The sequence below is a fragment of the Pseudophryne corroboree genome, chromosome 4 (assembly GCF_028390025.1).
Source record: "Pseudophryne corroboree isolate aPseCor3 chromosome 4, aPseCor3.hap2, whole genome shotgun sequence".
In the NCBI taxonomy this organism is placed as follows: Eukaryota; Metazoa; Chordata; class Amphibia; order Anura; family Myobatrachidae; genus Pseudophryne; species Pseudophryne corroboree.
Genome location: NC_086447.1, coordinates 48919555 through 48991643, shown reverse-complemented (window position 1 = coordinate 48991643; position 72089 = coordinate 48919555). Strand labels below are relative to the sequence as shown.

General features: G+C 44.1%; 4 pseudogenes; 1 reads left to right on the top strand and 3 right to left on the bottom strand.

Annotated features, from left to right (window-relative positions):
- Positions 1 to 29087: 29087 nt before the first annotated feature.
- Positions 29088 to 29206, bottom strand: LOC134912277 (5S ribosomal RNA; annotated as a pseudogene).
- A 7190-nt stretch (positions 29207 to 36396) lies between these two features.
- On the bottom strand, positions 36397 to 36515 carry LOC134912276 (5S ribosomal RNA; annotated as a pseudogene).
- A 7190-nt stretch (positions 36516 to 43705) lies between these two features.
- LOC134912275 (5S ribosomal RNA) lies at positions 43706 to 43824 on the bottom strand (annotated as a pseudogene).
- A 5636-nt stretch (positions 43825 to 49460) lies between these two features.
- LOC134912274 (5S ribosomal RNA) lies at positions 49461 to 49579 on the top strand (annotated as a pseudogene).
- Positions 49580 to 72089: the final 22510 nt, after the last annotated feature.

Sequence of the window (72089 nt, the reverse complement as noted above, 5' to 3'; positions counted from 1 at the left end):
ATAGATCATTAATGGTTTGTGTGAGGAATATTAGTTTGAAATGATTTATTTTGGTAAGCATGTGTATGTGTGTTATACTATTAGAGTTTATTGTAACCGATTGAGCCAATTTCTCGCAGGCAAGCGACACATCAGAGGCTAGTTACAGCGGGTGCAGGGCGTACCCCTACCTCCAGTGTGCAATGCATATATAGTGCAGCCACGTTAGTGGGTGGAAACAGGGCTTAAGGTTTGTGGGGTCCCCGGGGCAACTAAGTTGTGGAGGCCCCCACTAGGGAGACGCTCTGAGCTGTATGCAGTCAGTACGTACAGAACATAGAGCAGCCCCCCACTGCGGAACAGCTGCCGCTGTCACCTGTTCTCGCCAACTGCAGGGTCAGACTGACCCTGTGCGGCACTCCCTGATCAGCTGGCAGGTCTCCTAGTAACATTCAGGAAAAGGAATCTATGGCCCTCATTCCGAGTTGTTCGCTCGCTAGCTGCATTTAGGAGCATTGCACACGCTAAGCCGCCGCCCCCTGGGAGTGTATCTTATCTTAGCAGAATTGCGAACGAAAGATTCGCAAAATTGCGAATAGAAATTTCTTAGCAGTTTCTGAGTAGCTCGACACTTACTCCTACACTGCGATCAGTTCAGTCAGTTTCGTTCCTGGTTTGACGTCACAAACACACCCAGCGTTTGGCCAGACACTCCCCCGTTTCTCCAGACACTCCCGCGTTTTTCCCAGAAACGCCAGCGTTTTTTCACACACACCCATAAAACGGCCAGTTTCCGCCCAGAAACACCCACTTCCTGTCAATCACACTCCGATCACCAGAACAAAGAAAAATTCTCGTAATGCCGTGAGTAAAATACCTAACTTTTGAGTAAAATAACTAAGCACATGCGCTCTGCGAACATTGCGCATGCGCAGTAAGCAACTAATCGCAATATAGAGAAAATCGGCAACGAGCGAAAAACTCGGAATGAGGGCCTATGTGTGTACACATAGAATCCCTACATCCGCTTGGGTTCAGGTAACCGTGTTGTTGTTTTTTAACCCCTGAGATGCCTAATGGAACGAAGAGAACCGATCTACACTGGAATAGGTGAGTATTGATTTATTTATTTTTTTTACAGGTGATGTGGATTTCTACTGGAGAAGAGGACGTGAAGGGCAACGGGGGGTGTAGGTAAGTACTGTATGTGAGTGTGCATGTATGCTTTATTAAAGTTGTACTTACTGCAGTTTGTGTGTACTGTGTTTATTGTAATATTTTGTTTACAGGTGGGGCTACAGGTACAGGTTGAGTATCCCTTATCCAAAATGCTTGGGACCAGAGGTATTTTGGATATCGGATTTTTCCGTATTTTGGAATAATTGCATACCATAATGAGATATCATGGCAATGGGACCTAAATTTAAGCACAGAATGCATTTATGTTTCATATACACATTATACACACAGCCTGAAGGTAATTTTAGCCAATATTTTTTATAACTTTGTGCATTAAACAAAGTGTGTCTTTATTCACACAATTCATTTATGTTTCATATACACCTTATATACACAGTCTGAAGGTCATTTAATACAATATTTTTAATAACTGTGTGTATTAAACAAAGTTTGTGTACATTGAGCCATCAGAAAACAAAAGTTTCACTATCTCAGTCTCGCTCAAAAAAGTCCGTATTTCGGAATATTCCGTATTTCGGATATTTGGATATGGGATACTCAACCTGTACTTTAATGCCACTTATGCTGCTACTTGTGGTTCTATAAGTACCAGCATGCGTGGGAAGCTTGCTGGGACCTGTAGTCCCACCTGTAAAAGACAATATTAAATCTTATTTTTGCACGTGAAAGCTATGAACTCGCCACCCACTGCTCAGGGGTAACAAGCATAGCCCTGGCCTTGGGTGCCCCATTATTGGGGGGGTCCCCACTACCCCAGAGTATCCCAGCCAGGGCTGACTAGTTGGGGGGGGGAGGGGTAATGCTACAGCCTCCAGGACTAAAGCCCAGTACTCACGAACCCGATGTGGGAGAGATGTGTGCTGAGCATGCGGGGGGAGACCGGGGGGGGGGGGGGGAAGCGGGTGAAATGAGCGACCTGTTAGATTGGCCTGCATGGCGGGCAGGCCAATCTAGCACCAGCGATAGCGATGCGCTATCGCTGTGGGGGGTACACACGGAGCGATCATGCTTAAAATCTAAGCAATCTAGTCAGATTGCTTAGATTTTAAGCAGCGATCGCTCCGTAACTACCCCCTTAATATAAACATGTCCCCTGGCTGTGGCATTACCTACTTGGCTAATGGAGCCTGATGCTGGTTTAAAAAATACAGGGGACCCCTTCGTGTTTCCCCCCCATATATTTGGAACCAGGACCGGTCCAAGAGCCCATTGTGGGGGGGGGGGGGGGGGTGTTACCATTTTGACACAGAAGCACTGAGCAGGGGTCACCACACACATTGCACCCATTATAACGCCAGTGAAGAGAACGCATTATACGTTATATCAGTCCATAATCTTCTGTATATGCTCACTGGATATACTGTATACACTCAGAGCACTGCGCACACTAGCAACTACAGTCGTGTAAACTGCGCCAAGTCTTATAAGTAATTATTATATTACTATATCCTGTCATTGGGCACTTTATGGAGTGTTCATTAAACATATTCCAGATATGTGCGCATATTTTGTACGACATCCGCGGTGCGGAAACACGCCTGCTTACCGCTGAAGTATTTTTAATCTTTTAAGAACTGAATTATGACTCCTAAGAGCCTCCTACATTATGTGGGGGCTCTACAGACCTTTTAGCACTAAGTAAAACGTGCTATTATTGAGCAATATCTGAGAGTACAGTGTGATTAGTTTAATGAGGTGTTGTGGTGGAACACATATTGCCCTGACCGCAGTGTGTAATTAGGATTTAGCCTATTGTGGTTGTTGCTAAAAGTAAATATTGTTTTGCCGATGGAGAGGAAGTGAAGTTATTGAAACGTTCATTTATTCCTCTTGTGTGTTATTTTCTAAGTGGCCATTAAATTTAAAATGTGAGTTAAATCAACATAAAAAAGTAATTTTCTAAAATTTACGCTTTCAGTGCATATATAATGGTTTTCCTATTATAATAGCTGGAGGAGCGTTTATATTGGGTGTTAGGGGAGAATCGTGGAGGAAATAGGTCAGGCAGGTAACAGGGGATAGGGGGAGGGGGTGGTTGAGGCAGGGGGTTGGGGTGGGGAGGGAACATTATAAGCAAAATTAACTGTATGAAATTATGACATATACCAAGCATCAAAAAAAGCGTTATTCGGAGCTTGGCCGCAATAATGAACGCCGTCTTTAGCATATAGGAAACATTTACACACATTTTTGGGAGAGGGATCTGGAAGATATTGCTGGATGACTATCAGGGCCGCCAGAGCGGTGGCACAGGGGTCCCCGTATGTTAGGTACTCCCACAGCGTGGGTGTTACTATGGCATAATGTGAACTGGGGGCACAATTTGTGGTGCAGGGGTATTTACACATTATACTATGTAATAGCATTGGCAGTATATTTTTTTTTTTTCAATGTCATTGGTTGGGGCCCCCTCAAGTTAGTTGCTCCGGGGCCACGTGAACTGGCTAAAGGATCACTCTCCCTCAACTGCTGCTTGCACGTGTACAGAAATAAGTGTAACCCGGGAACTAAAAGTGGTCCCGTTCGCGATCGCTTTATGTTTAATACTTGGCTGGAACGGGATCATGTAAGATCCCGTGTCCCTGTATTTAGCTTTACCTTCAGTGTCCTGATAATGAATTTCTTATTGCCGCTATACTGTATGTATCAATGTGACATACTTATTGGGATTAAAATTTAAATACATATAAAAATGAGACCCCCCCCCAGCAGCACTGCAGTGGTGCAACTGGCTACAGGGTGCTGTTTCAAATGGATGGCTATGGGGCAGCGTTGGTGACTGTCAGTATAGTGGCAAAGATATCTGTGATGCTATTTAGGAATGAGATTGAAGAATACAATCTAGAAAATATAGTAATAGTAGCAACAGTCATCATAGATATATAATAATATAATAATAATAATAATAATAATAATAATAATAAAAATAATATGCAACCATGTGTACAATAACCATGTGAAGTTGCAGGAGGGTGGAATTGAGGAGTAGTAGCCGGGGGTGCAGTGCTAGTGAGAACGTGAGATTATAGAGTGGGTGTCATGACTGAGGGCTGGGTTTGGCTTGGACAGGTGTTTGTGGGTGAAGCTGACACAGAGGAAGTGTGAATGAAGTGAGGAGGCTTTAACCAGGTATTGTGCATGGAACTTGGAACATTTACTTAGAGGAATCGTTGGAGTTCTAGCCGTGATAAGCCCGGAGGCAGATATGACATGAGCAATACTTTATTAAATGAGTAAAGTCTGTGGATCACTGCAGATTGGAACCGGTGTAGCTGGATTGGAACCGGTGTAGCGACCGGAATGGAACCAGAATGGACTAACGTACTGACCCGGCTGGATCTGGAATGATGACACTGGAAGTCTTGAAGAGAAACAATAATTCTTATAGCAATGGAGACCGGAGTGGTGCCGGAACGGACTGGTGTGCTGACCGGGCTGGATCCGGAATCTTGACACTGGATAGTCCTTGAGATATAATGCAGAGTACATAGTATTCACCAGACAGGAATTGAATCAGAGCAAAGTCACTGGAACATAGGAGCTCAGCACAGAGCTGTTACTTCCTGAGAATAGACTGTTGTACTGGCCAATTGTTGTTCACAGGAAGTCACCTTTGTAGCACAGAGTGTAGACAGATTGGATGCTGAGATCAGCTGACGAAAGGAAGCTCCTGGATTGGTTACTGGAAAGTCAGCTGACAGAAACCAAGATGGCAGCGCCCATGTCCGGTTTTGAAGGGAACTCTGAACAAGGCCCAAACACCAGGAAGTAAACACAATGGAGAATCAATACTCAAACAGCGGACAGCAGCGCTGTGAAGCGCTATACACAGAGACAGCGGTAGCTGCAGGTCACTATTTGTGGAAATATGAAATTATATTGTATATCGCTTGGATGTATGAAGAAAAACCCACAGGGGCAGGCCAATGCAATCCCTCTGGTTCTCCTTTGAGAGCTGTGCGCACTTCTGTGCATGTGGGATCTGCTGACCACACATGTGCGAGTGGAGAGTGCCGGGAGGGAGCCTACGGATCGCTTTCCCTGTACTTTTTGTGAAATGCAGCCCATTGGCTACAGCGGCTAATGCCATCTGCAAATGGCGTTAGCAACCAGGGCAGAATATATTGCATTCTGGAGCTTGGTAAATGCAGAAAAAAAGAAGCCCCCAAACCTACTGTATGGGGGCAGCAAAAACGGGGGACAGCTGCAAATATATCTCTGATTTTTTTCTGCAGTTCCTCGTACATAAATACTTAATAAGTGCGGTTATCCTACAAAATGTGTGTTTTCAGGGGATTTCCCGCATATATTAATAGATGAATACGCTGCCAAAGCGGGTTCAAGCACCAGTTATAATAACTATGGGGTATATTCAATTACTGTCGAAACTGCCGTCTTGTCGGAAAGACGGCAGTTTTCGACTTTTTCAGGTCAGAAGGGGTTCCGACCTATTCAATCCCCGGCTTTTTTTTTCAACAAGTCAGAGAATTCGACTTGTCGGAAAGCACGTGGATCGGCGGAATAGCCGCCGATCCATGTGCTTTGGCCGTTCCTGACCATCTCAATCCGACTTTAAAAAAAGTCGGATTGAGATGGTCAGGAACGGCCAAATCCTGTCGGATTTGGGCGTTCATTGAATAGGTCCTGTTGGATACATTCCATCAAATTCATGTCGGAATGGATCCGACTTTACTTGAATATACCCCTATGTGTCTTAAAATGACATCCTTAAAATGCAGCTTTTACAGTGCCAGGACGGATCTTGCCAGATAAGCCTAAATATATGTGATGATGAAGAGAGTGAGGATCGGACGGAGGACGACGGTGCATGAAGTATAGTTACTCTTTTCTGAAGTGTTGGTTATGAGAAGCTGTAGATGGAAGACAACTCAGGGACTGTTCTCTCCTTGCCTCCTGCTAGAGGAGAAGCCAGAAAGCATCATTACGTTTTCCTGCAGATTCTGAAAAGCTGACGGTTATCTAATGGAAACTGTAACTCATTATTTGTATTCAGATTATTTTCTCATATTTTGATACGTTGTTTGATAAGAAAAGAAATGATTGTGTAACAGTGAGATTTGCAGATGTGTACTCAGGGGGCTATCCAAAAATCGCAAACGGTCGATTTTTTGGGACATCTGCACCAGCGCAATGGCCGCAGTGCGCATGTGCAGGAGCTATCATGATGCGATTGCATCCCGAAAGGATGTGATCATTGACAGGTGGCGGGGGGTCTGGGAATGGCGACCGATTGCAGACCCCAAACCATCGGATCTGAATATACAGTAAACCATCGGGTTTGCGTACGATTCAGTCACGCTGTCTGCGCGCAGTGCAACTTAGACCGAAGGGAAGAAGAAGAAAAGAATGGCTCCACAGAGCATCCAGCATCATGAGTGGACTCAAGAGAGAAAATGCTGATATTCTCTTTGTATAAGGCAGAGGTGGGGCCCAGTTAGAATATGCAGGTCAGTTTTGGACAACAATTCACAAAAATGATCTCCTTAAGCCAGAGCTCAGAGAAGGGCAACTAAATTAATAAGGGGCTCAAGGAGACCTCAACTTAGAGGAAAGAGCTAGATTTATTTACATTAGAGTAGACAAGGGGGGATATTGCAGACATGCATTCATTGAACATACCAGAAATTCTGTGACACCCTGCTCAGTGTAAGGAACCCTCACAAGGCACAAGGTCAGTCCTTGCAGCTGGACTAAAGGAGATTAGTATCCAGCTGTGGAGAGGATTATTTACTGTAAGAGCAGTGAAACTGTGGAACGCTGTCCCACAAGTACTGGCCGTCACTGTACTGTAGATACATTGAAGAAGACATTTGGACATCTTCCAACCTAAATAGACTATACAGCGCTACCGGCATTAGCAACACAATACCGCAAGTTCATCCCGGCAATTGTCTGATTCCATTATAGGGACAGGGAGGATTTCCCTGCATTCAGACAGATCGGACAAGGGTTTGTGTGACCCTGTTCTGGGTCACCCGGAGCTTTTGATGGACATGTAAACTGCTCAATTTAAACATCTGTATAACTTTCCTTTATAGCTTACTAAACGCATCACTGTATCATTGTACTGTGCTTCTATTCCTTCATCCGTCATGTTTCATTCTGCTGTCCTGTGGTAAGACTCAGCCCAGGTCTGGTGTGGGGTTGCGGCTGACATTGTGGATCCCGACAGTAATTAGAGTTAGGCTGTAATTAGGGTTAGGGGTATGCTGCAATTAGGGTTATAGGCCCTACACACTTGGCGATGTTACTGAAAGATATGAACCATCTCGTTCATTAATGAACGAGATACCGTTCATATCTTTCAGTGTGGAGGCACCAGCGATGAACGATGCGCGGCCCCGTGCTCGTTCATCGCTGGTGCCCCGTCGGCTGTGCATGCAGGCCAATATGGACGATCTCGTCCATATTTGCCTGCACTTGTATGGAGCCGTGTGACGGGGGGAGTGAAGAAACTTCTCTCCCCCGTCACTGCCCCCCCCCCCCCACCGCCGGGTCGCCCGTCTGCCGTATCGGCGGTCGGGCAGCTCGGCAACGTATCGCCGTGTCTGTAGGGCCCTTTAGGCTGCAATTAGAATTAGACTGCAATTAGGGTTACGGTTAGGCTGCAATTAGGGTTAGGTTGCAATTAGGGTTAAGCTGCAATTAGAATTAGGCTGCAATTAGGATTAGGGTTAAGATGCAATTATGGTTAGGTTGCAATTAGGGTTAAAGTGCAATTAGAGTTAAGGGGGGTACTGACCGGGGAGATGTGTGCTGAGCGATCTTAACACAGACAGCTCAGCACACATCTCTCCCCCGGCTCAGCACAGCGCAATGTGCTGAGCGAGGGGGGCGCTCACTTCACACAGCAGTGAAGTAAGCGGCCCGCTAGATTGAGCCTCAATCTAGAACCGGCGATAGTGATGCACGGGGCCGCGCATCACTATCGCTGGGGGCATACACACGGCAGATCCGTACTTGAAATCTAAGCAATCTAGTGTGATTGCTTAGATTTTAAACACGGATCTCTCCGTGTGTACCCCCCTTTAGGGTTAGTTTTAAGCAAGTACTGTCAAAATTCTGGGGTGTGGTATGTAAGGTCGATGGTAATTAGGTCGACAGTGTCTAGGTCGACAACTATTGGTCGACAGTAACTAGACCGACAGGGTCTCTAGGTCGAAATGTTCTAGGTCGACAGGTTAAAAGGTCGACATGAGTTTTTTAATGTTTTTTTTGGTGTTGTTTTCTCCGTACAGTGACCGGGAACCCCAATTAGTGCACGGTGTCCCCTCGCATGGCTCGCTTCGCTCGGCACAGGTTACTATTCCGAATCATAGTCCGCGTGGATCGTTAAGTATGAAAAAGTAAAAAAAAGAAGAAGAAAAAATAGTGAAAAACTCATGTCGACCTTTTCACCTGTCGACCTAGAAACCCTGTCGACCTAGTTACTGACGACCTAGAGACCGGATCCCAAATTCTGACTGTCGGCATGAACGTTGTTGGACTGTGAAAATGCTGACATGTCATCTGTCAGCTTTCTGAATGTGTTGACATATTATACCTATTCCCTGGTTTGTGCTTAGAAATAATTGTGGTAGGTTTTTATGTCTTCTGCAGCTTGTATAGATTACTGAGACATGGTAACTCTTGGTAGTAGTAATAATATTGGTCAGAGGGAATGCCGGTTACACAGCAGCTTGAGACTCCGTCATCCTTCACTGTATTTTCATGGTATTACCCTCTCATCTATTAATAAATAGAACACAAGACGGTGCTGTACCATACGCCAATGAGACAAGAGAAGTTTGGATTAATATTTGCCTTTCCAATTTTCCTCACAAATATACATTTGCGCACAAATCACAACCCCCCGCACATCGTAAAATCGTTTGCAGCAGATATGTTAGAAATAGGTTTTTCAGCAGCATGGCCAGAGGTCTTTATGGCTACAGGCCTCAATCACACATGGATCCAACTTCGGGCAAGAAATAGCCGCTTTATTTTACTGTGCACACTAGGCCCCTTCTATCATAATGTGATGCCATGCCCAGACTGGACAGCAGAGGGCAGAGTTTACTATGGCAATTGGGCCTGTGAAAGAATGTGGTCCAGCAGGTAAGTTAGGTGGTCTGACTGGCACTGGGGCTCTTTCTAGCATAGCTAAGTTGACAGGTAATAAGCAAGTGGCTAAAAAGTTTAAGCACATCTGTATACGTACAAGCAAGCAGAGCCATACCTGGAAGCAATGCTAATATGCAGAATTATATGTTACTAGTGGGCAGAGCCCTATCTGGTGCCCCAAGGCTGATATGCAGAGCCATACAGTATCTGGTGCATGAACTATTAGTGATTGCTGTGGAATGGAATATTGGGCCTAATTCAGACCTGATCGCAGCAGCACATTTTTTCCTCTAATGGACAAAACCATGTGCACTGCAGGTGGGGCATATGCAACATGTGCAGAGAGAGTTAGATTTGGGTGGGATGTGTTCACACAGAAATCTAAATTGCAGTGTAAAAATAAAGCAGCCGGTATTTACCCTGCACAGAAATAATATAACCCGCCCAAATCTAACTCTCTCTGCACATGGGCCCTCATTCCGAGTTGTTCGCTCGGTATTTTTCATCGCATCGCAGTGAAAATCCGCTTAGTACGCATGCGCAATGTTCGCACTGCGACTGCGCCAAGTAACTTTACTATGAAGAAAGTTTTTTTACTCACGGCTTTTTCTTCGCTCCGGCGATCGTAATGTGATTGACAGGAAATGGGTGTTACTGGGCGGAAACACGGCGTTTCAGGGGCGTGTTGCTGAAAACGCTACCGTTTCCGGAAAAAACGCAGGAGTGGCCGGGGAAACGGTGGGAGTGCCTGGGCGAACGCTGGGTGTGTTTGTGACGTCAACCAGGAACGACAAGCACTGAAATGATCGCACAGGCAGAGTAAGTCTGGAGCTACTCTGAAACTGCTAAGTAGTTAGTAATCGCAATATTGCGAATACATCGGTCGCAATTTTAAGAAGCTAAGATTCACTCCCAGTAGGCGGCGGCTTAGCGTGTGTAACTCTGCTAAAATCGCCTTGCGACCGATCAACTCGGAATGAGGGCCATGGTACATCTGCCCCACCTGCAGTGCCCATGGTTTTGCCTAAAGATTTTGCTGCTGCGATCAGGTCTGAATTTGGCCCCTTGTACTATATCTCTCAACTGTCCCAACATAGGGGTAAATTTACTAAGATGGGAGTTCTGTTTAAGATGGGGTGTTGCCCATAGCAACCAATCAGATTCCAAGTATTTTCATCTAGAAGGCGCTAGATAAATGAGAAGTAGAATCTGATTGGTTGCTATGGGCAACATCCCATCTTAAATAGTACTCACATCTTAGTAAATTTACCCCATAGGTGGGACCGTTCTGATTTGAGGACTCTGGGCTGGACTGGATATAGGAAAATTGTGACTTTAATGATTATTTATTATTTATTAACAGATTCTTATATGGCGCAGCAAATTCCGTTGCCCTTTATAATTGGAAGCTTACACTCTATAGGGAAGTAGGCATTGATACACAAAGACAGGTGCTATCTTTTGCATAATGGTCCATCAGATTGCAAAGGTTCCTTCCTGGTGGGCTGTATGATATGGTCACACACAGTGGCGGATCTTGCCACGGGCAAGCAGGACTTTTGCCCGGGGCGCCGCCTTCCGGAGGGCGCCGGCGCCATCCGGAGGGCGCCGCACCATGGCAAGATCCTCCACTGTCAGTGTGCGCCCCCGCTGTGCCCCCCCTCCCGCTGTGAGAAGGGAACCAGACGCTATGCGTCTGGTTTCCCTTCGTGGCGCTGGTCCTCCCCCGCTCTGAAGGGAACCAGACGCTAAGCGTCTAGTTTCCCTTCATGGAGAGGACCTTTGGTGTGCGGTGCGCGATGACGTCATCGCGCACCGCACAGCATTGTGGCATAGACGCTAGGGGTCATAATTGACCTCTAGCGCTTATGCTGTGCTATGGGAGAGACGTCATGACTGACGTCTCTCCCATAGATCCGAGGAGAAGAGCGGCGCCGGTCTGCAGGGTCTGGAAACAGGAGCGGGGTACAGTAAGTATACTTTTTTTCTTTTTTCTTTTTTTCCCCAGCGGCGCTACAAATGGTGGGCGTGACTGACCACGCCCCCATGTTAAGCCACGCCCCTAAATTTTGCCCGGGGCGCCGAAAGAGCAAGAACCGGCCCTGGTCACACAGCAATGTTGGCCTGGGGACAGGAGGATGGGTAAGTGGAGAAAGAGAAAAGAGGTTTTGTGTAGACTGTACAGAGGGGATGTAATTGGACAGGATGTGACGTGATCCATAATGAACAATGTTTGTATAGTGGGGCTGATCACCACACATGGCCCGATCGCCTACAACGCTACTAATAAAACGACTTTGATGTCAAATTCCTGTTAGCAGAACGTATTAAGTGTCTGCTTCATGGATGCATTTTGCTCTGTGTCTTTGATTGTTAGCGTCAATTACTAATTTAATCCTGATTATTACCATATTCCAACATGACGTCTTGCTTGTAAGAATTATTTACTAATTGCAGATAATTAGGAAAATCATTTTTTCATTTAAATTTGATAGAAAACATAAGCTGCTTTATTGTCACGTTGCCTGTAGCCATACTCCGTCTCCCTCTTGACCTGCTTACTATAAGTGTCCTGCGAGCGCTGATCTCGCACTGACAGATGTCATCCGTGTACTGAGCGCACACTGGGTCTAATACATGTGTGTACGGTAAGTAAAGCAAAACAGAAAGCAACTGGGCAAAACCATATTGCAGGGGGAGGGGGGGTAGATGTAACATGTGCAGAGAGAGTTTGATTTGGGTGGGGTGTATACAAACTGGAATCTAAATTGCAGTGTAAAAATAAAGCTGTCTAACATTTGTGGAATACATGCAAAAGCTGCCAGTAGGAGAGAGAATTGACTACATAGGAGAGGAATGAGTTAAACATCCTGTGAGGGGTGGACCTAGCTGTGAGGTAGTACAGCCTTAGGAAAAGGGGAGGGTTAGGGTATATATAGGCAGGAGTGGCCATTTTGGGTCTCTTTGCTTGTGAATTTCCTTCCCGCCCTCCCGCCCTATGGGTAGAGGTTGTGTTTGTTTTGACGCGGAGTGCATTGGCGTTTAATTGCTTGGCTGGTTTTATTCGTTGGCTATTTATAGGCGGAAAAGAACGGCAGTTTGTAGTTGTATGGTTTTTTATAGGTAGTAAGTTTCAGTGTTATATGGTTTAGGTGCACTCACCTCCATCGACTTAATGGCCGCTCGACCACCCATCCGGGAGGCAGCGGCAGGGCACCCAGGAGCGGTGGGAAGTCACTGTGGGGGTTGTGTTGACACCTATTACCGGTTTTGATAGGGTGCTGGACGGTTTCGGTCAGTTTACCATTTTAAGTTTACCAATAGTTTAATAGAGCCGTTCTTTTTTCTGCCACCATTATGCCGGCTGATTCGGCATCTTAACAAACTTTTTCCCAATTACAGGTTTTGCTATGTTTAGGGTCAAATAAATAGCTAGCAATTTTTCTGCCAAAATCAAGTCTCCGTGTCTTTATTTACTGGTATAAGAGGTAACTAAGGTTTACTTGAATAAAGGGGGTCCACCAAATATCACTAGGATGTTTATTTACCTTGCATAGAATACATATAAATGCATTGCAACAATTTGTGCAACACACAAAGTTACTTGCTTTTTTTGCTTTACTTACAAACATGAATCAGGCCTGTTGTCACATACTGTACACACTGTAGATACAGGAAGGTCCATCACAGAGTAATATATTGCAGTATATACCGGCGTGTAGAAATGTCGCGTTCGTAGCCACTGGCAGCCACTCAGACACCACTACACAGTAATGACAAGATGGCCCCTGCACATGCTCAGTAGTGACCTTGCCGGCCATCTTGGGACAGAGCATTAAGCCTCCTTGGAGAACATGAAGACTGGGTCTGCACAGGGGCCCTCATTCCGAGTTGTTTGCTCGCAAGCTGCTTTTAGCAGATTTACTCACGCTAAGCCGCCGCCTACTGGGAGTGAATCTTAGCTCCTTAAAATTGCGAACGAAAGATTTGCAATATAGCGAAAAGACATCTCTGTGCAGTTTCTGAGTAGCTCGAGACTTACTCTGCCAGTGCGATCAGTTCAGTGCTTGTCGTTCCTGGTTTGACGTCACAAACACACCCAGCGTTCACCCAGACACTCCCCCGTTTCTCCAGCCACTCCCGCGTTTTTCCCAGAAACGGCAGCGTTTTTTCCCACACGCCCATAAAACGGGCAGTTTCCGCCCAGAAACACCCACTTCCTGTCAATCACATTACGATCACCAGAACGAGGAAAAAACCGTGAGTAAAATACCTAACTGCATAGCAAATTTACTTGGCGCAGTCGCAGTGCGGACATTGCGCATGCGCATTAAGCGGAAAATCACTGCGATGCGAAGAAATTTACCGAGCGAACAACTCGGAATGAGGGCCAGTATTTCCCCTCTCCTCATCCTGACCACTTCTCAGTCTCCTCTTTCCCCCCTCACCCTAATCATTTCTCCTTCTCTTTCTTCCTCTTGTCCCCTTCTCTGTCCCTGCTTACCATATGCAATGCTCCCTCTCTGGTCCCTTCTCTGTATCCTCTGCCTCCCTCCTCCCCAATTGATTCCTCCTTCTTGGTCCCTTTTTTGTGTAATCTGTCCCTGCTCTCTCTAATAATTCCTTCTTCACTACCTACCCTGTATCATCTGTCCAGCTCACCCCAGTGATTTGTCCCTCTGCCCTTTCTCTGTCATCTCTGTCCCCCTCTCCCCGGTGATTCCTCTATCTCTCTGCCCCTTCTCTGTCATCTCTGTCCCCCTCTCCCCGGTGATTCCTCTCTCTCTCTCTGCCCCTTCTCTGTCATCTCTGTCCCCCTCTCCGCGGTGATTCCTCTCTCTCTCTCTCTCTCTCTCTCTGCCCCTTCTCTGTCATCTCTGTCCCCCTCTCCCCGGTGATTCCTCTCTCTCTCTCTCTCTCTCTCTCTCTGCCCCTTCTCTGTCATCTCTGTCCCCCTCTCCCCAGTGATTCCTCTCTCTCTCTCTCTCTCTGCCCCTTCTCTGTCATCTCTGTCCCCTTCTCCCCGGTGATTCCTTTCTCTATCTGCCCCTTCTCTGTCATCTCTGTCCCCCTCTCCCCGGTGATTCCTCCCTCTCTGCCCCTTCTCTGTCATCTCTGTCACCCTCTCCCCAGTGATTCCTCCCTCTCTGCCCCTTCTCTGTCTCTGCTGTCCCCTTTCACAATAAAAATTCCGTTATCTCTGTCCCCCTCTTCCTGGTGATTCTTCTCTCTCTACCCCTTCTCTGTAACCTCTGGTCCCCCTCACCCTAATAATTCCTCCCTCTCTGCCCCTTTCTATGTCATCTCTGCCCCCCTCTCCCCTGTGATTCCTCTCTCTCTCTGCCCCTTCTCTGTCATCTCTGTCCCCCTCTTCCCAGTGATTACTCTCTCTCTCTCTATGCCCCTTCTCTGTCATCTGTCCCCCTCTACCCGGTGATTCCTCTCTCTCTGCCCCTTCTCTGTCATCTCTGCCCCCTCCCCCCTGTGATTCCCCTCTCTCTCTCTCTCTGCCCCTTCTCTGTCATCTCTGCCCCCTCCCCCCTGTGATTCCCCTCTCTCTCTCTCTCTGCCCCTTCTCTGTCATCTCTGTCCCCCTCTTCCCAGTGATTCCTCTCTCTCTATGCCCCTTCCATGTCATCTCTGTCCCCCTCTCCCATGTGATTCCTCTCTCTCTCTCTCTCTGCCCCTTCTCTGTCATCTCTGTCCCCCTCTCCCCGGTGATTCCTCTCTCTCTCTCTCTCTGCCCCTTCTCTGTCATCTCTGTCCCCCTCTCCCCGGTGATTCCTCTCTCTCTCTCTCTCTCTCTCTCTCTCTGCCCCTTCTCTGTCATCTCTGTCCCCCTCTCCCCGGTGATTCCTCTCTCTCTCTCTCTCTCTCTCTCTCTCTCTCTCTCTCTGCCCCTTCTCTGTCATCTCTGTCCCCCTCTCCCATGTGATTCGTCTCTCTCTCTCTCTGCCCCTTCTCTGTCATCTCTGTCCCCCTCTCCCCGGTGATTCCTCTCTCTCTCTCTCTCTCTCTCTCTCTGCCCCTTCCATGTCATCTCTGTCCCCCTCTCCCCTGTGATTCCTCTCTCTCTCTACCCCTTCTCTGTACAGTAGCCTCTGTCCCACCTCACCTTAATAATTCCTCCCTCTCAGCCCCTTCTCTGTACCCTCTGTCCCCCCTCACCCTAATAATTTCACCCTCTCTACCCCCCTTCCCGCAGTACACTTGTGCAGTGCGCCCCATGAGTCAGCAGATAGCACACACACATCCAGGTCCATTTGTAAAGGAAAACATGAATGTTCTGTCTCTGATATAAAACACATCTCTGGCAACGTCTGCGCTGATTGCTCATTATCCCACCCTTATATGTTCTCTTATTTATGTGACACGTTAACATCTGAGCAATTATTATAATAGATGGCCAATAATAGTGATATTAATATCTCTAGATATTATATGTGCTGCAGATAAATTACACAAAACTCATTTCCAAAACCAAGTTATCCAGAGACCGCTGTGTAAGTAATGTGTGGCTGTGTTTAAGTCAAGTGGAAAAGCTGTAAATAACCGGACTGGAGGCAGATTAATATACTCAGAGAAACATTTGTTTATCTTCCCACTTCTCCCAGTAAATGTAATGCCCAGTTCAGGCCCCTCTGCACGCTCACAAGTGGGCTGTCCCAGAGCTGGGAACCAATCAAAAAGTGAGCAACTTTGTACAGTACCTGGGTGATACCATGCTGCACTGCAGGGGGGGCAGGTGTAACATGTGCAGAGAGAGTTAGATTTGGGAGGGGTGCATCCAAACTCACATCTAAATGACGTATAATATATGTATGTGCTCACCTTGCATTGCAGTATGGTTTGTGCAGATGACCAGGGGACCTGGTGATTGGCCAGATGATGGAGCGGCATGCATCCAGGGGTCAGAGGTTGGAGGTCACGGTGGCATGCAGCAGTAGCACCGATCCTCCGACATCTCTCTTCCCGCTCTGCAGAACATATCATGCACTGTTACTGGCTCTGGTGTCCCACACAGCACCGCACTGCAATGTTCAAACTTAAAATAAACTCCAACTTTCGTCGGCCTTTCTGCATTAAGGGCTGCTCCGAGCTGTAGTTTACACTAGAGCCAGTAACAGTGGCCCCTCCACAGATTCAGTCATGTTGGTGGGCCGGCTTTGATGGCCTGCTGCCTGGAAACATGTGAAATGTTTACACCTACTTGTGAATGTCGCTGGTAGCTCTCTTACTGTATATAATGCACCTGAAAGGATAGTGTTATAGTTTTTACCTGACAACCCGTAAGATGATGGAGTTGAGATCCAGGTTTGGAGATGGAGGGCGTGTGGTGCTGTGAATTGTGAATGGTATGATTGTGGCCCAGCAGGGGGTGGGACCACATTCACGCGTTTCACCATAACTCACTTAATTGAGCCCTCATACCTCCTACGTCTCTTGGGAAGTGGCCCAATCAGGTGGCTGATCTACTCTCTTGGGAGTCTGGGACAGTGTCACAAAATCTGTGAGTCCCCAGGAGAGAAGGTAGGTATGGGTAGTGCAACTTTAGCTGACTGTAATGTATTGATCCACAGAGAGTGTAGCACTGAATCTAGTGAATGTATCTTTCAAGTCATATATTTATATCACTAGAGTAGTGATGGGAGATGAGGCGAGGGAGGCAGAGCCTCTCCCGTTATACTTCAGTATACACCAGAGTTTTAACCATAACAATGATAAGCCCCGCAGATTCTCACATTGCAGGAGGAAGGGTAGATAAAAAGCAACACATGTATTGTAGCCCTTATCGTACGTATCTTCCCAAAAATATAAAGTAAGCATTCATATAGCATCGCTTGCTGTAGGTAAATGTAGAGGAACCTCATCTCTTGATCGTCTGAATGCGTGTACTGTGTATGTACTGTGTCAGCTAAAAGAAGGGGGGCATCACAGGGTGTAGGCTGGGGAACAAATCCAATATCTTATCATACTCTCCTGGAATGTATCTTTGTATGTGGAATCTTCATTTCTGGGAGTCCTTCCAGACACCTAGGAGCATCTGCAATTCTCCAAGATGGTGGCAGAAGTGGGGTGTGATGAGTGTATGATGACGTGTCGCAGTAGAGACCTGCGATGACTAGTGATGAGCGGGTTCGGTTCCTCGGAATCCGAACCCCCCCGAACTTCAGCCTTTGTACACGGATCCGAGGCAGACTCGGATCTTCCCGCCTTGCTCGGCTAACCCGAGCGCGCCCGAACGTCATTATCCCGCTGTCGGATTCTCGCGAGGCTCGGATTCTATTGCGAGACTCGGATTCTATATAAGGAGCCGCGCGTCGCCGCCATTTTCACACGTGCATTGAGATTCATAGGGAGAGGACGTGGCTGGCGTCCTCTCCATTTAGATTAGAAGAGAGAGAGTGAGAGTGAGACACTTGATTTACTGGAGCTTAGGAGTACTCAGAGAGTGCAGAGTTTACTAGTGACTGACCAGTGACCACCAGTGCAGTTTTTTTATATTATTATTTAATATAATCCGTTCTCTGCCTGAAAAAAAACGATACACAGTGACACAGTAACAGTATACCATATCTGTGCTCAGCCTCAGTGTGCTGCATCATCTATGTATATCTGACTGTGCTGAGTGCTCAGTGCTCACACAGCTTAATTGTGGGGGAGACTGGGGAGCAGTAGCAGGAGTACATATTATTTAACAGTGCACACTTTTGCTGCCAGAGTGCCACTGCCAGTGCCAGTGTGACTGACCAGTGACCACTGACCACCAGTATATTGTGATCGTCGTGTGGTGTTTTTATTCTATAAACGCATTCTGCTGACAGTGTCCAGCAGGTCCGTCATTAATTATATAATATATACCTGTCCGGCTGCAGTAGTGATATATATATATATTTATTATATCATTATCATCCAGTCTATATTAGCAGCAGACGCAGTACGGTAGTCCACGGCTGTAGCTACCTCTGTGTCGGCAGTCGCTCGTCCATCCATAATTGTATACCACCTACCTGTGTTTTTTTTTTTTTCTATCTTCTTGATACTAGTAGCTTACTTTAGGAGTCTGCAGTGCTGACAGTGTCCAGCAGGTCCGTCATTATAATATATACCTGTCCGGCTGCAGTAGTGATATATATATATATTTTATATCATTATCATCCAGTCTATATTAACAGCAGACGCAGTACGGTAGTCCACGGCTGTAGCTACCTCTGTGTCGGCAGTCGCTCGTCCATCCATAATTGTATACCACCTACCTGTGTTTTTTTTTTTTCTATCTTCTTGATACAAGTAGCTTACTTTAGGAGTCTGCAGTGCTGACAGTGTCCAGCAGGTCCGTCATTATAATATACACCTGTCTGGCTGCAGTAGTGATATATATATATTTTTTATATCATTATCATCCAGTCTATATTAGCAGCAGACGCAGTACGGTAGTCCACGGCTGTAGCTACCTCTGTGTCGGCAGTCGCTCGTCCATCCATAATTGTATACCACCTACCTGTGGTTTTTTTTTTCTATCTTCTTGATACTAGTAGCTTACTTTAGGAGTCTGCAGTGCTGACAGTGTCCAGCAGGTCCATCATTATAATATACACCTGTCCGGCTGCAGTAGTGATATATATATATTTTTTATATCATTATCATCCAGTCTATATTAGCAGCAGACGCAGTACGGTAGTCCACGGCTGTAGCTACCTCTGTGTCGGCAGTCGCTCGTCCATCCATAATTGTATACCACCTACCTGTGGTGTTTTTTTTTCTTTCTATCTTCTTGATACTACTAGTAGCTTACTTTAGGAGTCTGCAGTGCTGCTGACAGTGTCCAGCAGGTCCGTCATTATATAATATATACCTGTCCGGCTGCAGTAGTGATATATATATATATTTTATATCATTATCATCCAGTCTATATTAGCAGCAGACGCAGTACGGTAGTCCACGGCTGTAGCTACCTCTGTGTCGGCAGTCGCTCGTCCATCCATAAGTATACTAGTATCCATCCATCTCCATTGTTTACCTGAGGTGCCTTTTAGTTGTGCCTATTAAAATATGGAGAACAAAAATGTTGAGGTTCCAAAAATAGGGAAAGATCAAGATCCACTTCCACCTCGTGCTGAAGCTGCTGCCACTAGTCATGGCCGAGACGATGAAATGCCATCAACGTCGTCTGCCAAGGCCGATGCCCAATGTCATAGTACAGAGCATGTAAAATCCAAAACACCAAATATCAGTAAAAAAAGGACTCAAAAATCTAAAATAAAATTGTCGTCGGAGAAGCGTAAACTTGCCAATATGCCATTTACCACACGGAGTGGCAAGGAACGGCTGAGGCCCTGGCCTATGTTCATGGCTAGTGGTTCAGCTTCACATGAGGATGGAAGCACTCAGCCTCTCGCTAGAAAAATGAAAAGACTCAAGCTGGCAAAAGCACAGCAAAGAACTGTGCGTTCTTCGAAATCCCAAATCCACAAGGAGAGTCCAATTGTGTCGCTTGCGATGCCTAACCTTCCCAACACTGGACGTGAAGAGCATGCGCCTTCCACCATTTGCACGCCCCCTGCAAGTGCTGGAAGGAGCACCCGCAGTCCAGTTCCTGATAGTCAGATTGAAGATGTCAGTGTTGAAGTACACCAGGATGAGGAGGATATGGGTGTTGCTGGCGCTGGGGAGGAAATTGACCAGGAGGATTCTGATGGTGAGGTGGTTTGTTTAAGTCAGGCACCCGGGGAGACACCTGTTGTCCGTGGGAGGAATAGGGCCATTGACATGCCTGGTGAAAATACCAAAAAAATCAGCTCTTCGGTGTGGAAGTATTTCAACAGAAATGCGGACAACATTTGTCAAGCCGTGTGTTGCCTTTGTCAAGCTGTAATAAGTAGGGGTAAGGACGTTAACCACCTCGGAACATGCTCCCTTATACGTCACCTGCAGCGCATTCATCATAAGTCAGTGACAAGTTCTAAAACTTTGGGCGACAGCGGAAACAGTCCACTGACCAGTAAATCCCTTCCTCTTGTAACCAAGCTCACGCAAACCACCCCACCAACTCCCTCAGTGTCAATTGCCTCCTTCCCCAGGAATGCCAATAGTCCTGCAGGCCATGTCACTGGCAATTCTGACGAGTCCTCTCCTGCCTGGGATTCCTCCGATGCATCCTTGCGTGTAACGCCTACTGCTGCTGGCGCTGCTGTTGTTGCTGCTGGGAGTCGATGGTCATCCCAGAGGGGAAGTCGTAAGACCACTTTTACTACTTCCACCAAGCAATTGACTGTCCAACAGTCCTTTGCGAGGAAGATGAAATATCACAGCAGTCATCCTGCTGCAAAGCGGATAACTGAGGCCTTGGCAGCCTGGGCGGTGAGAAACGTGGTTCCGGTATCCATCATTACTGCAGAGCCAACTATAGACTTGTTTGAGATACTGTGTCCCCGGTACCAAATACCATCTAGGTTCCATTTCTCAAGGCAGGCGATACCGAAAATGTACACAGACCTCAGAAAAAGAATCACCAGTGTCCTAAAAAATGCAGTTGTACCCAATGTCCACTTAACCACGGACATGTGGACAAGTGGAGCAGGGCAGACTCAGGACTATATGACTGTGACAGCCCACTGGGTAGATGTATTGACTCCCGCCGCAAGAACAGCAGCGGTGGCACCAGTAGCAGCATCTCGCAAACGCCAACTCGTTCCTAGGCAGGCTACGCTTTGTATCACCGCTTTCCAGAATACGCACACAGCTAAAAACCTCTTACGGCAACTGAGGAAGATCATCGCAGAATGGCTTACCCCAATTGGACTCTCCTGTGGATTTGTGGCATCGGACAACGCCAGCAATATTGTGTGTGCATTAAATCTGGGCAAATTCCAGCACGTCCCATGTTTTGCACATACCTTGAATTTGGTGGTGCAGAATTATTTAAAAAACGACAGGGGCGTGCAAGAGATGCTGTCGGTGGCCAGAAGAATTGCGGGACACTTTCGGCGTACAGGCACCACGTACAGAAGACTGGAGCAATACCAAAAACGCCTGAACCTGCCCTGCCATCATCTGAAGCAAGAAGTGGTAACGAGGTGGAATTCAACCCTCTATATGCTTCAGAGGTTGGAGGAGCAGCAAAAGGCCATTCAAGCCTATACAACTGAGCACGATATAGGAGGTGGAATGCACCTGTCTCAAGCGCAGTGGAGAATGATTTCAACGTTGTGCAAGGTTCTGCAACCTTTTGAACTTGCCACACGTGAAGTCAGTTCAGACACTGCCAGCTTGAGTCAGGTCATTCCCCTCATCAGGCTTTTGCAGAAGAAGCTGGAGACATTGAAGGAGGAGCTAACACTAGGCATGTGGGACTTGTGGATGGAGCCCTCAATTCGCTTAACAAGGATTCACGGGTGGTCAATCTGTTGAAATCAGAGCACTACATTTTGGCCACCGTGCTCGATCCTAGATTTAAAACCTACCTTGGATCTCTCTTTCCGGCAGACACAAGTCTGCTGGGGTTCAAAGAACTGCTGGTGAGAAAATTGTCAAGTCAAGCGGAACGCGACCTGTCAACATCTCCTCCTTCACATTCTCCCGCAACTGGGGGTGCGAGGAAAAGGCTCAGAATTCCGAGCCCACCCGCTGGCGGTGATGCAGGGCAGTCTGGAGCGACTGCTGATGCTGACATCTGGTCCGGACTGAAGGACCTGACAATGATTACGGACATGTCGTCTACTGTCACTGCATATGATTCTCTCCCCATTGAAAGAATGGTGGAGGATTATATGAGTGACCGCATCCAAGTAGGCACGTCAGACAGTCCGTACTTATACTGGCAGGAAAAAGAGGCAATTTGGAGGCCCTTGCACAAACTGGCTTTATTCTACCTAAGTTGCCCTCCCACAAGTGTGTACTCCGAAAGAGTGTTTAGTGCCGCCGCTCACCTTGTCAGCAATCGGCGTACGAGGTTACATCCAGAAAATGTGGAGAAGATGATGTTCATTAAAATGAATTATAATCAATTCCTCCGTGGAGACATTCACCAGCAGCAATTGCCTCCACAAAGTACACAGGGAGCTGAGATGGTGGATTCCAGTGGGGACGAATTGATAATCTGTGAGGAGGGGGATGTACACGGTGATATATCGGAGGATGATGATGAGGTGGACATCTTGCCTCTGTAGAGCCAGTTTGTGCAAGGAGAGATTAATTGCTTCTTTTTTGGTGGGGGTCCAAACCAACCCGTCATTTCAGTCACAGTCGTGTGGCAGACCCTGTCACTGAAATGATGGGTTGGTTAAAGTGTGCATGTCCTGTTTATACAACATAAGGGTGGGTGGGAGGGCCCAAGGACAATTCCATCTTGCACCTCTTTTTTCTTTCATTTTTCTTTGCGTCATGTGCTGTTTGGGGGGTGTTTTTTGGAAGGGCCATCCTGCGTGACACTGCAGTGCCACTCCTAGATGGGCCAGGTGTTTGTGTCGGCCACTAGGGTCGCTTAGCTTAGTCACACAGCTACCTCATTGCGCCTCTTTTTTTTCTTCTTTGCGTCATGTGCTGTTTGGGGACTAGTTTTTTGAAGGGCCATCCTGCGTGACACTGCAGTGCCACTCCTAGATGGGCCAGGTGTTTGTGTCGGCCACTTGGGTCGCTTATCTTAGTCACACAGCTACCTCATTGCGCCTCTTTTTTTTCTTCTTTGCGTCATGTGCTGTTTGGGGAGTGTTTTTTGGAAGGGCCATCCTGCGTGACACTGCAGTGCCACTCCTAGACGGGCCAGGTGTTTGTGTCGGCCACTTGGGTCGCTTATCTTACTCACACAGCTACCTAATTGCGCCTCTTTTTTTCTTTGCGTCATGTGCTGTTTGGGGAGTGTTTTTTGGAAGGGCCATCCTGCGTGACACTGCAGTGCCACTCCTAGATGGGCCAGGTGTTTGTGTCGGCCACTTGGGTCGCTTATCTTACTCACACAGCTACCTCATTGCGCCTCTTTTTTTTCTTTGCGTCATGTGCTGTTTGGGGAGTGTTTTTTGGAAGGGCCATCCTGCGTGACACTGCAGTGCCACTCCTAGATGGGCCAGGTGTTTGTGTCGGCCACTTGGGTCGCTTATCTTAGTCACACAGCTACCTCATTGCGCCTCTTTTTTTTCTTCTTTGCGTCATGTGCTGTTTGGGGAGTGTTTTTTGGAAGGGCCATCCTGCGTGACACTGCAGTGCCACTCCTAGATGGGCCCGGTGTTTGTGTCGGCCACTTGGGTCGCTTATCTTACTCACACAGCTACCTCATTGCGCCTCTTTTTTTCTTTGCGTCATGTGCTGTTTGGGGAGTGTTTTTTGGAAGGGCCATCCTGCGTGACACTGCAGTGCCACTCCTAGATGGGCCAGGTGTTTGTGTCGGCCACTTGGGTCGCTGAGCTTAGTCATCCAGCGACCTCGGTGCAAATTTTAGGACTAAAAATAATATTGTGAGGTGTGAGGTGTTCAGAATAGACTGAAAATGAGTGGAAATAATGGTTATTGAGGTTAATAATACTTTGGGATCAAAATGACCCCCAAATTCTATGATTTAAGCTGTTTTTTAGGTTTTTTAAAAAAAAAAAACGAATCCAAAACACACCCGAATCCGACAAAAAAAATTCGGTGAGGTTTTGCCAAAACGCGTTCGAACCCAAAACACGGCCGCAGAACCGAAACCAAAACCCGAAAAATTTCCGGTGCTCATCACTAGCGATGACATGACCAGGCTTGGTGGGCTTGGTTTGGAGATTCAGGATAGTCACGCAATGCCTCCTTGAAGCATTATACCAAGGACCATAGAAGCTGTAGACAATATAGTTTTTTTGCCCTGATACTTGCCACGTGACCTGTGATATAAGGCGGGGAGACCTCCTGGTCACTAATACTCCACTATTCAGCCCAATTACGTCTAATGACCCATCTGAACGTTTCCATGATAGCCCCTAGTGGCTAATTTAGGGAGACTTAGTGTTCTTGTCCAATATTTATACAGTTGTCTGGTGTCATTAGTAACCTGTCAGCTACACAAACTGCACTTGCTATAATTATTTACTGAAGTTGTACATCAGGGATTTGGATAAGAACAGGCAGATCTTACAGGATGATGATCATTTGTCCTGTCACCATTCCCACATTATGTATTATTGTACAAAGATAAACATCACAGCTGAGCTATTGGTCTATAGACTATTGAATAGTCATCCTGTCATTTATTACAACATGTGCTCACAGGAAATACCGAAGACTGGCCACGCACAGAAAGATTCAACGCTCCATCTGATTGGTTGTAGGATGATCATTATTTTGCATCCATGCATCGCACTAAGGGGTGCAATGGGGACCTTCCGATTTTTCCAATAGCAGCGTGGGTGACCCCACCCTACGCTATTTCTTTCAAAAAAGTTATTTTTAAATGCCATACCAAAAAGACTCCAGATCACTGTAATCATGCCCTGATTTTTGGGGACTTATAAGTTGCTAAAAATGTGCCCTCTATGACACACCTCCACCCCTATCGGTGCAAGTAGTAGCGAAACTGCCACTACATATAGATAACTAGTGGCTACAGTCCCCTCCTCACCTTAAGCTACCAACCAATCAGCTGCTAACTGTCACCTTTCAAACACAGCCTGTGACATGGCAGTTAGGAGCTGATTGGTACTTTATCTCTCTCCACTTTATAACACTCCATGACTTAGTACATCTGCCCCAACTTATGTGACTGACACTATTTATAGATGCTTTCTGGTTGTCGTTGCTGTATAATTATTACTGTATTGATTTGATTAAAAGTCTTTCAGCAAGTAATGAAGCAGAATTAGGAATGGTTTCCGATATCTGGTAAAACCTCCACATTCTTCACGTGTTGCTGTTCCCAGAGAGGGTGATCAGTGATAATCATTTCTCTGTGATTGGAGCCATATGCTGTATGAGCAGACAAGGCACGCAGAAGGTAAGAATCCAGCCTTACGCCAGGGGTATAATACCACCAATTCTCTGGACACAGGGACACAGTAATATATGTTATGCAGCTGTATATTCCTCCCCACTGTGACAGATTTCCCATCTGTGCTGACGCTTCGTTCCGTGTTATGAGATCTGAATACTTGTTTTTCGAGACCATGTTTTGGTTTTGGATCTGTATTAATTTCATACTTTCATTATGCTTCTAATTTTGCAAAACCACCCTCACGTATTTTGGTTTTGGATCTGTATTTTTTCCCCCTGCTAAAACCAGCTAAAGTCGTGTAATTTGGGCCTGTTTTGTTCCTATAGTATTATTAACCTCAATAACATTTATTTTCAGTCATTTCCATTTTGACCAACTCACACCTCACAATATACTTCACCAACTGTATACTGTCAACAAAGCAGAAGCACAAACACATGGCATTTACATCTGTTTAAAAATGTAACAAACCCCCCCCCCCCCCCCAAACAAAAAAATGCAGCCCGTTATGAGCAGAAAAGTGGAGCAAGATGGAATTGTCCTTGGGCTCTCCCACCCACCTTTATGTGGGATATGCACAGTTTAACAAACCAAGCACTTCAGTGACAGGGGCTGCTACTTTTGTGGCTGAAGGGCTTGGTTTGTTTGGGCCCTCACAAACCAGTTTTTGGAAGGACTACCTCTGATCACTAATGAGGAGGTTGGGGTGTAAATTACAAACTATAATAATTTTGTAAAATAAATGTCATGAACTTTCTCCAAATGACATGGTCACCACTAATGGAAGAGTGCCATGAGTCACAGGGGCCTGGCCTTGCAGCATCCCTGCTTCTCTCTGTATGTTGGGCGGCCGAGCAGAGTGCTGGCAGGTGGTGTTGCCCCTGTTTCTGTGATCCAGGCAGCCAAGCAGAGCTGCTCATCCAACCCTGGTCTATCTGCGGGGACAGACCGGCCCATCAGGTCATCGGCCCTTTTGGCCCTGTCAACATCCCTACCTCTACTAACTTTGGCCTTTCAAATGGAGCAGATGCCTTCAAAAATGTTTTCAGGATATGGGTAAAAATAATTCCACACCCAAGAGGTGGCTTTTTTGGTTTTATGCCCAGGCATCACAATCACTTTCTTTTTATCAAGAACTTCTGACACTGGTGGCTGACTTACACAAACTACATCATCAACATTCTCATCATCCTCATTTGCGTCAGATGGTATACAAATATCCCCTTCATCCTGTTCCCCTTCCACACAAGCATCCTCAATTTCTATTACCGTATATACTCGAGTATAAGCCGACTTTTTCAGCACTTTTTTTTGTGCTGAAAAAGCCCCCTCGGCTAATGCTCGATTCAGTGGTAAGGAGGGACACGGAGGGCACAGCGCGCGCCTCTCCTGTGTCCCTCCTGCATCTCCGGCGGCAGCGGCGGGTCTATTAAATGAAGTACCCGTTCATGAGCTCTGATTGGCTCATGAACTGGCACTTCATTTAACACACACATGCCGCTGCCGCCGGAGACGCAGAAGGGACACAGGAGAGGCGCGCGCTGTGCCCTCCATGTCCCTCCTTCACAAAACAGCGCAGGAGCGGCGGAGGGTAAGTTGTAACTGGCACTGGGGGAGCATATTTGGCACTTGGGGGGGGGGCATATGTGGCACTGAGGGGGCATATCTGTCACTATGAGGGCATATCTGGCACTGTGGGGGCATATCTGGCACTGTGAGGGCATATCTGGCACTGTGGGGGCATATCTGGCACTATGAGGGCATATCTGGCACTGTGGGGGCATATCTGGCAGTATGAGGTCATATCTGGCACTGTGGGGGCATATCTGGCACTATGAGGGCATATCTGGCACTGTGGGGGCATATCTGGCACTATGAGGGCATATCTGGCACTATGGGGGCATATCTGGCACTATGAGGGCATATCTGGCACTGTGGGGGCATATCTGGCACTATGAGGGCTGTGTACGGCTAGAGCTGCATTTCCCACCCTAGGCTTATACTCGAGTCAATACGTTTTCCCAGGTTTTTGTGGTAAAATTAGGTGCCTCGGCTTATATTCGGGTCGACTTATACTCGAGTATATACGGTATGTCCTCACCATCTTTACTTGTACTGCTCATCCCCATATTTGCGGATGGTGCAGAAATGGTGGGAGGAGGTGAGGGAGGCTTCTCTATGATTACAGTGTGAGAAATGTCAGACTCACACATAGCTAACGTGGACACCCCAAGACTCTCCTCAGGGATCTGTGAAGACACAGTCTATTTTCCAGCCTTAGGGGTATATTTACTAAGGAACCAGTTTAATACTGTAAATGCTGTAAATAGACTCTTGGTTTCCTAGAAACCTAGCCTACACATCCATACTTGGTTTGTATGGTTCTGGTAATTAATTATATGAATGATGAGGCAGCATCTCCCCATATCTCCTGTCCTGTGCCTTCCTCTATGATGGGGATTTGCCCTGTACATCAAGTGGTCTCTGGCAGTATCCTCCATCGGCGTTAAGATTCACAGAGACTCGTCGGCCACAGCTTCCCCGTACTTAGCATAAGAAGAGCTTGCCACCACTGCATGCTGATAGCAGATGACAATGCAACAAAAATATTATATTAATTGAATAATATATTTTTTTTTTAATATGGGGTGCTTGAAGCCTATGTAATATTTTTTTATTTTTTTCATACTTTAAATATAAATAGACCCTTTTGTGTGGTACTAATTGTAGTGGTGGAACACCGGAGAGGCTGCTGGGTTCAGTATGTTAAGTAGCCAGTGAGCATGCTGACTTTCATAATGAGAATATCAACATGGTGATAATGTGAACAAACATGTCGCCCTGTCGGCATCCAGCAAGTCAACACGATCAAAAAGTTGTCAATCCATTTTTTAATTATCCCCCTAGCCCTAATCCTAACTCCTAAACCTAACCCCTAATGCTAACCTTAACCTCTAACCCTAAACCTAACCCCTAATGCTAACCTTAACCTCTAACCCAAATCCTAACCCCTAAAACAAACCCTAATGTGTACATTTTCACTATGTCGCATAGGCATAACTATAATGGATGCAAGGTGTGGGGAGTACAGAGCGGCCCACATCAAACACTCTGCACCCATATAATTATACCCACCTCTCCAAAGTTCTGGGTTGGCTGGCAATGCAGACAGAAATCATGGGGAAAATGGCGTGTCAGCCATTTTCCCAGAGATTTACCCATGAGCAGCAGAGATGTCTCCAATAACATAGCACGGGCGCCATGTTCCTGTAGACCAGCACACGCACAGTAGACTCTGACACAAAGCAGGAGGCTCTCACATGGACCCTGTACACGGGCCATCTCCTCTCTTAAACCGTCCCTGCCATGTCGACATGTTCTTTGACAGTCTTTGTCATTTTAGGTGAATGTCTGCACATTCAACAAAAGGGAGAGAAGAAGACTCTTTTGTGGGTGCACTCTTGTATGTTTAAGAGGTCTCAGAAGAGACAATAAGTAAAGATTATAAATGAATTTTTAAATATAACTTTTATTAACAATAATTGATAAAATAGTAGAGTTTACTGTCAAAAATTGGAGGTAGGGGTGGGGGGAAGGGTGGGGGGGAGTTGGGGAAAAGAAAGGGGGAACACAGAACGAATTAATTACAGTGTAAATACTGAATATTGTTCTGGAATGCCTGGGTGCGATAATAACAGCTGGAGACCCTGAAAATTGAAGCGTTTTTATTCTCTCATGAGCGATGATGAGGAGACAGATGGGATGATTAAAGATGGAATGAGCAAGATGAATCTGCTGTCTGTGTTAGACGCTGAGCAAAACCGTCCAGGAATTTCTACTAAACTGAGTATTCCTCGAGAGTCTCCCACTCGAGTACTGACCCAGCCCTACACTGCTTAGCTTCCAAGATCGGAAGGATTCGGGCGTTACCAGTGTGGTATGATAGTAGAAAAAATATTAGATATCGAGGGCTCGAGAATCACTGATGAGAGTTCACGAAAATGGAGAAATAAGAGAAAAGAAAAGACAAGAGAATGGGTGGAGGAGGAAAATAGGGGATCTGCTGCCACCGTTAGACCGGGATAATTACCCCTGAATCAGTGGTGAGAGTCCTGAAGATAGTATAAAGTGAGGAAAAGGAAACGATACTGATAGGTAAAAAATTTTTTTTGAGATTGGTTGATAGACAATGGACTGCTTGATTGCAGGATGCTGATAGTACCTATGATAAAGGTACTAGGTGTGATAAAAAGCAATTTGTACACAATTAGCAGTCAAATAAATTGATTAGACCCATACATCACCATCAATTTGCTACTATCAGATTATTACAATTATACCAAAATGGTATCAGGTGGAAAAAGAAGGAGAAAATGAACAACAATTTCTTATTTGTGTTCCGCTGTATGCAGAGCTGCAGAAATACTATATAATATGATTGCAAGATGCTGATAGTACCTATGATAAAGGTACTTGGTGTGATAAAGAGCAATTGTACACAATTAGCAGATAATTAAATTGATTGGAACCATGCATCACCATCAATTTGATGCTGACAGATTATTGCACATTGTACCAAAATGGTATCAGGTGAAAAGAGAAAGAGATAATGAACAACAGTTGATTATACAGAGCTGCAGCAATGCTATATAATACGCAGTATAGAGGATAGTGATAAATTGCTCAGCCAAATGATTAGATCAATATTAATGACTGAAAATAAAGGTTTAAACAGTATCCTATGTGGTATTAAGCCGCTAAATGCCGACTATCTGTAAAACGGGTACTTGCAAAAAACAGCTTGATGAATGCTATTATCAAATATAAATATGCAAAAAGATGCTGATATTGAGCAGATATTACCCGGAATTGTATGGAACGATCAGTCACTAATATGAGCAGGATACTTTCTGAGTGCGGAATGTCCGTGTCAAAGTCCAGGCAAATTGAAGATGCAGGATACACTGGTTCCCAGGAGCTGAGCAGTTCGTTTATAGCCGCACTGCCGATCAAAGTACCTGATGTATTGTGGAGACGTGGTCAGGTTGGCTGAGGAGAAGAGAGACACAATGTTCCTGGTCCCATCGCGGCAGTATCTAGCGGCGGCGGGTTGATGCAGCGGCTGCTGGGGAAAGAGCGGCTCGTGGTTCAGGATGTCCGGAATCAGCTGTCACACCCAGGCAGTGGGGGTAGGGAACGGAAAAAATGGTATCAGGTGGAAAAAGAAGGAGAAAATGAACAACAATTTCTTATTTGTGTTCCGCTGTATGCAGAGCTGCAGAAATACTATATAATATGATTGCAAGATGCTGATAGTACCTATGATAAAGGTACTTGGTGTGATAAAGAGCAATTGTACACAATTAGCAGATAATTAAATTGATTGGAACCATGCATCACCATCAATTTGATGCTGACAGATTATTGCACATTGTACCAAAATGGTATCAGGTGAAAAGAGAAAGAGATAATGAACAACAGTTGATTATACAGAGCTGCAGCAATGCTATATAATACGCAGTATAGAGGATAGTGATAAATTGCTCAGCCAAATGATTAGATCAATATTAATGACTGAAAATAAAGGTTTAAACAGTATCCTATGTGGTATTAAGCCGCTAAATGCCGACTATCTGTAAAACGGGTACTTGCAAAAAACAGCTTGATGAATGCTATTATCAAATATAAATATGCAAAAAGATGCTGATATTGAGCAGATATTACCCGGAATTGTATGGAACGATCAGTCACTAATATGAGCAGGATACTTTCTGAGTGCGGAATGTCCGTGTCAAAGTCCAGGCAAATTGAAGATGCAGGATACACTGGTTCCCAGGAGCTGAGCAGTTCGTTTATAGCCGCACTGCCGATCAAAGTACCTGATGTATTGTGGAGACGTGGTCAGGTTGGCTGAGGAGAAGAGAGACACAATGTTCCTGGTCCCATCGCGGCAGTATCTAGCGGCGGCGGGTTGATGCAGCGGCTGCTGGGGAAAGAGCGGCTCGTGGTTCAGGATGTCCGGAATCAGCTGTCACACCCAGGCAGTGGGGGTAGGGAACGGAAAACTAGTTTCACCCGTTCACCGGGCTTGATCACTTCCTGTTCCCAGAGGGGATAGTGCAGGCTTTATCTTGCAAGGGAGCTGGTCGTTGTCCAATCAAAAGGGAGGCGTGTCCTGTGTTTGTAAATTGCTGCACAGGTGGAACGGTTGTTCTGTTTAGTATTGGTTCCCTATTATGCTTGCAATTAGTGGCCCATTGCACAAAAGGAAAAAACAGAGAATATGTGTGAGAAATATACAAGGTTATTAGATAAAAAATGAGCATCTTGCTTATTATATAAGTGGACATAGTGAAAAAATGGAAATAAAAATAAATAAAAATAAAATGGGGAAAATTAGCAAAAAAGAATAAATGAATGAAAATAATAAAATTGAAGCTTTCACAAATTGTTTATGAAATATTTAGATGATAAGAATAGATTAAATTTAAGTATAATAAATGATAATTGCTGGAAAAATATGTTAGGACAGCATATCTTGTCTGGAGTTATAAACAAACACGTTGTAAACATTGCATGAGGATATTCATAAATATGTTAATTTGGATTAATAATGCAAGTGACGTCGATGGAAGTGGTGGGAATGATTGTGAGAAAGGATGGTATGGAAAGGATGGGGAGTGAGGTGGAAAGGAATGGGGGGGGATGGAGTGGGGGGGGGGGTTTAAGATTGTGGGGTGTTGGGGTGTTGGGATATGGTTGGGGTGTTGTGGTTTGCAGTGTGGTGGGAATGTGTGTGTGGTGTCGAAGGTGATGATCCTGTGTGGGCGAGAAGTATAATGATATGGTGAGATGAGGAAGGGGGGTAGAAATGTAAGGGATAGGAGTGGGTTGACAATGGGAGTGCTGTGTGGAAACGTGTTAGTAGGTTGTGAAATATGTCGGAATTTGCTGGGTCACTGTAATGGGATGGATGTGAGGTGCATGTGAATGGACTGCGGATGTGATGGTGCCGAGTATGTGGTGGAGGTGGGCGTGAAAGTGCTGATGAAAGAAGGGTGAATGTGATGTGTTATGAATAGGGGTGTACTGGATGTGAGTGTACTGAGGGGTGTAAGGGAAGGAAGCGAGGACACTTGATGGGTGCTATATAGAAAGTAGGTTACAGAAATGCACTGTAATTGATGTATTCATTCAGACCCAATGGTTTGAGACAACCTAACCTGAAAGTCCATTCACTTTCCTTCTTAATAAGTTCTTTGCTTAAGTCACCACCGCGTATGCCTAGATGGACCCTATCTAGGCCAAAGGCGCGCATATCACTTGGTGAGTCATGATGTGCAGCATGGTAGTGTCTGGCTACTGATGTTAGTTTTTTGCCTTTTTGAAGATCTGACGATGAGTTGCGAATGGAGCTCATATGTTCTAAAATCCTAGTTTTGAATTTTCTAGTCGTCATGCCTACATATCGTTGATTGCAAGGACAGGTTAGACAATAGACTACTCCTTGTGTGTCGCAGTTGAAGAAGTGTTGTATGGAAATATCCTTGCCATGTCTGTCCTTGACACAGTCAGTTATCTGTATCTGTGGGCAAGCCTTACATTGCCCACATGGAAAGGATCCCTTAGGGAGTTTGGATTTGGTCATTTCACGTGAAAAATGGCTCTGAACCAACGTGTCTTTGATGTTCTTAGATCTCCTCCAACTGATTTGTAAAGTGGGATCCAATAAAGGTGATAACTCTGGATCCAGATGTAGGACAGGTAGATGTTTCTGAATGGCCTTTTTTAGTAGACGCCATTCGGGACAGAAGGTCCCTACAAATCGAATCTTGGTGTCAGCCTTTTGTTCTTGGAGTTTGTCCTGGAAGATCAGGGATTCCCTGTTGGTTTTTGAAATAGATTGTTGAGCTCTCTTCAGAGAGCGTTTACTGTATCCCCGAGCTTGTAACCTGGTCATAAGTTCTCTGCTTTTCTGTTTGAACACCTTCTCCTCTGTGCAGTTGCGTCTAAGACGAAGAAATTCCCCTTTTGGGATGTTTTCAATAGTAGGTGGGAAATGTGAGCTTGTTTGGTGCAATATACTGTTTGTGGCTGTATCCTTACGAAAGAGTTCTGTAGCCAAAGTCCCACTTGTTGTCTTGTAGATATTCAAGTCCAAAAAAGATATCTTGTCTCTGCTGATTGAGTGAGTGAGAAAAATGTTCAAATCGTTTACATTGAGGATGTTAATGAAGTCCAACAGGAGTTTCTCATCTCCTTCCCAGATCACAAAGATATCATCAATATATCTCAGCCAATTGATGATATGTTTTGTGTAGATATGATTATCATCGTTGAAGACTATTGTTTGTTCCCACAAGCCGAGGAACAGGTTGGCGTATGTGGGTGCACAGGCTGCACCCATTGCTGTTCCCCGAATTTGCTGAAAAAATTGGTCACCAAAGGTGAAATAATTTTTATTGAGAACAAAACTCAACATTTCACATAGGAAATCATGAAATACATTTTTTTCTTCCATATCCAGGAAGAATTTGGTGGCTTGTATTCCTTGTGAGTGTGAAATACTGCTATACAGGGCTTCCACATCTAAGGTGACTAGGATACAGTTCTCATTTAGACATATGTCATGTATTTTCCTTAGGAGATCAGAAGTGTCCTTAAGGTAGGAGGGTAATGTCATGACATGGTCTCTGAGATGTAAATCCAGAAATTTGCTTGGGGTTTCCAAGAGTCCCCCATTCCCTGACACTATGGGTCTCCCAGGTGGTTTGTTGATATTCTTGTGTATTTTTGGCAATAAGTAAAAGGTAGGAACCCTGGGATTCGAGACCTCAAGGTATTTAGCCTCTTGTTGTGTGATAGCTCCAGTGGCAAATGCCTCTGTAATCATGTGCATGTATTGCTTGTGGAATTTTATTGTGGGATTAAGTGGCAATCTGATATAACAGGATGTGTCCAACAGTTGTCTCCGTGCTTCCTCTTCATACATTGCGATGGGCCATATGACAATGTTACCACCCTTATCCGAGGGTTTGATAACGGTGTCAGTCCATGTTTTAATCTCTTTAAGAGCTTGTCTCTCTCTGTATTTGAGATTTTTGGTGAGACATCTTTTGCGAGAATTGGTCTGGATCTCGTCAAATTCTTTGGAGACTAGATCCAAAAAGACCCTGATTTCTGGGCTGTTGGTGTCAGGAGGGAAAAAGGTGGACTTCAGTTTGCATGTGGGTCTTATTTTTCGTGAAGCAGGGATGTCCGAGGCTGATTCCATATGCAGCTCCTCCAGTATTTGGATAGCTGTATAATCTTCTTCGGTCAGTGGTGTTATTGATACACTAGGATCCTCCAAAGGTCCTGAATGGCTGGATAGTGAAGTCATAATACTTGAGTCAACAGAGGATTTAGCAAAAAATTTTTTTAATAATAATTTGCGGCCGAAGAGTCTGAGATCCTTCTCCCACAGAAACCTATCAAAGGGTGATGTGGGTGAAAAAGATAGACCCTTGCTAAGAACCTCTAATTGATCTTCCGTAATGATTTTGGTACTGAGGTTGATAATTTGTAATTTGTCGGTAGTTGTCACTTCCTGGTTGTCCGTACCGGATAGTGAGATGTTCTTGGGGTGGTCCAATCTCGCTTGTTTCTGTCTGTGTTTCGTCCCCCCCCTTCTTGTCGGCCTTGTGGCTTGCTTCTGCCTCTGGTATGTTGGCCTCTCCCTAAAAAAGGGTCCTCACTTTTGTTGTATCTATGGGTGTGGGTACTTCCTTCAGGATGTTCCGTGGCGGAGTCTTCACTGTATGATGATTCTAATTCCGAAGAGCTCGGATCTTCTCTAGGTGGTCCTCCTCTAGGACGTGGAGTGGGAGAATGCCAACGAAAGATTTTTCCTAGGGAGAAGTCGTTTTTGTCTCGTAGGAATTTGGTGCGTTTCCTTTCTATAATATTGGTTTCATATATATCCAGATCTTTCTTGTATTTTTCAAATGTGTTTTGGAAAGATAGGTCTTTCTCCCAGGTTTCTAAGTTTTGACCCAATTCTTCGATATTTTTTTCTACTTGATCTAATATCAGATTGTCATGTTTGATCAAGATTAGAATTAGTTCATTAGAACATTTTAATAGGCTGTTTTCCCATTCAGTTTTAAGGTTGTCTGTGGCCAAAGGGAAGGAGGGGAAGATACGTGGTCGTAAGCCTCTGGGTGATAATTTATTTTTGTGGTAGTTTTCTAATGTAGTGATATCCCAGGTGAGCCTAATCCTTTTTTGAAGGTTTTTCTGTAATTTTGATAAATCAGATTTCCAGTCTTTGGGAGTGCTGGGATTGTGGAAGGTATCTGAAAAAATATCTCCAAATTCCTCTACGTTTCTACGTTTGGATGTTAGTTCAGTTTTTAATGAAAATGCTGTCATTGCCTTGAATATAACAATATACAGTGGGGGGAAAAAATGAAAAGAGGAAAGGGAATGTTGTTATAACAGAAGCGACTACTATACAAAAGGAAAGAGATCCTATAGCAAGGTATATAAATCCGTGCAAGGTATGGAAAACTGAGTCTTGGCTCAGTGTACTGAATACATGAATGTATTGGGGGTATACCGCACTGGAGAATGGTAAGGTATCTAATAGATATTGTTAGAACCAAAATACATAATACAACGAGAAAATCTGAGTTTTCTAATGTTATCTTGAGTTTGGTGGTGCACCCTGAGTCAGTGGTAAGACATACAACAAAAGGGAGAGAAGAAGACTCTTTTGTGGGTGCACTCTTGTATGTTTAAGAGGTCTCAGAAGAGACAATAAGTAAAGATTATAAATGAATTTTTAAATATAACTTTTATTAACAATAATTGATAAAATAGTAGAGTTTACTGTCAAAAATTGGAGGTAGGGGTGGGGGGAAGGGTGGGGGGGAGTTGGGGAAAAGAAAGGGGGAACACAGAACGAATTAATTACAGTGTAAATACTGAATATTGTTCTGGAATGCCTGGGTGCGATAATAACAGCTGGAGACCCTGAAAATTGAAGCGTTTTTATTCTCTCATGAGCGATGATGAGGAGACAGATGGGATGATTAAAGATGGAATGAGCAAGATGAATCTGCTGTCAGTGTTAGACGCTGAGCAAAACCGTCCAGGAATTTCTACTAAACTGAGTATTCCTCGAGAGTCTCCCACTCGAGTACTGACCCAGCCCTACACTGCTTAGCTTCCAAGATCGGAAGGATTCGGGCGTTACCAGTGTGGTATGATAGTAGAAAAAATATTAGATATCGAGGGCTCGAGAATCACTGATGAGAGTTCACGAAAATGGAGAAATAAGAGAAAAGAAAAGACAAGAGAATGGGTGGAGGAGGAAAATAGGGGATCTGCTGCCACCGTTAGACCGGGATAATTACCCCTGAATCAGTGGTGAGAGTCCTGAAGATAGTATAAAGTGAGGAAAAGGAAACGATACTGATAGGTAAAAAAATTTTTTTGAGATTGGTTGATAGACAATGGACTGCTTGATTGCAGGATGCTGATAGTACCTATGATAAAGGTACTAGGTGTGATAAAAAGCAATTTGTACACAATTAGCAGTCAAATAAATTGATTAGACCCATACATCACCATCAATTTGCTACTATCAGATTATTACAATTATACCAAAATGGTATCAGGTGGAAAAAGAAGGAGAAAATGAACAACAATTTCTTATTTGTGTTCCGCTGTATGCAGAGCTGCAGAAATACTATATAATATGATTGCAAGATGCTGATAGTACCTATGATAAAGGTACTTGGTGTGATAAAGAGCAATTGTACACAATTAGCAGATAATTAAATTGATTGGAACCATGCATCACCATCAATTTGATGCTGACAGATTATTGCACATTGTACCAAAATGGTATCAGGTGAAAAGAGAAAGAGATAATGAACAACAGTTGATTATACAGAGCTGCAGCAATGCTATATAATACGCAGTATAGAGGATAGTGATAAATTGCTCAGCCAAATGATTAGATCAATATTAATGACTGAAAATAAAGGTTTAAACAGTATCCTATGTGGTATTAAGCCGCTAAATGCCGACTATCTGTAAAACGGGTACTTGCAAAAAACAGCTTGATGAATGCTATTATCAAATATAAATATGCAAAAAGATGCTGATATTGAGCAGATATTACCCGGAATTGTATGGAACGATCAGTCACTAATATGAGCAGGATACTTTCTGAGTGCGGAATGTCCGTGTCAAAGTCCAGGCAAATTGAAGATGCAGGATACACTGGTTCCCAGGAGCTGAGCAGTTCGTTTATAGCCGCACTGCCGATCAAAGTACCTGATGTATTGTGGAGACGTGGTCAGGTTGGCTGAGGAGAAGAGAGACACAATGTTCCTGGTCCCATCGCGGCAGTATCTAGCGGCGGCGGGTTGATGCAGCGGCTGCTGGGGAAAGAGCGGCTCGTGGTTCAGGATGTCCGGAATCAGCTGTCACACCCAGGCAGTGGGGGTAGGGAACGGAAAAAATGGTATCAGGTGGAAAAAGAAGGAGAAAATGAACAACAATTTCTTATTTGTGTTCCGCTGTATGCAGAGCTGCAGAAATACTATATAATATGATTGCAAGATGCTGATAGTACCTATGATAAAGGTACTTGGTGTGATAAAGAGCAATTGTACACAATTAGCAGATAATTAAATTGATTGGAACCATGCATCACCATCAATTTGATGCTGACAGATTATTGCACATTGTACCAAAATGGTATCAGGTGAAAAGAGAAAGAGATAATGAACAACAGTTGATTATACAGAGCTGCAGCAATGCTATATAATACGCAGTATAGAGGATAGTGATAAATTGCTCAGCCAAATGATTAGATCAATATTAATGACTGAAAATAAAGGTTTAAACAGTATCCTATGTGGTATTAAGCCGCTAAATGCCGACTATCTGTAAAACGGGTACTTGCAAAAAACAGCTTGATGAATGCTATTATCAAATATAAATATGCAAAAAGATGCTGATATTGAGCAGATATTACCCGGAATTGTATGGAACGATCAGTCACTAATATGAGCAGGATACTTTCTGAGTGCGGAATGTCCGTGTCAAAGTCCAGGCAAATTGAAGATGCAGGATACACTGGTTCCCAGGAGCTGAGCAGTTCGTTTATAGCCGCACTGCCGATCAAAGTACCTGATGTATTGTGGAGACGTGGTCAGGTTGGCTGAGGAGAAGAGAGACACAATGTTCCTGGTCCCATCGCGGCAGTATCTAGCGGCGGCGGGTTGATGCAGCGGCTGCTGGGGAAAGAGCGGCTCGTGGTTCAGGATGTCCGGAATCAGCTGTCACACCCAGGCAGTGGGGGTAGGGAACGGAAAACTAGTTTCACCCGTTCACCGGGCTTGATCACTTCCTGTTCCCAGAGGGGATAGTGCAGGCTTTATCTTGCAAGGGAGCTGGTCGTTGTCCAATCAAAAGGGAGGCGTGTCCTGTGTTTGTAAATTGCTGCACAGGTGGAACGGTTGTTCTGTTTAGTATTGGTTCCCTATTATGCTTGCAATTAGTGGCCCATTGCACAAAAGGAAAAAACAGAGAATATGTGTGAGAAATATACAAGGTTATTAGATAAAAAATGAGCATCTTGCTTATTATATAAGTGGACATAGTGAAAAAATGGAAATAAAAATAAATAAAAATAAAATGGGGAAAATTAGCAAAAAAGAATAAATGAATGAAAATAATAAAATTGAAGCTTTCACAAATTGTTTATGAAATATTTAGATGATAAGAATAGATTAAATTTAAGTATAATAAATGATAATTGCTGGAAAAATATGTTAGGACAGCATATCTTGTCTGGAGTTATAAACAAACACGTTGTAAACATTGCATGAGGATATTCATAAATATGTTAATTTGGATTAATAATGCAAGTGACGTCGATGGAAGTGGTGGGAATGATTGTGAGAAAGGATGGTATGGAAAGGATGGGGAGTGAGGTGGAAAGGAATGGGGGGGGATGGAGTGGGGGGGGGGGTTTAAGATTGTGGGGTGTTGGGGTGTTGGGATATGGTTGGGGTGTTGTGGTTTGCAGTGTGGTGGGAATGTGTGTGTGGTGTCGAAGGTGATGATCCTGTGTGGGCGAGAAGTATAATGATATGGTGAGATGAGGAAGGGGGGTAGAAATGTAAGGGATAGGAGTGGGTTGACAATGGGAGTGCTGTGTGGAAACGTGTTAGTAGGTTGTGAAATATGTCGGAATTTGCTGGGTCACTGTAATGGGATGGATGTGAGGTGCATGTGAATGGACTGCGGATGTGATGGTGCCGAGTATGTGGTGGAGGTGGGCGTGAAAGTGCTGATGAAAGAAGGGTGAATGTGATGTGTTATGAATAGGGGTGTACTGGATGTGAGTGTACTGAGGGGTGTAAGGGAAGGAAGCGAGGACACTTGATGGGTGCTATATAGAAAGTAGGTTACAGAAATGCACTGTAATTGATGTATTCATTCAGACCCAATGGTTTGAGACAACCTAACCTGAAAGTCCATTCACTTTCCTTCTTAATAAGTTCTTTGCTTAAGTCACCACCGCGTATGCCTAGATGGACCCTATCTAGGCCAAAGGCGCGCATATCACTTGGTGAGTCATGATGTGCAGCATGGTAGTGTCTGGCTACTGATGTTAGTTTTTTGCCTTTTTGAAGATCTGACGATGAGTTGCGAATGGAGCTCATATGTTCTAAAATCCTAGTTTTGAATTTTCTAGTCGTCATGCCTACATATCGTTGATTGCAAGGACAGGTTAGACAATAGACTACTCCTTGTGTGTCGCAGTTGAAGAAGTGTTGTATGGAAATATCCTTGCCATGTCTGTCCTTGACACAGTCAGTTATCTGTATCTGTGGGCAAGCCTTACATTGCCCACATGGAAAGGATCCCTTAGGGAGTTTGGATTTGGTCATTTCACGTGAAAAATGGCTCTGAACCAACGTGTCTTTGATGTTCTTAGATCTCCTCCAACTGATTTGTAAAGTGGGATCCAATAAAGGTGATAACTCTGGATCCAGATGTAGGACAGGTAGATGTTTCTGAATGGCCTTTTTTAGTAGACGCCATTCGGGACAGAAGGTCCCTACAAATCGAATCTTGGTGTCAGCCTTTTGTTCTTGGAGTTTGTCCTGGAAGATCAGGGATTCCCTGTTGGTTTTTGAAATAGATTGTTGAGCTCTCTTCAGAGAGCGTTTACTGTATCCCCGAGCTTGTAACCTGGTCATAAGTTCTCTGCTTTTCTGTTTGAACACCTTCTCCTCTGTGCAGTTGCGTCTAAGACGAAGAAATTCCCCTTTTGGGATGTTTTCAATAGTAGGTGGGAAATGTGAGCTTGTTTGGTGCAATATACTGTTTGTGGCTGTATCCTTACGAAAGAGTTCTGTAGCCAAAGTCCCACTTGTTGTCTTGTAGATATTCAAGTCCAAAAAAGATATCTTGTCTCTGCTGATTGAGTGAGTGAGAAAAATGTTCAAATCGTTTACATTGAGGATGTTAATGAAGTCCAACAGGAGTTTCTCATCTCCTTCCCAGATCACAAAGATATCATCAATATATCTCAGCCAATTGATGATATGTTTTGTGTAGATATGATTATCATCGTTGAAGACTATTGTTTGTTCCCACAAGCCGAGGAACAGGTTGGCGTATGTGGGTGCACAGGCTGCACCCATTGCTGTTCCCCGAATTTGCTGAAAAAATTGGTCACCAAAGGTGAAATAATTTTTATTGAGAACAAAACTCAACATTTCACATAGGAAATCATGAAATACATTTTTTTCTTCCATATCCAGGAAGAATTTGGTGGCTTGTATTCCTTGTGAGTGTGAAATACTGCTATACAGGGCTTCCACATCTAAGGTGACTAGGATACAGTTCTCATTTAGACATATGTCATGTATTTTCCTTAGGAGATCAGAAGTGTCCTTAAGGTAGGAGGGTAATGTCATGACATGGTCTCTGAGATGTAAATCCAGAAATTTGCTTGGGGTTTCCAAGAGTCCCCCATTCCCTGACACTATGGGTCTCCCAGGTGGTTTGTTGATATTCTTGTGTATTTTTGGCAATAAGTAAAAGGTAGGAACCCTGGGATTCGAGACCTCAAGGTATTTAGCCTCTTGTTGTGTGATAGCTCCAGTGGCAAATGCCTCTGTAATCATGTGCATGTATTGCTTGTGGAATTTTATTGTGGGATTAAGTGGCAATCTGATATAACAGGATGTGTCCAACAGTTGTCTCCGTGCTTCCTCTTCATACATTGCGATGGGCCATATGACAATGTTACCACCCTTATCCGAGGGTTTGATAACGGTGTCAGTCCATGTTTTAATCTCTTTAAGAGCTTGTCTCTCTCTGTATTTGAGATTTTTGGTGAGACATCTTTTGCGAGAATTGGTCTGGATCTCGTCAAATTCTTTGGAGACTAGATCCAAAAAGACCCTGATTTCTGGGCTGTTGGTGTCAGGAGGGAAAAAGGTGGACTTCAGTTTGCATGTGGGTCTTATTTTTCGTGAAGCAGGGATGTCCGAGGCTGATTCCATATGCAGCTCCTCCAGTATTTGGATAGCTGTATAATCTTCTTCGGTCAGTGGTGTTATTGATACACTAGGATCCTCCAAAGGTCCTGAATGGCTGGATAGTGAAGTCATAATACTTGAGTCAACAGAGGATTTAGCAAAAAAATTTTTTAATAATAATTTGCGGCCGAAGAGTCTGAGATCCTTCTCCCACAGAAACCTATCAAAGGGTGATGTGGGTGAAAAAGATAGACCCTTGCTAAGAACCTCTAATTGATCTTCCGTAATGATTTTGGTACTGAGGTTGATAATTTGTAATTTGTCGGTAGTTGTCACTTCCTGGTTGTCCGTACCGGATAGTGAGATGTTCTTGGGGTGGTCCAATCTCGCTTGTTTCTGTATGTGTTTCGTCCCCCCCCTTCTTGTCGGCCTTGTGGCTTGCTTCTGCCTCTGGTATGTTGGCCTCTCCCTAAAAAAGGGTCCTCACTTTTGTTGTATCTATGGGTGTGGGTACTTCCTTCAGGATGTTCCGTGGCGGAGTCTTCACTGTATGATGATTCTAATTCCGAAGAGCTCGGATCTTCTCTAGGTGGTCCTCCTCTAGGACGTGGAGTGGGAGAATGCCAACGAAAGATTTTTCCTAGGGAGAAGTCGTTTTTGTCTCGTAGGAATTTGGTGCGTTTCCTTTCTATAATATTGGTTTCATATATATCCAGATCTTTCTTGTATTTTTCAAATGTGTTTTGGAAAGATAGGTCTTTCTCCCAGGTTTCTAAGTTTTGACCCAATTCTTCGATATTTTTTTCTACTTGATCTAATATCAGATTGTCATGTTTGATCAAGATTAGAATTAGTTCATTAGAACATTTTAATAGGCTGTTTTCCCATTCAGTTTTAAGGTTGTCTGTGGCCAAAGGGAAGGAGGGGAAGATACGTGGTCGTAAGCCTCTGGGTGATAATTTATTTTTGTGGTAGTTTTCTAATGTAGTGATATCCCAGGTGAGCCTAATCCTTTTTTGAAGGTTTTTCTGTAATTTTGATAAATCAGATTTCCAGTCTTTGGGAGTGCTGGGATTGTGGAAGGTATCTGAAAAAATATCTCCAAATTCCTCTACGTTTCTACGTTTGGATGTTAGTTCAGTTTTTAATGAAAATGCTGTCATTGCCTTGAATATAACAATATACAGTGGGGGGAAAAAATGAAAAGAGGAAAGGGAATGTTGTTATAACAGAAGCGACTACTATACAAAAGGAAAGAGATCCTATAGCAAGGTATATAAATCCGTGCAAGGTATGGAAAACTGAGTCTTGGCTCAGTGTACTGAATACATGAATGTATTGGGGGTATACCGCACTGGAGAATGGTAAGGTATCTAATAGATATTGTTAGAACCAAAATACATAATACAACGAGAAAATCTGAGTTTTCTAATGTTATCTTGAGTTTGGTGGTGCACCCTGAGTCAGTGGTAAGACATACAACAAAAGGGAGAGAAGAAGACTCTTTTGTGGGTGCACTCTTGTATGTTTAAGAGGTCTCAGAAGAGACAATAAGTAAAGATTATAAATGAATTTTTAAATATAACTTTTATTAACAATAATTGATAAAATAGTAGAGTTTACTGTCAAAAATTGGAGGTAGGGGTGGGGGGAAGGGTGGGGGGGAGTTGGGGAAAAGAAAGGGGGAACACAGAACGAATTAATTACAGTGTAAATACTGAATATTGTTCTGGAATGCCTGGGTGCGATAATAACAGCTGGAGACCCTGAAAATTGAAGCGTTTTTATTCTCTCATGAGCGATGATGAGGAGACAGATGGGATGATTAAAGATGGAATGAGCAAGATGAATCTGCTGTCAGTGTTAGACGCTGAGCAAAACCGTCCAGGAATTTCTACTAAACTGAGTATTCCTCGAGAGTCTCCCACTCGAGTACTGACCCAGCCCTACACTGCTTAGCTTCCAAGATCGGAAGGATTCGGGCGTTACCAGTGTGGTATGATAGTAGAAAAAATATTAGATATCGAGGGCTCGAGAATCACTGATGAGAGTTCACGAAAATGGAGAAATAAGAGAAAAGAAAAGACAAGAGAATGGGTGGAGGAGGAAAATAGGGGATCTGCTGCCACCGTTAGACCGGGATAATTACCCCTGAATCAGTGGTGAGAGTCCTGAAGATAGTATAAAGTGAGGAAAAGGAAACGATACTGATAGGTAAAAAATTTTTTTTGAGATTGGTTGATAGACAATGGACTGCTTGATTGCAGGATGCTGATAGTACCTATGATAAAGGTACTAGGTGTGATAAAAAGCAATTTGTACACAATTAGCAGTCAAATAAATTGATTAGACCCATACATCACCATCAATTTGCTACTATCAGATTATTACAATTATACCAAAATGGTATCAGGTGGAAAAAGAAGGAGAAAATGAACAACAATTTCTTATTTGTGTTCCGCTGTATGCAGAGCTGCAGAAATACTATATAATATGATTGCAAGATGCTGATAGTACCTATGATAAAGGTACTTGGTGTGATAAAGAGCAATTGTACACAATTAGCAGATAATTAAATTGATTGGAACCATGCATCACCATCAATTTGATGCTGACAGATTATTGCACATTGTACCAAAATGGTATCAGGTGAAAAGAGAAAGAGATAATGAACAACAGTTGATTATACAGAGCTGCAGCAATGCTATATAATACGCAGTATAGAGGATAGTGATAAATTGCTCAGCCAAATGATTAGATCAATATTAATGACTGAAAATAAAGGTTTAAACAGTATCCTATGTGGTATTAAGCCGCTAAATGCCGACTATCTGTAAAACGGGTACTTGCAAAAAACAGCTTGATGAATGCTATTATCAAATATAAATATGCAAAAAGATGCTGATATTGAGCAGATATTACCCGGAATTGTATGGAACGATCAGTCACTAATATGAGCAGGATACTTTCTGAGTGCGGAATGTCCGTGTCAAAGTCCAGGCAAATTGAAGATGCAGGATACACTGGTTCCCAGGAGCTGAGCAGTTCGTTTATAGCCGCACTGCCGATCAAAGTACCTGATGTATTGTGGAGACGTGGTCAGGTTGGCTGAGGAGAAGAGAGACACAATGTTCCTGGTCCCATCGCGGCAGTATCTAGCGGCGGCGGGTTGATGCAGCGGCTGCTGGGGAAAGAGCGGCTCGTGGTTCAGGATGTCCGGAATCAGCTGTCACACCCAGGCAGTGGGGGTAGGGAACGGAAAAAATGGTATCAGGTGGAAAAAGAAGGAGAAAATGAACAACAATTTCTTATTTGTGTTCCGCTGTATGCAGAGCTGCAGAAATACTATATAATATGATTGCAAGATGCTGATAGTACCTATGATAAAGGTACTTGGTGTGATAAAGAGCAATTGTACACAATTAGCAGATAATTAAATTGATTGGAACCATGCATCACCATCAATTTGATGCTGACAGATTATTGCACATTGTACCAAAATGGTATCAGGTGAAAAGAGAAAGAGATAATGAACAACAGTTGATTATACAGAGCTGCAGCAATGCTATATAATACGCAGTATAGAGGATAGTGATAAATTGCTCAGCCAAATGATTAGATCAATATTAATGACTGAAAATAAAGGTTTAAACAGTATCCTATGTGGTATTAAGCCGCTAAATGCCGACTATCTGTAAAACGGGTACTTGCAAAAAACAGCTTGATGAATGCTATTATCAAATATAAATATGCAAAAAGATGCTGATATTGAGCAGATATTACCCGGAATTGTATGGAACGATCAGTCACTAATATGAGCAGGATACTTTCTGAGTGCGGAATGTCCGTGTCAAAGTCCAGGCAAATTGAAGATGCAGGATACACTGGTTCCCAGGAGCTGAGCAGTTCGTTTATAGCCGCACTGCCGATCAAAGTACCTGATGTATTGTGGAGACGTGGTCAGGTTGGCTGAGGAGAAGAGAGACACAATGTTCCTGGTCCCATCGCGGCAGTATCTAGCGGCGGCGGGTTGATGCAGCGGCTGCTGGGGAAAGAGCGGCTCGTGGTTCAGGATGTCCGGAATCAGCTGTCACACCCAGGCAGTGGGGGTAGGGAACGGAAAACTAGTTTCACCCGTTCACCGGGCTTGATCACTTCCTGTTCCCAGAGGGGATAGTGCAGGCTTTATCTTGCAAGGGAGCTGGTCGTTGTCCAATCAAAAGGGAGGCGTGTCCTGTGTTTGTAAATTGCTGCACAGGTGGAACGGTTGTTCTGTTTAGTATTGGTTCCCTATTATGCTTGCAATTAGTGGCCCATTGCACAAAAGGAAAAAACAGAGAATATGTGTGAGAAATATACAAGGTTATTAGATAAAAAATGAGCATCTTGCTTATTATATAAGTGGACATAGTGAAAAAATGGAAATAAAAATAAAAATAAATAAAAATAAAATGGGGAAAATTAGCAAAAAAGAATAAATGAATGAAAATAATAAAATTGAAGCTTTCACAAATTGTTTATGAAATATTTAGATGATAAGAATAGATTAAATTTAAGTATAATAAATGATAATTGCTGGAAAAATATGTTAGGACAGCATATCTTGTCTGGAGTTATAAACAAACACGTTGTAAACATTGCATGAGGATATTCATAAATATGTTAATTTGGATTAATAATGCAAGTGACGTCGATGGAAGTGGTGGGAATGATTGTGAGAAAGGATGGTATGGAAAGGATGGGGAGTGAGGTGGAAAGGAATGGGGGGGGGTGGAGTGGGGGGGGGGGGGTTTAAGATTGTGGGGTGTTGGGGTGTTGGGATATGGTTGGGGTGTTGTGGTTTGCAGTGTGGTGGGAATGTGTGTGTGGTGTCGAAGGTGATGATCCCCCCCCCATTCCTTTCCACCTCACTCCCCATCCTTTCCATACCATCCTTTCTCACAATCATTCCCACCACTTCCATCGACGTCACTTGCATTATTAATCCAAATTAACATATTTATGAATATCCTCATGCAATGTTTACAACGTGTTTGTTTATAACTCCAGACAAGATATGCTGTCCTAACATATTTTTCCAGCAATTATCATTTATTATACTTAAATTTAATCTATTCTTATCATCTAAATATTTCATAAACAATTTGTGAAAGCTTCAATTTTATTATTTTCATTCATTTATTCTTTTTTGCTAATTTTCCCCATTTTATTTTTATTTATTTTTATTTTTATTTCCATTTTTTCACTATGTCCACTTATATAATAAGCAAGATGCTCATTTTTTATCTAATAACCTTGTATATTTCTCACACATATTCTCTGTTTTTTCCTTTTGTGCAATGGGCCACTAATTGCAAGCATAATAGGGAACCAATACTAAACAGAACAACCGTTCCACCTGTGCAGCAATTTACAAACACAGGACACGCCTCCCTTTTGATTGGACAACGACCAGCTCCCTTGCAAGATAAAGCCTGCACTATCCCCTCTGGGAACAGGAAGTGATCAAGCCCGGTGAACGGGTGAAACTAGTTTTCCGTTCCCTACCCCCACTGCCTGGGTGTGACAGCTGATTCCGGACATCCTGAACCACGAGCCGCTCTTTCCCCAGCAGCCGCTGCATCAACCCGCCGCCGCTAGATACTGCCGCGATGGGACCAGGAACATTGTGTCTCTCTTCTCCTCAGCCAACCTGACCACGTCTCCACAATACATCAGGTACTTTGATCGGCAGTGCGGCTATAAACGAACTGCTCAGCTCCTGGGAACCAGTGTATCCTGCATCTTCAATTTGCCTGGACTTTGACACGGACATTCCGCACTCAGAAAGTATCCTGCTCATATTAGTGACTGATCGTTCCATACAATTCCGGGTAATATCTGCTCAATATCAGCATCTTTTTGCATATTTATATTTGATAATAGCATTCATCAAGCTGTTTTTTGCAAGTACCCGTTTTACAGATAGTCGGCATTTAGCGGCTTAATACCACATAGGATACTGTTTAAACCTTTATTTTCAGTCATTAATATTGATCTAATCATTTGGCTGAGCAATTTATCACTATCCTCTATACTGCGTATTATATAGCATTGCTGCAGCTCTGTATAATCAACTGTTGTTCATTATCTCTTTCTCTTTTCACCTGATACCATTTTGGTACAATGTGCAATAATCTGTCAGCATCAAATTGATGGTGATGCATGGTTCCAATCAATTTAATTATCTGCTAATTGTGTACAATTGCTCTTTATCACACCAAGTACCTTTATCATAGGTACTATCAGCATCTTGCAATCATATTATATAGTATTTCTGCAGCTCTGCATACAGCGGAACACAAATAAGAAATTGTTGTTCATTTTCTCCTTCTTTTTCCACCTGATACCATTTTTTCCGTTCCCTACCCCCACTGCCTGGGTGTGACAGCTGATTCCGGACATCCTGAACCACGAGCCGCTCTTTCCCCAGCAGCCGCTGCATCAACCCGCCGCCGCTAGATACTGCCGCGATGGGACCAGGAACATTGTGTCTCTCTTCTCCTCAGCCAACCTGACCACGTCTCCACAATACATCAGGTACTTTGATCGGCAGTGCGGCTATAAACGAACTGCTCAGCTCCTGGGAACCAGTGTATCCTGCATCTTCAATTTGCCTGGACTTTGACACGGACATTCCGCACTCAGAAAGTATCCTGCTCATATTAGTGACTGATCGTTCCATACAATTCCGGGTAATATCTGCTCAATATCAGCATCTTTTTGCATATTTATATTTGATAATAGCATTCATCAAGCTGTTTTTTGCAAGTACCCGTTTTACAGATAGTCGGCATTTAGCGGCTTAATACCACATAGGATACTGTTTAAACCTTTATTTTCAGTCATTAATATTGATCTAATCATTTGGCTGAGCAATTTATCACTATCCTCTATACTGCGTATTATATAGCATTGCTGCAGCTCTGTATAATCAACTGTTGTTCATTATCTCTTTCTCTTTTCACCTGATACCATTTTGGTACAATGTGCAATAATCTGTCAGCATCAAATTGATGGTGATGCATGGTTCCAATCAATTTAATTATCTGCTAATTGTGTACAATTGCTCTTTATCACACCAAGTACCTTTATCATAGGTACTATCAGCATCTTGCAATCATATTATATAGTATTTCTGCAGCTCTGCATACAGCGGAACACAAATAAGAAATTGTTGTTCATTTTCTCCTTCTTTTTCCACCTGATACCATTTTGGTATAATTGTAATAATCTGATAGTAGCAAATTGATGGTGATGTATGGGTCTAATCAATTTATTTGACTGCTAATTGTGTACAAATTGCTTTTTATCACACCTAGTACCTTTATCATAGGTACTATCAGCATCCTGCAATCAAGCAGTCCATTGTCTATCAACCAATCTCAAAAAAATTTTTTTACCTATCAGTATCGTTTCCTTTTCCTCACTTTATACTATCTTCAGGACTCTCACCACTGATTCAGGGGTAATTATCCCGGTCTAACGGTGGCAGCAGATCCCCTATTTTCCTCCTCCACCCATTCTCTTGTCTTTTCTTTTCTCTTATTTCTCCATTTTCGTGAACTCTCATCAGTGATTCTCGAGCCCTCGATAGCTAATATTTTTTCTACTATCATACCACACTGGTAACGCCCGAATCCTTCCGATCTTGGAAGCTAAGCAGTGTAGGGCTGGGTCAGTACTCGAGTGGGAGACTCTCGAGGAATACTCAGTTTAGTAGAAATTCCTGGACGGTTTTGCTCAGCGTCTAACACTGACAGCAGATTCATCTTGCTCATTCCATCTTTAATCATCCCATTTGTCTCCTCATCATCGCTCATGAGAGAATAAAAACGCTTCAATTTTCAGGGTCTCCAGCTGTTATTATCGCACCCAGGCATTCCAGAACAATATTCAGTATTTACACTGTAATTAATTCGTTCTGTGTTCCCCCTTTCTTTTCCCCAACTCCCCCCCACCCTTCCCCCCACCCCTACCTCCAATTTTTGACAGTAAACTCTACTATTTTATCAATTATTGTTAATAAAAGTTATATTTAAAAATTCATTTATAATCTTTACTTATTGTCTCTTCTGAGACCTCTTAAACATACAAGAGTGCACCCACAAAAGAGTCTTCTTCTCTCCCTTTTGTTGTATGTCTTACCACTGACTCAGGGTGCACCACCAAACTCAAGATAACATTAGAAAACTCAGATTTTCTCGTTGTATTATGTATTTTGGTTCTAACAATATCTATTAGATACCTTACCATTCTCCAGTGCGGTATACCCCCAATACATGAATGTCTGCACATTGCCACTTCTTTTCTCCATGTAATTCCTAATTCTTATTTTTATTCTGTGTGCTGGGTGAGGAGAGTATTTACAGTGCATCTGGAAAGTATTCACAGCACTTCACTTTTTCCACATTTTGTTATGTTACAGCCTTATTCCAAGATGGAATAAATTCATTTTTCCCTCAGAATTCTACACACAATACCCCATAATGACAAGGTGAAAAAAGTTTTTTTTAGATTTTTGCAAATTTATTCAAAATAAAGAACTAAGAAATCACATGTACATAAGTATTTACAGCCTTTGCCATGAAGCTCAAAATTGAGCTCAGGTGCATCCTGTTTCCACTGATCATTCTTGAGACCCTACAGCTTAATTGGAGTCCACCTGTGGTAAATTCAATTGATTGGACATAATTTGGAAAGGCACACACCTGTCTCTATAAGGTCCCACACTTGACAGTGCATGTCTGAGCACAAACCAAGCATGAAGTCAAAGGAATTGTCTGTAGACCTCCGAGACAGGATTGTCTCGAGGCACAAATCTGAGGAAGGGTACAGAAAAATATCTGCTGATTTGAAGGTCCCAATGAGCACAGTGGCCTCCATCATCCGTAAATGGAAGAAGTTTGGAACCGCCAGGACTGTTCCTAGAGCTGGCAGTCCGTCTAAACTGAGCGATCGGGGGAGGAGGGCCCTAGTCAGGGAGGTGACCAAGAACCTGATGGTCACTCTGTCAGAGCTACAGCATTCCTCTGTGGAGAGAGGAGAACCTTACAGAAGGGCAACCATCTCTGCAGCAATCCACCAATCAGGCCTGTATGGTAGAGTGGCCAGACGGAAGCCACTCCTTAGTAAAAAGCACATGGCAGCCCGCCTGGAGTTTGCCAACATGCACCTGTAGGACTCTCAGACCATGAGAAACAAAATTATCTGGTCTGATGAGACAAAGATTAAACTCTTTGGCGTAAATGCCAGGCGTCATCTTTGGAGGAAACCAGGCACCACTCATCACCAGGCCAATACCATCCCTACAGTGAAGCATAGTGATGACAGCATCATGCTGTGGGGATGTTTTTCAGGGGCAGGAACTGGGAGACTAGTCAGGATAGAGGGAAAGATGAATGCAGCAATGTACAGAGACAACCTGGATGAAAACCTGCTCCAGAGCGCTCTTGACCTCAGACTGGGGCGACGGTTCATCTTTCAGCAGGACAACGACCATAAGCACACAGCCAAGATATCAAAGGAGTGGCTTCAGGACAACTCTGTGAATGTCCTTGAGTGGCTCAGCCAGAACCCAGACTTGAATCCGATTGAACATCTCTGGAGAGATCTGAAAATGTCTGTGCACCGACGCTTCCCATCCAACCTGATGGAGCTTGAGAGGTGCTGCAAAGAGGAATGGGCGAAACGGCCCAAAGATAGGTGTGCCAAGCTTGTGGCATCATTTCCAAAAAGACTTGAGGCTGTTATTGCTGCCAAAGGTGCATCAACAAAGTATTGAGCAAAGGGTTTGAATACTTATGTATATGTGATTTCTTAGGTTTTTATTTTTAATAAATTTGCAAAAATCTCAAAAAAAAATTTTTTCACGTTGTCATTATGGAGTAAAGTGTGTAGAATATTGAGGGAAAAAATTACTTTATTCCATTTTGGAATAAGGCTGTAACATAAAATGTGGAAAAAGTGAAGCGCAGTGATTACTTTCTGGATGCACTGTATATGCCAAAAAGAAATTGCATTATCATTGATTTTGGTGGCCACATTTGGGGAATGATGTATCCTATGCCAACAGAGACATATGCAACTGTTGGATACAATCCAGCTATAGAAACCTTTGCATTGCTTGATACATGCTATGTGTGTGTATACAGTAGATAGGTAGGGTATACAGTAGATAGGTAGGTGGAGAAGAGTTTATTGCAGCATTAAAAGTGTAGAATCAATGAGATCATATGTAAAATTTGATTAGCTCTTAAAATTGAATTCAGCCATCCCATAACAAAGTAAGGTGTGTGGGATTTTTTTCTTCAACATAAATCAAGCTATAAGAAGGAGTGTGGTATTTACCATTTTCCCTTGGTGGGTTTGTTCAGTCTGCCATTTAATAATTGATAATTCAGAAAATTAGCCACAGTGGTATTTTATTACCATGGCAACCACAGGCACATGATGTGGTGATCAGAGATTCTTTGGACCGCCCATGTGAAATCTGTTTTCACTGTGACATCCTCCCTCTCCTCCCCCCACTGATATCACATGAAATCCTTAATATGTGAGAGCATGCGCCTGTGTAGCAGACTGGCACTGCCTGTGTCAAGCGGCCATATTTCACTCCAGAGAGAATTTGAAAAGGAGATAAACATTTGTAGACGTCTGCTAAAAAAAAAGAGATGCTTGCTAAAAAGGTCTTCAATTACAGCTTGAAGAAAACCTATTGTTATGCACACCAGTGCCAGCAGGAATGTACTGGTGTCTGAACGGAGAGGGATACAAAACAAATGAACTCACAGACAGACTGGGGAATATGACATTACATACACAGAAGGTGATAGGGTAACCAAATAAACACAAAGTGAACAGAGAAGCCCAAAGGCTAAGAAACTGGGTGTCTCCCTAGTATTAGGAATGCTCAGATGGAAAGAAGCGAGATGTTGTGATTTAATACGTAGAGAACCCGAAATGCTGTTGCTAAGGGCAACAGCAAAACCCTAAAGGGTTACCAACGGGTGTGGCAGTAAACTCCTTGGTCAGAGATGGAATAATAGACACAAGGAGAGTCTCCACAATCCTAGTCCTCACTTGCAGTGCACTGGTTCAGCTTACTGCCACTAAACTGACACCTGAACACCTTGCACAGTGAGAAAGGATTTTGGCAGGCAAGTCTGAGAATACAGCCGCAAACTTGCTAGGTTCACAGAGTAACAAAACAACCCCAGCAGGTTAAACGACTGACTCCAGTCTTACTGCTAGGTCTGGATTGGCAGAGTGTAGTACCAAATCCCAAGGCCTATTTGCAGTAAGCAACAAACAAATACAAAGTTACACAGTACTAGCTAACTTTCAGGAACTGACTAACCAACAAAGATTCAGCAGCATCTGCCTAACCTGAGAAGAGGGTTTATATAGCAGGTGCTGTTTACGCCCCACTCAGACCTCACAGACTGTGAGCACAAAAACCAGCACCGGATCCCCTGCCGTGCACAGAGCCTGTAACCACTGCACAGCAAAAGACCCGAACCGGAGTGTCAGCTGCGCTCAGGTTACTCCGCTAGCACTTGTCTCCCGGTTGCCATGACGACGTGGCAGCACAGGGCAGGAGACCCTAACAGTACCCCCCTCTGACGAGGGGTCAAAGAACCCCTACCACCGGGTTTATCGGGGAACTGCGAGAAGAAAGAGCGTAACAGTCTGGGGGCATGAAGATCACAACTGCGCACCCGCGACCGCTCCTCCGGGCCATACCCCTACCAGTGCACCAAAAATGACAGCCGACCCCGAACCATCTTGGAGTCAAGAATCCTTTCAACAACAAACTCCCTCTGGCCACGTATCAGAAGAGGGGAAGATCTTCCACTGGAAGAAGGATTACCAATCGCCCGTTTTAAAAAGGAACAATGAAATGTTTTATTGATACCCAAAGAACGGGGCAGATCTAACTGAAATGCCACCGGATTGATAACCCTAGTGATCTTATAAGGGCCGATGAACCGGGGGCCTAACTTATGAGATGGCTGTCTCAACTTCAAATTCTTGGTAGACAACCAGACGAAGTCTCCTAATTTGAAGCTGCAGGGTCTTTTCCGCTTATCAAAAACCCTTTTGGTCACTAATGACACAGACACAAGGGCTTTCTTCGCTTTCCTCCAAATGCCTCTAAGGACCGAAACCACAGAGGAACCTAATGCAGAAACCTCTCTGCCTCTCACAACAGACATATAGATTGGTAAATGCTCAATTAGCTTAGTGATATCATTCAGGTGCTCGAAAGGAAGGGGTATTTCTGAGCTCAGAAATACCCCTTCCTTTCGAGCACCTGAATGATATCACTAAGCTAATTGAGCATTTACCAATCTATATGTCTGTTGTGAGAGGCAGAGAGGTTTCTGCATTAGGAGGAGGTGCAGGCCCTGACATGCCACATGGAGCATAATGGGGTTGCTCCAAGGTAGGTAGCTCTTAGCTTAGACATATTTTAGTAAGGAGCCATTATCATGTGGCTCCTTGCTGGTTAATATTAGACCCAGATTGGGGTAATGGAGGTGTGAGGTGTGGTGACTCTGGACTGGCTGAGCTGGATGGCTTTAGTGTGGCCTACCTTTACATTCTATTAACACTTTTCACTTATTAATTTTCTAACACTATTTCTCTATTTTAATTACATTTCATGTTTGCATCACCCCCTCTATAGCTTCGGCTTCCTAAATACTAATTTATTAACACTATAGTTTTTTACACTGGTATGCCACGCAGGGCTTTCTGGCTCATTCTGGTGTTTTGGGGTGCCACACCCTGCACCTAGATATAGCGATAGGGACCCCAAATATACAGAGAGGCCTTGATGCGGCTTTGGGGCTTAACCACACATTTGCGCAAATATGTGTAACGAAGATCTCTGAATTCTATTATCATGTGGGATTTATATCTGGTTACTGTTATCCATTCAGGGTGCTGGGGAAACAATTGCTTTTTTTCTTGCTCAGAAATACCCCTTCCTTTCGAGCACCTGAATGATATCATTAAGCTAATTGAGCATTTACCAATCTATATGTCTGTTGTGAGAGGCAGAGAGGTTTCTGCATTAGGAGGAGGTGCAGGCCCTGACATGCCACATGGAGCATAATGGGGTTGCTCCAAGGTAGGTAGCTCTTAGCTTAGACATATTTTAGTAAGGAGCCATTATCATGTGGCTCCTTGCTGGTTAATATTAGACCCAGATTGGGGTAATGGAGGTGTGAGGTGTGGTGCCTCTGGACTGGCTGAGCTGGATGGCTTTAGTGTGGCCTACCTTTACATTCTATTAACACTTTTCACTTATTAATTTTCTAACACTATTTCTCTATTTTAATTACATTTCATGTTTGCATCACCCCCTCTATAGCTTCGGCTTCCTAAATACTAATTTATTAACACTATAGTTTTTTTACACTGGTATGCCACGCAGGGCTTTCTGGCTCATTCTGGTGTTTTGGGGTGCCACACCCTGCACCTAGATATAGCGCTAGGGACCCCAAATATACAGAGAGGCCTTGATGCGGCTTTGGGGCTTAACCACACATTTGCACAAATATGTGTAACGAAGATCTCTGATTTCTATTATCATGTGGGATTTATATCTGGTTACTGTTATCCATTCAGGGTGCTGGGGAAACAATTGCTTTTTTTCTTGCTCAGAAATACCCCTTCCTTTCGAGCACCTGAATGATATCACTAAGCTAATTGAGCATTTACCAATCTATATGTCAGTCAAAAGAATTGGCCTTAGGATGATGCCCATACACACAAAGGAAGGGAGAGATCCCTGTAGCAGAGTGAGCCGCGTTGTTATAGGCAAACTCCGCCATGGACAGATGAGCAACCCAGTCAGTCTGACACTTGGAGACATAACACCTGAGGAACTGCTCCAAGGACTGGTTCACCTTTTCAGTCTGCCCATTAGACTGCGGATGGTAGCCTGACGACAAGCTGACAGAAATCTGGAGATCGGAACAAAATGCCCTCCAGAATTTGGCCACAAACTGGGATCCGCGGTCAGAGACCACATCAAGTGGCAACCCGTGGAGGCGCACAACATGCAGCATAAATAATTCAGACAAGCGCAGCCCAACCAGTGGAACGAAGTGCGCCATCTTCGAAAACCTGTCAACGACAACCCAGATGGCTGTCATCCCCGAGGATTTGGGCAAGTCCACCACAAAATCCATTGAAATGTGGGTCCATGGCTTAGATGGAATAGAGAGTGGATGTAATGGGCCAACAGGAACCCCTCTAGGAGTCTTATTTCGGGCACAGATGTCACATGCCCGAACCCACTGATCCACATCCCTAGCCACCGAGGGCCACCACACCGTCCAAGATAGCAACTCCCGAGTTCTGGCAATACCCGGGTGACCTGCCGACTTCTTGGCATGGAATTCCAGGAACACTCGCTGTCTTAACCTAGGAGGCACAAACAAGAGCCCTACCGGAAGGTCTGGAGGAGCCTGCTCCTGTGCTCTAAGGACTAATGACAAGAGGTCCTGGGTAATGCCCACTTTAATACATGATGGGGACACAATGGGCAATGGCTCCTCGGTGGTCTCCTGGATTGGAGCAAAACTCCGCGAGAGCGCATCAGCCTTGATGTTTTTGACCCAGGGCGATATGTTATCAAAAAATTAAAGCGAGCAAAAAACAAAGCCCATCGTGCCTGCCTGGCATTGAGGCGCTTCGCTGACTCTAAATATGCCAAATTCTTATGGTCGGTGAGAATTGAGACCACAAACTTAGCCCCCTCAAGCCAGTGTCTCCACTCCTCGAGTGCATCCTTAATAGCCAACAATTCCCGGTTACCCACGTCATAATTCATCTCGGCAGGCGAAAATTTACGGGAAAAGTAAGCACAGAGATGAAGGCGATTATCAGACACCCCCATCTGAGAGAGCACTGCCCCAATACCCATCTCAGAGGCATCCACCTCCACCACAAAAGGACGCTCTGGATCTGGGTGTCGCAGCACCTTGGCCGAGACAAATGCCCTTTTGAGATGGGCAAAAGCCGCTTTGGCCTCACAAGACCAGTGAGCAACATCCACCCCTTTCTTAGTGAGTGCCACCAAGGGCGCCGCTATAGACGAAAATCCAGCGATAAACCATCTATAAAAATTCGCAAAGCCCAGGAAACGCTGAAGCGCCTTCAAACTAGTGGGCTGCACCCAATCCAGGACTGCCTGTACCTTGGAACCCTCCATTTGGAAACCTTCTGGGGAGATAATATATCCTAGAAATGCGATTTGCTGAACTTCAAATTCACACTTCTCCAGCTTCGCCCCAAGCCGGTGGTCTCTGAGTTTCTGGAGGACTAAGCGTACATGCTTCCGATGTTCCTCCAGGGAATGGGAGAAGATTAGGATGTCATCTAAGTATACAACTAAGAATCTATCCAAATATTCCCTGAGCACATCGTTCATGAAGTCCTGGAAGACTGCCGGGACAGTACAGAGCCCAAAAGGCATCACCAAATATTCATAATGCCCTGAGTGGGTATTAAAGGCAGTCTTCCATTCATCCCCCTCTCTTATTCAGATTAGATTGTACGCACCACGTAGGTCAATCTTAGAAAAAATGGTGGCAGTACGAAGCTGGTCAAACAAGACCGAAATGAGAGGCAGTGGATATGAGTTTTTAATCGTGATACGGTTCAATTCCCTGAAGTCGATGCAGGGTCGCAACGAACCGTCCTTTTTGCCCACGAAGAAGAACCCTGACCCAACTGGAGACTGTGAAGGTCTGATAAATCCCTTAGCCAAGTTCTCCTGAATGTACTCTGCCATAGCCTGAGTCTCAGGACGTGACAGGGAGTACAACCTGCTCTTGGGAAGCTTAGCATTCGACAACAAATCAATGGCACAGTCATAGGGGCGATGGGGAGGTAGTACCTCTGCAAATTTTTGGGAGAACACGTCCGCAAAATCTGCATAACATCCTGGCAATCCTGGCAAACATAGCTGCGAAAGCCTGACTGGAAGGCTCAAGCAACTCCTGAAACAATCAGTACCCCAACTAAGAATCTCCCCAGAGACCCAGTCAAATTGAGGATTGTGGGCCCTTAACCAGGGTAACCCCAACACCAATGGGGCAAAAGTACAGACAGTCACATAAAAGGACAATTTTTCAGAGTGTGTGGCTCCAATAAACAAAGAAATCTGGCTAGTGCAAGAGGTAATTTTACCCTGGGATAATGGTTCCCCGTTTAACCCACAAATCTCAATTTCCGATGCCAAGGGTACTAAGGGAACAGAGTGTTTCAGGGCGAATTGGCGGTCCATAAAAACCCCGTCGGCCCCACTGTCCACAAAGGCCTCAGTCTTGACAGTTTGACCGAGGATCTTCAAGGTCACCGGAATGATAAAAGTCTTCTTGGGAAATTCTGACTTCTGGCCTGACAGGATATTTCCCATCACCCTCAGGCCCTGAAGTTTTCCGGCTTTTCTGGGCATGATACTACCACATGACCTTTATTCCCACAGTACAAGCACAACCCCTGCTGTCTCCTCCGCGTCTTCTCACGCGAGGAGAGGCGGGTAGCCCCAATCTGCATAGGCTCCTCGGAAAATTCCTCAGAGTCCGAGGTTCCCTTGGGAAAGAAGGAAACCTCGGTCTCCCTTTCAAGCCTACGCTCTCTCTGCCGTCTATCCACCCGGATGGATAACTGCATGAGCTGATCCAAGCTATCAGGCAAGGGATATTGTACCAGTTGGTCTTTTATCTGGTTAGAAAGACCTCTTCGGTACTGGTGTCTCAGGGCTGGGTCATTCCACTGGGTATCATGGGCCAACCTCCGAAACTCCGTACAATAAACCTCAACTGGCCTTCGCCCTTGCTTAAGTATCGAAATCTGAGCCTCGGCTGAGGCCGTCTTGTCAGGGTCATCATACAACATGCCCAGTGCCGTAAAAAAAGCATCAACACTTTTAAGCGATGGACAGTCAGGCTGCAACCCATATGCCCAGACCTGTGGGTCTCCTTGTAGCAAGGAAATCACTATGCCCACCCGCTGAATCTCCGACCCAGAAGACTGAGGCCTAAGCCGGAAATATAGCTTGCAGCTCTCCTTGAAACCAAAGAACTGCGAGCGATCTCCAGAAAAACGATCCGGGAGATTTACTTTCGGCTCCTTAACCCCTGAAGATGCTGCTGCTGCGGGTGCTCCGCCAGCGGCCTGCGAGGTGTGCATTTTAATGGACAAATCATTAAATTGTCGAGTCAGGACCTGCACCTGATCGACCACCTGTTGCAAAGTATTTTGAGGGGTATGCTCCATATTCCCACAAAATTTCAACAGGAGTATTAGGCTGCTGATTATGTTATGCACACCAGTGCCAGCAGGAATGTACTGGTGTCTGAACGGAGAGGGATACAAAACAAATGAACTCACAGACAGACTGGGGAATATGACATTACATACACAGAAGGTGATAGAGTAACAAAATAAACACAAAGTGAACAGAGAAGCCCAAAGGCTAAGAAACTGGGTGTCTCCCTAGTATTAGGAATGCTCAGATGGAAAGAAGCGAGATGTTGTGATTTAATACGTAGAGAACCCGAAATGCTGTTGCTAAGGGCAACAGCAAAACCCTAAAGGGTTACCAATGGGTGTGGCAGTAAACTCCTTGGTCAGAGATGGAATAATAGACACAAGGAGAGTCTCCACAATCCTAGTCCTCACTTGCAGTGCACTGGTTCAGCTTACTGCCACTAAACTGACACCTGAACACCTTGCTCAGTGAGAAAGGATTTTGGCAGGCAAGTCTGAGAATACAGCCGCAAACTTGCTATGTTCACAGAGTAACAAAAGAACCCCAGCAGGTTAAACGACTGACTCCAGTCTTACTGCTAGGTCTGGATTGGCAGAGTGTAGTACCAAATCCCAAGGCCTATTTGCAGTAAGCAACAAACAAATACAAAGTTACACAGTACTAGCTAACTTTCAGGAACTGACTAACCAACAAAGATTCAGCAGCATCTGCCTAACCTGAGAAGAGGGTTTATATAGCAGGTGCTGTTTACCCCCCACTCAGACCTCACAGACTGTGAGCACAAAAACCAGCACCGGATCCCCTGCCGTGCACAGAGCCTGTAACCACTGCACAGCAAAAGACCCGAACCGGAGTATCAGCTGCGCTCAGGTTACTCCGCTAGCACTTGTCTCCCGGTTGCCATGACGACGTGGCAGCACAGGGCAGGAGACCCTAACAACTATATATAAACCTTTTATGTGGGATTGCTGCTTTTATTTAATTGGAAATAACATTCTGTGCTATGTAGAGCCACCGTAGCCTCTGAACCATTTGGCTTGTAACTACAAGATACCATTAGTCTTATAATGAAGCCAGGCAGTTCTCCTTATGTAGTGGTGCTGTGTTCTGTGCCTGCGGGGAGTTTTATTTGGCAGTCACAGTATGCACATTAAACAATAAAATTAGATTCTTTTCCACACATTTCATTTGAGATGCTAACAGATTGCGCACACGATGTTTGCTTGTATTGCAAGAACAACAGATAATGGCTGTGTGGGGGGGTTGTGTAAACAGCGCACAGTCCAAGCAGGATTATACAATGTCATTGTGACTCCAATCGTTTCATAAGAGCGGTAATCTAGACAATTAGGCTCCTTACCCACTTCAAAATTGTGAATTTATTAGTGTTGTTAACACTGGCAAAAATCGAGTAACCTGGTATGGGGGTGGAACACATGGTTCCAGAGACCCCATAGCCACTTGGAGAAAGAATGCCATAAGGGATGACACTAGACTAATCACTAGGAGGAGATGTATCAAACCTAGAAAGAGGAAAAGTGAAGTTGGCTGTAGTAATTAAACAGCTTCAACCTATCATTTTATAGAATGTTCTTGACAAATGCTAGCTAGAAGCTGATTGGTTTTCTTTTCTTGTCCATTTCTTCACTCTTTAGAAGGTTTGGAGCATATTTATTAAAAATATTTTGCCTCCACTATACTGAGTGTCTTCCAGTTGCAGATGGAGGGGTCTTTACTTTACTGAGTGTTCTCCAGGTGCAAATGGAGTGGTCTCCACTTTACTGAGTGTTCTCCAGGTGCAGATGGAGGGGCCTCCACTATACTCAGTTTCCTCCAGGTGCAGATGGAGGGGCCTCCACTATACTGAGTGTCCTCCAGGTGCAGATGGAGGGGCCTGTACTTAACTGAGTGTCCTCCAGGTGCAGATGGAGGGGTCTCTACTTTACTGAGTGTTCTCCAGGGGCAGATAGAGGGGCCTCCACTATACTGAGTGTCCTCTAGTTGCAGATGGAGGGGTCTCTACTTTACTGAGTGTTCTCCAGGTGCAGATGGAGAGGCCTCCACTATACTCAGTTTCCTCCAAGTGTAGATGGAGGGGCCTCCACTATACTCAGTTTCCTCCAGGTGCAGATGGAGGGGCCTCTACTATACTCAGTTTCCTCCAGGTGCAGATGGAGGGGCCTCCACTATACTGAGTGTCTTGCAGGTGCAGATGGAGGGGCCTCCACTATACTGAGTGTCCTACAGGTGCAGATGGAGGGGCCTGCACTTTACTGAGTGTCCTGCCGTTGCAGATGGAGTGGTCTCCACTTTACTTAGTGTCCTCCAGGTGCAGATGGAGGGGCCTCCACTTTACTGAGTGTCCTCCAGGTGCAGATGGAGGGGCCTCCACTATACTCAGTTTCCTCCAGGTGCAGATAGAGGGACCTCCACTATACTGTGTGTCCTCCAGATACAGATGGAGGGGCCTCTACTATACTCAGTTTCCTCCAGGTGCAGATGGAGAGCCCTCCTCTATACTTAGTGTCCTCCAGGTACAGGCCGAGAGGCCTCCACTATACTCAGTGTCCTCCAGGTGCAGATAGAGGGACCTCCTCTATACTTAGTGTCCTCCAGGTGCAGATAGGGGGACCTCCTCTGTACTGATACCAGAGATGTATTTTTAAAAATAATATTTCTGAAAGTGCAAATGAGCCTTTTATATAAATAACCCAGTAAAACGTGCTGGCATGAGCTAGTCCCATATGACAACAATAATACTCGGTGGACTTGAGAACTTTTTACTTGACACCATTCCCAGTTTCCGCTGCAGCTCTCCAGGCAATTGGAATAATCCTCAAGAGACCTTTTAAATGCAATACTTCTGTAAAGTCTATAGCTAGAAAGCCTCCTGCTTCTCCTAACTTGGATGTGCTCCATCCAGCCCCATTGAATTAACAATTTTTATTTTAATAGATCCTCTGTGGATTTGTCCTCTTAACCAGAACATTACTTTCGTGTATTGAGGATGATAGAGCACGATCCGGCTCTCCTTTTCCACGTTTTCCAGAAGATGCCGATGGTTATATTATGAATATGGGTAAAAGTTGCCAAACCTGTGCTGAATACACGACAGCCAATCAGGTAGCTTTTATCTGTCTGGTGGAGATGAGCGAACTGTTCTGATTGGTCCCACAGGACGCTTCTCCCATCCCACATTTGCTGGGGAAATTTTGCATTGTATCTCGCCAGCAGTACTTCTTCCTCGGTGTTCTTTGGGGAATTCCCTGTATCATTTTTGTTCTGCTCTTAGGGTCTGATTCAGATCTGTACACGGTGCATTATGTTCTTGTAACTGGACGACTGGTGGCAATAACACAGGTGTGTCACGTCTGTTTTTGTGGCATGTATCTGCCTTCAGCTGTGGTCATGTACGTAGAAAAACATGGCGCCAGCGTCGCTACTGCTGGGGCCAGTCCGCGTGACTTCACAGAGTTGAGTGTTGAATCTGCGCCAAGTATGGGGCTGCTGCAAGTCTTGCTGGTGCGACCGATGGTGGCGTCTGGAGATGCACAAAGTGGGTGTCCCAGTGCTGGCACAGTCAGACGGGCGCTTGCACACCAGGGGAAGGGCTGATACTAATGTTAGTATAAAGTCGCAGATCCTTAAGCCAAAAGATACTATTATCAAAAGATGAATAAGTCACCTGGTCCCGATGGAATTCACCCAAGGGTTCTAATGGAGCTTCACTCTGAACTAGCAAGACCGCTATTTTTGATCCTCAAAGATTCAGTTATATTAGGTATGGTTCCCAAAGACTGGCGTATAGCGGAAGTAGTGCCAATATTCAAAAAGGGAAGTAGAGCTGAACCGGGTAATTATAGACCAGTTAGTCTTACATCTATAGTGGGGAAAGTATTGGAAGGTTACTTATGCGGTGCACACAACCCAATATACATATAATTTTAAAATAAATTCTTTATTATGAATTCATTAAAACCCCTGTAATATCACTCTGATCGACAGACAGCAGGTGTATCAATTTACGAACACTACAAGCAGGAGCCTAGGTGGCTAATTTGAAGTAACGGTTTTCCTTTTTAAAAAAACAATTGTCTTGATAACAATTGGTTCATTCACGTCTACGGCCCCCTATAAGTATGTCATGTCCGGCGGGCGCCGTTTACTATAGTGCCCTGAGGAAACCTATAAGCGAAATGTGCATTGGCTAATAGCTAGTGTGTCTTATGTGCAAAATACAAATGTTAATGTCCAACCAATTTATGTAATGTACCGTATGATATAGGACTTACTATGCAGACAGGTATAGCCAGTATATAGCACCGTACCATACGAGCGGCTTAACGGCCCGTCTAGCTACAGAGTACACGGTGATATTTGAAGTTAGATATCAGTGACGGCACTGTGGGTTATGCGGCAGTGGCTGCAATAATCTGATAACCCTATCACAGAGGTGCCGTGTACAACCGTAGATTATACACTGGTATCTGAGAATATATATTTATCACGGCACTTTGAATTATACCACAGCGGCCATAATAATTGAATACTAATATTTATCCCGCGTAACTGCAGGCTCTATTATGACATAATGATACGAGTATTTGTCACGGTACTGTAAATGTGCTATTACGGCCTCAGCAACCCAGCAAATTAATAGTATCTGTATCTCGTAGAGCTGCGGAGTACACGGAGATACCCTGTCATTAGGATCTGCTACAGCAGGGTGTTCTAGTTACGGTGGCTATGACCATTAAAATAACATCTTGATATATGGTTATATAACATGGTACTCCTGGCTATACCATACTTGTTATTACACTAGAATTATCTTATTATATTAACGGTCAGACGGCGTGAGCCGCCTGCAGTCACATTGTGATATTATAACTCTTATATCTGCCATAGCATAATAGCTACGGCAGTCATATCTATATAATACAGGGAACGGGCAGTCTCTTACAAAGTCATTATTAATACGAGACTGTATGACCAGCATTATAAGCAATAGTTGACAGTCTATATTTACTGTAATTGCGAGTGACCGGATATAAGAATTCTAGTTGACACATGTCTAGTGTTTCTTTTGCTTACATCATATGTGATTAATTCATAGCAGCAAAACACATGTGTTTACTTTAAGCATTAGAACAATGTGGGCATAGTATTTAAAGTCTTATTCTGATTTGATTACCCATAGATCACTCTTAGCGAATATTCAGTTTGAGCATATTATAGAGATAGCAAAACGGTCCGTACATAATAGGACTATTTAATATCAATAGGACACAATGAATATGACACACTAGCCTTGTTTTTAATCTTTATTCACTTTATTTTCATTCTTATTCACTTTCCTTACTATTTTTTAATACTTCGCTTGACTCTGAATAAAGGACAATATAAGTCCGGTATATCAATTTAATTATATATAAAATAAATAAACTTCTATCGTGGCACTTTGCCTATATTTGAGAATATGACAGGGGTTTTAATGAATTCATAATAAAGAATTTATTTTAAAATTATATGTATATTGGGTTGTGTGCACCGCATAAGTAACTGATTTCTCTTTTCTTTCCCCTCTCTTTGGCGATTTGACCCTATACTTCAACCCAAATCAGTTGGTAGCACCTTTAATGACGTTGATATTTCTTTATGATTCATCCACTCATTGGTTAGAGTGGTATTCACTATTGAAAAGGTATCCCAATCTTATAACATTTGGATTACTCATATCGTGGTGCGGGTTACTCTGCAACTTAGATTAGAGCTGTACTCTCTCCATTGTTGGGAAATTTGCAAAAAGTATTGGAAGGTATTCTAAGAGATAGTATTCAGAAGTTCCTTGAAGCCAATAAGGTCATTAAAAGGAATCAACATGGATTTGTGAAGGACAGATCCTGTCAAACCAAATTACTTGGCATTTATGAAACAGTAAGTGCGAACCTTAATCAGTAAGGAGGTGGATGTAATCTTTTTAGACTTTGCCAAAGCTTTTGACACAGTACCACACATGCGTCTTATCTATAAGCTACAAGATATAGGGCTAGGGAGCACAATATGCACTTGGGTCAGTAATTGGCTAGATAATAGGGAGCAGCGCGTTGTGGTTAATGGATAATTTTCAAATTGGACTGAAGTGCTAAGTGGTGTGCCACAAAGGTCTGTACTTGGACCACTATTGTTCAACATTTTCATTAACGACCTAACAGAAGGTCTAGAGAGCATGGTGTCAATTTTTGCAGACGGTACCAAATTGTGTAAGGTTATAAATACGGAGGGGGATGCTGAGTCTATTCAGAACGACTTAGTTAAACTAGAAGCATGGGCAGCTAAATGGAGAATGAGCTTCAATACAGACAAGTGTAAGGTAATGCACTGTGGTAGCAAGAACAAAAATAACACCTACATACTAAATGGGGTAATATTAGGAGATTCTGTACTGGAAAAAGACTTAGGTATACACATAGATATCAAACTAAGCAGCAGTACCCAAAGTAGGATTGCAGCAAAGAAGGCTAATAAGATATTAGCATGCATAAAACGTGGAATTGATGCAAGGGACGAGAGTGTTATACTCCCATTATATAAATCACTAGTGAGGCCTCATCTTGAATACTGTGAACAATTTTGGGCACCATACTACAAAAAGGATATCCTGGAACTAGAAAAGGTTCAGAGGCGGGCGACCAAACTAATCAAGGGCATGGAGACGCTGTAATACGAGGAAAGGCTTGCAAGGCTAGGCATGTTTACACTGGAAAAGAGGAGACTAAGAGGGGACATGATCAACATCTACAAATATATAAGGGGACAATATACAGAGCTTGCGCGGGATCTGTTTTTGGTAAGATCAGCACAGAGGACACGTGGACACTCGCTTAGGTTAGAGGAGAGGAGATTCCGCACAAAGCGGCTAAAAGGGTTTTTCACAGTAAGGACAATACGTGTCTGGAATTCCCTGCCTGAGAGAGTAGTAATGGCGGACTCGGTCAACACAATTAAGTATGGGTTAGATAAATTCCTAATGGATAAGGACATCCAGGGTTATTGTGCGTGGTGATGCGATATAGTTATTAAAACAAGGAATAAAACATAACGGCTGACATCAGCATCAGACAAAATTTAGTCCAAAAATAATCCTGCATAAGAGACCGCAAAAAGGTTGAACTTGATGGACAAATTGTCTTTTTTCAACCTTAGATACTATGTTACTATGTTACTAATGATGTCGCAGCAGTGTACAAAAGAGAATTTAATAAAACACAGGTTTATATTAATCTGCCCCATTCTCCTTGTTTAGAAGAGTTGCCATGTATGATGCCCAAGCCCAGCGAAAGGAGTGTACTAGGGACACCCATAGCGGGATCCGAGACTTCAAACTGCTCCAGCCATGGGAATGCAGCCCAATACCTGACCACTGTGCCTGCCTGGCCTGCCGGTGTCACTGCAGTGTGTACTGTAAGGGGTGATCTGGGTGCTCGTTCTCTGCAGAGAGGGGGATAAAGCTGGGGACGGAGAAACAGAGAAGGGGATGAGACGGGGGAGAGATATGGGGATGGTGCTAAGGTAGGCCAATGGGCAACCGGCCTCTCCCTTACGGGGAGCAATGGGGCCCCACAAATCAGGAGTGTACTGAGATTTCTGTCGCTGGCCCTAATCGCGTGTCCGCAATAAGGTACGCAGATTTCCAGGTATTCTTTCTCATGTGCGTTTAGATGAGACAGGCATTGTGCCGCAGAGTGGCTTCATTTCTTCTTCTTTATCTGACGGCACAAAATATAATGCCAGATTATCTGTATATTGTATGTTTTCAAAAGGACACTTTTGGCGTACTAATTGTAATACAATCCTCCACTTGTAAATAGGAATTCCGCCCACAGGTACTGTAACTTGACAAAAATATAATTCACAGAGAGCTATTACTAGGTCAGCTTGGATGCTTGTATCTTTATGAGATGTAAAACTCTTATGAGCTGAACACTTATTTATGGACCACCCAAATATTACAAACCTGCGTTCCCAGACAGACCGTTTCTTTTCATTTTGTTTTCACATGACATAAATATGTAATTATTCCTGCGTCTCGTGACACATACAGGAAAAAAATTGTAGCGACTTAACGGAAGTAAAACTATACTGTAAACACTGCGATAAGTTTAAAAAAGGGGTGAAGAAAAATGTATGTAAACGGAATTCGCAGCACGTGACGCGGATGTTATACAGATCCATCAACAACCGCATGCTAAAATGCTAAAAATACATTCTAGCAATAAAATATATTATTACTGTACATGGATACAGCCTGGTAGTAAAACAACACATATGGTCGCCAAATTATTTCTATGTGGTGCGTATTGGAAACACTAAAGAGCGTAGAGTATGCATGATGTAAATATGAAATGTGTATCGTTAATTCCAGAAGTTTATTAATTGCTCCCTAGAATTGATTTCCTGTGGAAACAAGGAAAAGGATATGGCAATGGATTTTATCATGTGCGTACAATTATAATGGTGATTATACTGTACATCTCTTTCTGCTATTCAGTCCCCTTTTCAGTGGCTTGTATTTATATATACTGTATAATCCATCAAAGGAATTTCTAGATGTAGTTGTCTCAGATTTGTTAAATGTGACATTTAGGGGGGAGATTCAAATGTTTGAAAAGTCGGTTGGGTGTCTGTCTATTAGATAGGAAAAAACAGACGCCCAACTGACTTTTCAAACAATTGAATCTCCCCCATAAAGTGATAAATTCTCCTGATTCAGAGTTGTACATAGTTGTACGCTATACCGATTTTTAGGATACAGCATACTGGATGTTACAGCAGTTCAGTACTTCTTGATGTCACAGAAAGTATACATTTTCTGAGGCATGCGGGCCTCCTTTTATCCTCATCCAACACACAATACCACGTTGGGCAGTTCCGCCCTGTTGTCTTTACCCATTCAAGTTAAGTGCATGCCCAAAGCATGATCAGCATTACCATTGTCCTCTATGGACAGTGGGGAGTGGTAACTTCTCTGTGCTTTGTCCGGCCCAGGGTGTTAGGCACAACCCAGGTGCAGACTTCTCTGAGGAGGGAATAAAGTTCCCTACAAAACTACTTCCAGGAATCTGCTAAGGGATCAAGCCTGCCACCTCTAGCCTGAACTTGAGCTCCAAGAGGGGCAGACAAGATCCTTTGGCAGGGTTTCCTGCCAACCGAGTGGGAACGCTTTGGAGCACCATAAAACAGCTGGCTGTTTTGCCTAGCCTTCACATGCTACTTTCATGGGGGAGGCTGTAACAGAAGGCATTCTGTTTTCCTGATAGGGGGCTGGGAAACCCGGCAGCCTGCACAGAACTCTGGATTCCCCATAGACCACCAGTAACTAAGTAAGTGCACTTTTATATGTTTGAATATATACTGAACCTGTGCCCTAAAACAGGGTCTATACCCGGGAGCCGGCTGTCCTAGTCGCCAGCGGCTCTGCTCCCACATGTAGCCCTGCTGCCCAGGGATAAATCCCAGCTGCAGCAGCTCCCTACCCCCAGCACATAGGGGGTTATCAAGTATCACTGCCATGGCTGCCGTACAGGGTCTGGGCCGCAACATATCAAAGAACATTTTAAACACCTTTTCTTTTTAAACATTCAGGACCTAGTGCCGCTAGTACATTCGAAACCCAGCGCCGATCTCATATTTAGAATTGGTGCCTAGTGCCCATTTGTCCCTTTAAAGATGGCGCCACAGCATGAGGTTTAATTCCTGCAGTGCCGCGGCCACCATTGGTCATGTCGGTCGGGAAGTCTCCTGTCACACTTGCTAAAGGAGTTATGTTCCATTGATAAATGGGGCCCTAAATTTCACCATGATTTCAAACAGAATTTGATAAGTTTGGTGGCCAGTTATTCAGTATTGGAGAAACCAAACGATTGCCATAAGAAAAGAGGTGGTTTAAACCTCTAGGATGGGCGTGGCATGGGCGCTGACCACTATTCCTGATATCTTATGGTAGTGTAGGGGTGAGTTTTGGTGAAAGTTTATTTAAGCGGCTGGTGCTACAGGCCAAAGCCTCTTTGTTTCCAGTCTTCCCACCTTTCCTTCCCTTTGTGCATGTTTAGTTTGGTGGTTTTGTGTTGCCTATTCTTGTGGCAGGGAAGAGCGACAGGTCGCCAGTACGGGGGCAGTTTATTTAGTTTAGGGGCCCTCCCTTCATTGACTGGAAGTTGGCTGTACCGAAACAGGCGGGTAGTCAAGTTAGGAGGTTGAGTGGATACCTTGGCTGTTATAGGGGGTTGTGCACCTTGGGCGGTATCCCCTGGCAATGCATGTGGTTGGTCATGATTGGGTACCATACTTTCCCTTACTTAAATATAAAGTTAAGGGATTAACAAATAGCTAATACTTTCTTCTGACAAATCTACATCTCTGTATCTCTGTATCTTTATTTATTGTTATATTTTAGTTGTATAAGTGATTCGCGCAAGTCACACTTCATCTGTTAGGTTGGAAAATACAGTAATGGAATTAAAGGATAAAGATACTATAACGTTCCCAACATAAAGGGAACATGTGAGTAAATGAGGTAGAAAATCACTCATGCAGTAAATAGGTCCTTTCTTCCCACACATGCTCAGTGCATAAAGTTCATTACACTTAGGTTGTTGTGTGTGTGGAGAATTTTTACAATGAAAAGATTGTTTTTAAAAAGTCCTTTTTGGTTATAATTCCTATAATTGCTGTGTCCAGGGCCGTATTAAGCATTGGGGGTGGGCCCTGGGGCACTTAAGACAGGGGGGCTCTCCATATTTTGTCAGCACCGCCACCACTTGTCATCCTGCCTGCCCCCACTAAGGGACTGCACAGTGCAATTGCAGCAGCTGCCCCCGGATATATTAGATTGTCTAAATCTAATTTAAACCAACTGTGTACTACTTACACAGTGGGACAGGACTCAGGAGAACTTTCTGTATGCCTCCTTCTTCAATACCAATTGATCTAATCAGATAACAGGTTACACAGAACCCAGACACATTAATCTAGCTGTCTCCCCCCTCTTATCTCTCCACTGGTCGAAAAGCTCTGTGAGAGCTCATGAAACCTGACAAACCTGTGCGTCTGCCTACGCTGCACACATTCTGGCTGCCATCCTTCTGCTGCTGCACAAGAGGGAGAGCTGGTGATGGCAGTGTGTGCCAGTCGGGAGAAGGGGGGAGTGGGGGGCGCTGGCAGCGTCCCCTGCGCTCCTTCCTTAATTTGACTCTGGCTGACATATTATTTGTGAATGGCGTAACGCAAGGAAGATTACCACCATCTGCAAAGCCTCACGTTCTATTCTGATAAACCCTTCCTGTACTGGATCAATGAACGCCACGTGTCCTCTTTATAAGGATTGATACATAGCCCCTTAAATCACAAATAAAGTATAACAAGACCCTAAAAATAAGATTTCTGTCTCGTTCTAGCTACATGCATGACCAAACGCAAAGCATTTCTTTCCCGGAACCCAGTGTGGATCTCTCTCCTGAACCAGCTGGGATGTTGGTGCTTTCAGGGAACCCCGGAGAGAAATAGATGGCCCATTAAAAAAACAAAAGCTGAAGGAGGCACAATAGCCGGGTAATGCTCCCGCTGTTCAAGTGACTGGTTTTATGGATGCACTTGGCAAAACACGATCACATTTAATGGGATTTGTCATGAAAGCATTAGTGTAAAGAGACCTAGGAAGCTAGGACGCTGTCCCAGTCTGGGATGATAGAGAAGATCTGGAGAGAGGCTGGGACAGTGTCCAGGAGATTGCACGCTCTCTGGTCTCCCGTCCTTTGTGCGCAGGAGAGGACGCCCCGAGTGCCAAGCCATAGACAGTCACTTTTATACGGCATTTCCTCTCTCCTAATTGGAAACAAATACTCTGGTTTCTGGTTTTATTGTATAACGTGTGTGTGAGGTGCCAGGGACGTCTGTCCAGTCAGGCTATAAATGACTATAATCCCACCCGTTGTTTTCCTTTCTTCTCTCTGGTAAGAAGACACCTTTATCTGACTTTCACAATGAGAATATTTGTAATAAAAACTTGTTTTGCCCAAAATTCCCCTTTTGTTAATGGTTGTACCAGCAGGCGAGACTGTTTCCTCTGGCTTTATGCTTGGATCCTAGCTAGGTAGCAGACGTCATTGTTGGTCCTGGTCGTATTATTCTAATCAAAGCGTTCTGCTTGCAGAAAAACAGTTTTTATTGGTTACACCGGTATCTTAACTAGTAAATGTGAGATATTAAGAAGTAGATTTACTAACAATCGCTTCTGCCGTTATTGTAAAACAATGGACAAGTGCAGCGGATTGCTGCCTAAAAATCTCCAGTATTTACTAACCATCTTGTTTGACCATCAATAGTGGAGATGTCTATCATATATTTTCTGTAGAAAACACTGTTGGAATACCCTTTATCCACACTCAAACACGTCCTCGATTTCTCATTTCTGCCCCCTGGGCAATGTCAGACAGCTGGTGCCTTCTGCTAAGTTGACCTATTTTTCTATGTGAGCCTGGTGATACTGTGATGCACTTACTTGGGGTACCAGGATGCAGTGTGGCACGCCCCCTGACAATGACTCTTTTCAGCTCCAGTTATGGCGTGGGTAGTATGGCATCGGTGGTAGTATGGGCCACGGAATACTCTGGTGCTTAGCACAGTGGTTCACAAACTGTGTGCCTAGACACCCTGGGGTGTCTCGGGTTGGTAGTCCATTACCAAATAACTTAATGGTCAAAGTGATAGGCAAAACCAGTGCTGGTGGCTGCCAACCATAAAAACTGAGCACAATCAGAAGCACAACTGTACACCACCCCATAAGTTTACCCTAAGGATGACAGGTAGGCACAATTAATAAAAAAAAAATATTATTTTTTTTTTAAAAATCTATCAATAAAAAACTTTTGGCCTAGGGGTG